At 38.1% G+C, this 70,273-nt stretch overlaps 1 protein-coding gene across 1 annotated transcript; it reads right to left on the reverse strand.

The window, feature by feature from the left end:
• Window positions 1–23,538: 23,538 nt before the first annotated feature.
• On the reverse strand, window positions 23,539–48,162 carry LOC132543356 (leucine-rich repeat-containing protein 74A-like). Its single transcript, XM_060206848.1, has 13 exons — window positions 47,862–48,162; window positions 35,199–35,389; window positions 34,927–35,034; window positions 32,887–32,980; window positions 31,918–31,967; window positions 31,627–31,708; window positions 28,268–28,353; window positions 27,476–27,670; window positions 26,962–27,054; window positions 26,584–26,701; window positions 26,214–26,350; window positions 26,030–26,115; window positions 23,539–24,145 (listed from the first exon to the last, which is right to left on the reverse strand). The coding sequence occupies exons 1-13, from the start codon at window positions 48,160–48,162 to the stop codon at window positions 23,539–23,541; spliced, it is 2,148 nt and encodes a 715-aa protein (XP_060062831.1).
• Between the last annotated feature and the right edge of the window lie 22,111 nt (window positions 48,163–70,273).

Raw genomic sequence — 70,273 nt, forward strand, 5'->3', positions numbered from 1 at the left:
TTAACGGGTAGTGATAAATACACTACTGTAGGGTTGTTGTCCAGATAGTTGACGTTAACGGGTAGTGATAAATACAGTACTGTAGGGTTGTTGTCCAGATAGTTGACGTTAACGGGTAGTGATAAATACAGTACTGTGGGGTTGTTGCCCAGATAGTTCACGGTAACGGGTAGTGATCAATACAGTACTGTAGGGTTGTTGTCCAGATAGTTGACGTTAACGGGTAGTGATCAATACAGTACTGTAGGGTTGTTGTCCAGATAGTTGACGTTAACGGGTGGTGATAATACAGTACTGTAGGGTTGTTGTCCAGATAGTTAACGGTAACGGGTAGTGATACAGTACTGAGGGTTTGTTGCCCAGATAGTTGACGTTAACAGGCAGTGATAAATACAGTACTGCAGGGTTGTTGTCCAGATAGTTCACGGTAACGGGTAGTGATACAGTACTGTAGGGTTGTTGTCCAGATAGTTGACGTTAACGGGTAGTGATACAGTACTGTAGGGTTGTTGTCCAGATAGTTGACGTTAACGGGTAGTGATCAATACAGTACTGTAGGGTTGTTGTCCAGATAGTTCACGTTAACGGGTAGTGATCAACACAGTACTGTAGGGTTGTTGTCCAGATAGTTGACGTTAACGGGTAGTGATCAATACAGTACTGTAGGGTTGTTGTCCAGATAGTTGACGTTAACGGGTTGTGATCAATACAGTACTGTAGGGTTGTTGTCCAGATAGTTGACGTTAACGGGTAGTGATCAATACAGTACTGTAGGGTTGTTGTCCAGATAGTTGACGTTAACGGGTAGTGATCAATACAGTACTGTAGGGTTGTTGTCCAGATAGGTGACGTTAACGGGTAGTGATCAATACTGTACTGTAGGGTTGTTGTCCAGATAGTTCACGGTAACGGGTAGTGATAAATACAGTACTGTTTTGGATGATTAGCTAAGATATACATCTTGATAAAAACAGGATTAGCTAGTTCCTGGTTTTCTGAGAAATAAATCATTACGTAAGCTGAAAATATAAGCGTCTACAAACAAGGATTACGTGACTTTACTGCAAATTTTTAAGTTTGTCCTTGACGTCTAGAGCTAAGGAAAATTTACTTTACCCATAAACAAGCATTTTGACTCTCGCCAGTAGAATTGTTGGAATAACTTATAATTAAGTAATATGAACACGAATGCAATCCTATCATAGACAGTTTACGGGTCTGAGTTACTATACACATTGAGTAAGTTATGTATAATTTTCAAATTCACTGTTGCTAGATTATGTTGCTTAAATATAAACATTAAGAGGTGTATCTTTGTATATATAAGTTTTTGTAATCAATACGAGTTGAAATACCGAAAATTTGTCCAGATCTCCACATTGGTAGACCTGTTATCAATTTTGTGCCCGATATTTCAGGCCGTGAGATGGCCTCACCTGGCTCGAGATAGATTCTGCCAGTAGGAATGTTAATAATGAATGAAAAAATCATCCTATTTTATTTATTTGCACGCAAATATGGCGTGACACTTATATAGTAGATAAGAGACACTTTGGTTTTGTTATTAGTCATGGCCTGCGAGAAGACATTTAAAACCTGAATTTATTACAAATTTTTAAATATGACCGCAACTATAGGTTGTGAGTGTAAAGTTATTGGGTTGCATAGTCGTAGAAATATCTCTGGTCTGGAGCATAAAGCATCAAGCTAGTTCATCTTTAGGCTGAAACCCACGTGCTTTTATTATTTTAATTTTTTTAGAAATCGATAACATATTAATTAGTTTATCGTGTCCCGGTTGATATTATCATCAACATCATTGGTATGGACGTCTGGACAGACATGGTGACAGATATATGAGACGTGACACCCCTACCGCCTGTAGTCGGTTTGTAGACCCTGGCTGGGAGCTCACTCTATTGACATCAAACAATTGCTGACTTACTTTCACTTAAGTTGACGTCCCCGTGGGTGTAATATTAATCATATTTATTCAGATATACAAAGGATGGGACTGTATTTATAAAGTGTACATTGGATAACTAGACAGGCATGATAAGTGACTGGGGATTACGGTAGTGTTACTAGGTTCTCACTGGACACCAAAAACCGTCAACAGGACATTTTAACGGCGATAACAACATGTTGGGGAGTTTAAAGAAACAAAACAACTATTTATTAACGTTATTAAACTAAGATAGATCAAATGGTGTGATTTTTATTACATTCTTCAAGTCTAACCGTACGTCTACCTTATTTTAAAACGGCACACTTTAACTCGATATAGATTAATATCATTACAATTTCTTATACTTTATATATATTTTTTCTAGCAGGTAACTCATATCGTTTTATATAGTATGTCAGCACAAAAATCTTTTTTATATGAGGTCAGTAGCTCACACCACTGTATGTTTTATAACTAGTCAATAACAAACATCACTGCTTGTTTTATATCTAGTAAGTGACAAAATATTACTGTTTGTTTCATATCTAGTCAATAACAAACATCACTGCTTGTTTTATATCTAGTCAGTGACAAAACATATTATATCTAGTCAATAACAAACATCACTGCTTGTTTTATATCAAGTCAGTGACAAAACATCACTGCTTGTTTTATATCTAGTGAGTGACAAAACATTACTGTTTGTTTTATATCTAGTCAATAACAAACATCACTGCTTGTTTTATATCAAGTCAGTGACAAAACATTACTGTTTGTTTTATATCTAGTCAATAACAAACATTACTGCTTGTTTTATATCAAGTCAGTGACAAAATATTACTGTTTGTTTTATATCTAGTCAATAACAAACATCACTGCTTGTTTTATATCAAGTCAGTGACAAAATATTACTGTTTGTTTTATATCTAGTCAATAACAAACATCACTGCTTGTTTTATATCAAGTCAGTGACAAAATATTACTGTTTGTTTTATATCTAGTCAATAACAAACATCACTGCTTGTTTTATATCAAGTCAGTGACAAAATATTACTGTTTGTTTTATATCAGGTCAATGACAAAACATCACTGTTTGTTTTGTATCTAGTCAGTGACAAAAAACATCACTGGGTTTTTTCATCACTTTTTTATATCTAGTCAGTGACAAAAACAGCACTGTATGTTTTATATCTAGTCAATAACAAACATCACTGCTTGTTTTATATCTAGTCAGTGACAAAACATCACTGGGTTTTTTTTCATCACTTTTTAAAATCCAGTCAGTGACAAAACATCACTTTTTTATATCAAGTCAGTGACAAAAACAGCACTGTATGTTTTATATCTAGTCAGAAACACACATCACTGTTTGTTTTATATCTAGTCAGTGACAAACATCGCTGTATATTTAACATCTAGTCAGAAATACACATCATCGTATGTTTTTTATCTAGTCAGAAACACACATCACTGTTTGTTTTATATCTAGTCATAAACACACATCACTGTTTGTTTTATATCTAGTCAGTGACAAACATCGCTGTATGTTTTATATCTAGTCACTGACAAAAACAGCACAGTATGTTTTATATCTAGTCAGTGACAAACATCGCTGTATGTTTAATACTTGGCTAGAATAACAAGTATCGATACAATAAAACCATTAATCATTAATATCTTACCACTAACCTATATCATAATACAAGTATATCTTGTAACATCTAGCAACGTAGATTCACACGTAGATGTCACCGAAACAAGACTACTGACTGCACATTAAACTCTCCTGATTCAGTTAACATTAATTAAGTTTCCCCCATAAAGTATGTAAAGCATGAGCTTAGTATTGGCCGGAAAATCCGCGATAAATAAATGTACAAATTAAATTAAACCATAATATTAAATCGAAACTTTGGAATATGCGTTTTAGTTTGTGGTAACTTCTGGAACATAATTAATTGTTGTTTTGTACGGGCGAGAACATTAACACATCAATGGTACAACACTGAAATGAGAGACAACTGAGAGGTGTTTGTGTGTTTAAGGAAGAAAATTCCCCTACATAGTACAAAGTGGGTAGGTATTTAATCTAATTCTCAATACAATAGCAGCATATCTACCTCACACACTGTATTGTCCGAGAAACACGATTAAAGTTTGATGGCCGCCTGCAGTGCTCGCCATACAGGCCAACAGATCGATAAAGACACTCGTAATGTTCTGGGCTAACGTTAATACCTTGGTCGACTTTTACCCTAAAAACATAATTTTTTTTTTTGAAAAAGCAGAGTTGCTAACATGTTTAGCAAATGACTGTTTAGATGTAAGTATAATTAAATAAACAACAATAACAGATCCCGGGTTTTTACCAAAATATCAATGGTTACAGAACCTTTTTCTTCCAAAATGTCACAAGTCACAGAATCTCTATTTTTTTACTGGGTCTCCGGATACTTTTCCTTTTTATACCACAGGGTCACTGGTTACAGACCCTTCATCTTCCACAATGTCACGAGTTACATATTCTCTTTCTCTCACAATATCACGAGTTGCATTTCCTCTTTATACCACAAGGTCACGAGTTATAGACCCTCCTTCTACCACAAGGTCACGAGTTAAAGATCCTCTTTCTTTCACAATATCACGAGTTATAGTCCCTTCTATCACGAGGTCACGAACCTCTTTCTGCTACAAGGTCAGGAGTTACCGAACCTCTTTCTGCTACAAGGTCAGGAGTTATCGAACCTCTTTCTGCTACAAGGTCAGGAGTTACCGAACCTCTTTCTGCTACAAGGTCAGGAGTTATCGAACCTCTTTCTACCATAAGATCACAAGTTATAGAGACTCTTTCTACCAAAAGGTAACTTCTTGTGATATAGCTTTGTTTAACAGTTTTATACTGATAGCATGTCTGCTATATCATGGTCAGTCGTAAGATTGAACATTATATCGCAAATGTCCTTGAAGACGGTCCAGTATCTCTCCCTGTGTGGTTCAGGGTTGTCATTACAACACTGACAGCTCATCATTTGCTTACTATTTTACTAACACTGATATTTATCCAATTAGATGATTCGATTTGATTTGTGAAGTTCTGTACGTTGATAAGGACTCTGTCTAGTTGTTTTCTAAGAGGGGCGAGGAGGGTTAGAGTTTTACTATAAACAGACATATCTTAACTTTAGAGTTTGAGGAAGAACTTATTTGAATGCGTCACTATACCATTGTCACTGTACTTTTGTCAGGACTGACATCTAGTGACTCGACTTAAGTTTTATATTTACTTCAACCTAATTTATGATTTTACATTACCCCCCATATGAGTATCATAAATCACGTTTCTCCCATCACAAAACTCTGAAGAGAACAATCTTTGCCTACATAAACCTGATACCGTGATTTAGGGTCGTAATTACATCACGTAATTACTTTTTTCCCTGCGAACAGAATGAAATGACAATTTACAACTCCGACGGCTATTTAAAGTGTATTATCGAAAATTCTGCAAAGCAAACCGAAGAGTTGTGGCCTATTTTGGGTGATAGGGTTATGCAATGTTAATGATGCACGGCCTCAGAGAAAACGGAAAGAGGAACGTAGAGATTAAAATCAAAATTTTGATTTACTTGTAGTAAGTTAAATATATAGGTAAGATACCTATCTATTGTTTGTTATTACCTACCACACACTTATACACATAACTTGTCACAGATCAGTAATTGAGAAAATTTATATCATAGGAGCATACAATTCCATTATACACTGCGGATCGCGAGTATATCAAAGTATATCACACAGCTTATATTTACTCCTGGCCATGTGTTTATTGATCTATGAACGGATCTTTCTTACCCAGACATCTCCTCGGTCTGATCTTTGCACAGACCTTCTTACCCAGACATCTCCGTCTGATCTTTGTACAGACCTTGTTACCCAGACATTTCCTCTGTCTGATCTATGTACAGACTTTGTTACCCAGACATCACGGTCTGAACTATATACAGACATTGTTACCCAGACATCACGGTCTGATCTATGTACAGACCTTGTTACCCAGACATCTCCTCCGTCTGATCTTTGTACAGACCTTGTTACCCAGACATCACGGTCTGATCTTTGTACAGACCTTGTTACCCAGACATCTCCTCCGTCTGATCTATGGACAGACCTTGTTACCCAGACATCTCATCCGTCTGATCTATGTACAGACCTTGTTACCCAGACATCTCCTCCGTCTGATCTATGTACAGACCTTGTTACCCAGACATCTCCTCCGTCTGATCTTTGTACAGACCTTGTTACCCAGACATCTCCTCCGTCTGATCTATGTACAGACCTTGTTACCCAGACATCACGGTCTGATCTATGTACAGACCTTGTTACCAAGACATCTCCTCTGTCTGATCTTTGTACAGACCTTGTTACCCAGACATCACGGTCTGGTCTATATACAGACCTTGTTACACAGACATCACGGTCTGATCTATATACAGACATTGTTACCCAGACATCTCCTCCGTCTGATCTTTGTACAGACCTTGTTACCCAGACATCACGGTCTGGTCTATATACAGACCTTGTTACACAGACATCACGGTCTGATCTATATACAGACATTGTTACCCAGACATCCTGATCTTTGACATTGTTACCCAGACATCTCGGTCGTCTATATACAGACCTTGTTACCCAGACATCTATATACAGACATTGTTTTGATCTTTGTACAGACCTTGTTACCCAGACAGACTTTGTACAGACCTTGTTACCCAGACATCACGGTCTGATCTATATACAGACATTGTTACCCAGACATCTCCTCGGTCTGATCTTTGTACAGACCTCGTTACCCAGACATCTCCTCTGTCTGATCTATGTACAAACCTTGTTACCCAGACATCTCCTCCGTCTGATCTTTGTACAGACCTTGTTACCCAGACATCACGGTCTGATCTTTATACAGACCTTGTTACCCAGACATCACGGTCTGATCTATACCTTGTTACCCAGACATCACGGTCTGGTCTATATACAGACCTTGTTACCCAGACATCACGGTCTGATCTATATACAGACATTGTTACCCAGACATCTCCTCCGTCTGATCTTTGTACAGACCTTGTTACCCAGACATCACGGTCTGATCTATATACAGACCTTGTTACCCAGACATCACGGTCTGATCTATATACAGACCTTGTTACCCAGACATCTCCTCCGTCTGATCTTTGTACAGACCTTGTTACCCAGACATCTCCTCCGTCTGATCTATGTACAGACCTTGTTACCCAGACATCTCCTCGGGCTGATCTATGTACAGACCTTGTTACCCAGACATCTCCTCCGTCTAATCTTTGTACAGACCTTGTTACCCAGACATCACGGTCTGATCTTTGTACAGACATTGCTACAAGACATCTCCTTTGTCTGATCTTTGTACAGACCTTGTTACCCAGACATCTCGGTCTGATCTATATACAGACATCACGGTCTTCTATATACAACACCTTGTTACCCAGACATCACGGTCTGATCTATATATGGTGATCTATGTACAGACCTTGTTACCCAGACATCCGGTCTGATCTATGTACAGACCTTGTTACCCAGACATCTCCTCCGTATGATCTTTTTACAGACCTGGTTACCCAGACATCTCGGTCTGATCTATATACAGACCTTGTTATCTCCTCCGTCTGATCATGTACAGACCTTGTTACAGACATCAGTCTGTCTGATCTATGTACAGACCTTGTTACCCAGACATCTCCTCCGTCTGATCTTTGTACAGACCTTGTTACCCAGACATCTCCTCCGTCTGATCTATGTACAGACCTTGTTACCCAGACATCTCCTCGGGCTGATCTATGTACAGACCTTGTTCTCCTCCGTCTGATCTTTGTACAGACCTCTACGGTCTGATCTTGTACAGACCTTGTTACCCAGACATCTTGTCTGATCTACAGACCTACAAGACATCTCCTCTGTCTGATCTTTGTTCAGACCTTGTTACCCAGACATCTCCTCCGTCTGATCTATGTACAGACCTTGTTACCCAGACATCTCCTCCGTCTGATCTTTGTTCAGACCTTGTTACCCAGACATCGTCTGATCTTTGTACAGACCTTGTTACTCAGACATCACGGTCTGATCTATATACAGACCTTGTTACCCAGACATCTCCTCCGTCTGATCTATGTACAGACCTTGTTACCCAGACATCTCCTCCGTCTGATCTTTGTACAGACCTTGTTACCCAGACATCTCCTCTGTCTGATCTTTGTTCAGACCTTGTTACCCAGACATCTCCTCCGTCTGATCTTTGTACAGACCTTGTTACCCAGACATCACGGTCTGATCTATATACAGACATTGTTACCCAGACATCACGGTCTGATCTATATACAGACATTGTTACCCAGACATCACGGTCTGATCTATATACAGACATTGTTACCCAGACATCACGGTCTGATCTATGTACAGACCTTGATACCTACATCAAGTTTTTAACAGACACCTCCCTCTGATCATTGTTGTAGTGATACACGTATATACCGATCAAAGCCACCAGAGCGAAGACATATGTCCCCACAATATTATTATATCTACCTCCGAACAATGTATGGATAGCCTCAATGTGGATACAGATAGTTTTCAATATACAGATGAAATGAATCGATATCAACAACCTCCATAATTAGTGGGTTTCGATATGAAAAATGATATACAATATACACATTGTGCTTAATTAGATGTACAACAATAACCATGATATCTGCTCCAATCACCATGGTTACTATTTTCCTATAGGGCGTTAGATTCGAGAAGATTGTGACGTGAGTTCTGTTAACTTACCATTGTTAATGGACGTATAAAGGACAGTGGCCTTTTTGAAGGCAAACATCAGATCTAAACTATTCACGAGAACAGGATTGTTATCAGATCGATCGAACAAAAAAAGTTTGCCATCAAAATTGAATGTACCTAGCCCCGACTGGAATTACAAACCTGAGTGATAATAGACGGCAGATATAGTGAAGTCACAGGGAGTGTTAGTAATTAAAGACTGACGTAGGTACAGTCTGGTGTTTCAGGTCAGACATAGGATGTGACATAGTAGAAAGCTGGTAACAGAATGGTATATACTTACGTGCATATAATGTCATGGAAAGGCCATGGCGATATGTAGTACAGCGCAAGTTTAATGAAGGAATGGGACGGTTGTCAGTAGAGCCAAACGTTCGTTAAATGTTCTTTATACTTGAAAGATTAAACCTATGTCTATAAAAGGTCTGGACCGTAGTTATTACAACCTAAAACTAATGAAGGGTTAGAACGATGGTGAGTACAGTGGCTGATACACCGAACAATTGAAGAACAGCTGGAACGGAAGTTTGTACATGTGTAATAGGAAGTAGTAATGAATAACACCTTGCCACCGCTTGGGTTCGAACTAGCAACCCTTCGGTTTCTAACCAGACACTCTACCGCTAATAGAAATTCCCACTAGCTGAGGCTAGTAAGGCGACCTGTACTCTCAACTTCTACACTACTCCCTCCTGCAGAAAGTCTTCGATCCCGAAGACAACAACAACCCAAGTTCAATATCTCCAAAGAAGCACCTTAATCTCCTATAGTTCTACCCTTAGAGTGGTCAACGGCACCAAATCTGCAAAAGGAAGGAGTAATGAAAAACGCCCTGCCACCACCAGGGTTCGAACTAGCGACACTTCGGTCTCTAGCCGGACACTCTACCGCTCGACTAAAGGGAAATTCCCACTAACCGATACTAGTAAGGCGACCTGTACTTATATCAATAAGGACATCGCGAGGGTAGTGATTACACCCCAATGTCAGTGCAGGGTCTGGTAAGAAGTGGATAAAAATGGAAAAAATAGAGTAAGGACGTTAGTTAGAACAACAATATTGAGGAGTTAAGACGGCAATAAGATTGTGCATTTGCTAGAAAAGGTTGGGACATTCATAGTACAACTGAAGGTTAATGACAGGTTAGGACATTGGTAAGTACGACTGAAGGTTCATGAAAGATTGAAACATCGGTTAGTACAACTGAAGGTTAATGAAAGATTGGGACATCGGTTAGTACAACTGAAGGTTAATGAAAGATTGGGACATCGGTTAGTACAACTGAAGGTTAATTAATGGTTGGAACATCGGTTAGTACAACTGAAGGTTAATGAAAGATTGGGACATCGGTTAGTACAACTGGAGTTTAATTAATGGTTCGGTTATTACTTAGTACAATTTAAGGTGAAAGGGTTGGGACATTGACTGGTAGAATGGATTGTTAATGAAAGGTTTGTATGTAAGTTAAAACTCTTGATTCATGAACAGGCTGAAAACATTCCTGGGTTTAAGAGGATACCCTGTAACTTCTCTCTTGAGAGAACTTAACAATCATCAGAAATCAGATACCTTGTTATACAGCTAGGTCATAATATGCTTTTTAAAAATAACCTAGCAAAATATTATTTTCTCATTCTCATGCTCAGTTGGCATATCATAAGCCACCTTTTCAACAAAACTGTCAAAATAAGATGTTGGCGCTGTTGCAGATATAACCCATACTTGTATAGCGTTCGCGGGACGATAACTGTGTAGTGGGCGTCGGTAACTTTGTATCGAAGTAACACATTGTCCTTGTTGTTGGACTTCGATCAATATTGTTCGCCCTGGTTGATAGACAATTTTTGAAAACAACTTCATTACTCATTTTCCTGTTAGATATGGCTTTTCTACCAATGATATTGCTGAAAGAGACTCTTACAAGTGTGTGTGCATTACGCGTCATAAGTTTGAAGCAGCGGTAGGATCTTAAAGAAGATTAATCATGCACTTGAATATTATACAAGCAGTAATCTCTCCCACAGTGCATTGCCGTACCCTACATTACACCTCTATAAATCTGGAAAATGATTACATTGATCGACATGGCTATAGACGTTTTGGATTAGATCGCGGAAGAATAATGGTGAATAAACTCGTGTTTTTATTTTGTATATTTTCTTTAACAAATACCGACGTGTTCTCGAGATACATGATCATATACTGTAACAGCAGTGATAATTGGTAGTCATTTGACTACAATACTGGCACATTTCCTCTCCGAAAGCGCGAATATCTTTCGTTGGTTTTGTCTGAGATGGCGCCATACTTTTGCCCGACGTCTAAATTTGTGACCCTGACCGCGAGTTCAACTGATGTGTATTGTGACTGTTAAAGAACAACTCTGGTAGAGATTGTCGTAGCAGGAAAGCGAGAACTGTGGCAATGCCGGGGAATCGAACCTGCGACCAATAGATATCCAGTCCAACGCTCTTCCAATCAAGTTACAGGGAAACCCTATCTAGAGCGTAGATTATGAGAATATTTCTATGTATAATTATAGGGTTCCATAATACCCCCTTTCTAAGCGTGTTCAGCCTCGAACAGAACTTCAACCTTTTACATGGTTGGCTATCTCCAACAAAGCCTCAAAGACGCCAAGATCTTTCACTTGGAGTGGTCTATGGCACCAGATCTGCCGGTCGTCACAGTAACCCTCGATCTACCGCGACGCCAGAAACCAACCGTGTCTGTACACAGCAAAAATATCTTACACAAGTAATATTCACAAACATCAAAGACAGATTGTACTCACGAAATGTCCCTTCATGAGTCTCTCGACCGTATGACATATACGTGAATTATTTCCGATGACATAAGACAGATTCTAAATTGATGCTGATTTAACGCAATTTGGGATTGGACATTTTTCAAGATTTAGTCACCAAAGGCACCAACCGCCAAAACGTTGTCATGGCAATCACTCTGACACTAGCCAAAACACTATGAATGTCTTTCTTGTTCAAGTGTAATTGACGTTACAGACAACCTTACTAGTCTCGGCTAGCGGAATATTTCTTCTTTTTTTGTGAAGCTAGAGTATCCTTCTAGAGGCCAAATGGTCACTAGTTCGAACGTCGTTGCATATGAATGTTTGGAGGTATCGCACCTTTGTGAAGGAGAGGGAAGTGTAGAAGTTGAGAGTTCAGGTCGCCAAACTAAACAGAGCTACTTGGAATTTCCCTTAAGTCAAGCAGTTTAATCATGTTGCCGTATTGTAAGAATATCAAGTAAAGTAAACAAGGAATCCACACAAACAATGAATTTGATAGATAATACACAGAGAAACATCTTTTTTTTTACATTCTTTTCATAACACTTCGTCCTACCCCCTGACTTGAATCTATCGACAACAAGTTGAAAGTGGCTAGAGTTCCAATGTCAACAATAGTGGAAAGAAGCGATATGAATGGCCAAAAAGAATCAAGGGACAATTTTTGAAAATTCCAAATGTTTGTTTGTTTGCAAAACCGAAAATTACGTCACTTTAAGATAATTTTGTAATTGGGTAATAATACGTTTACTTTCATGGAGATTAGATAATTAATTTTGGCTTTGATAACGAACCGAAGGTCAAACCGATAAAAACCGTGATGCAATCTACAGTATATACATAACAAACACATTATCCCCTAATAATATTGTGTAACATCGTCCAACCAGCGATCTAGACTATTTAAGCACCGATGACATTCTTTTTCAATCGATGTATGAAAAACACGTGTTTGCCAACTGTATGAATTCGAGATTCTTTCAAACGTTCACAAACATTTTTTTTCCCAAATCATCATGGCACTAAAAAAAAGGTTTACGAGCAATGTTTATAAGTAATTTGAAATAGTTGTTGTTGAGAAACGTTGATTGTTCGGTCCTGTTGACGAAGAGATGTTTGCACCGTATTGTAAGTAGGTTGGCACGACCTCCGAGACATAAGTTAATAAGCTGACAAAATTAATTAATTTTACTGGTTGTGATTGCTTGTTGTTTGCTTACAACCCTTATTTTATGTAATTGTTGGTTTAGTCATTTGTTCTTGGAACAAATCTGTTGTCATAACGTCTTCAATGACGCCTATGTGGCGCCTCCGCTTAACTCATTGCTTTTCTAATGATATGACTAAAGAAATTTGTTTTTAAATGTTTTTGATAATTTTTTTTACTTTTTTTGTTGTTGATTAACGTCCTATCAACATTCAGGGTCATATTAGGACGTTAAGGGTTGTGGTGGTGAAGGAAAGTCGGCGCTTAAGAGATAACTTGCGGCCATTGTCTGGCGACTGCCCAACGCAGGCCTCGAACCCGCGATCCAGAGGATGATGGCTGGTGATAAAGACGATCAGACGTCTTAACTAGCTTTCATAAAATTTGTTGTAATCGAATGTAAAGAGTAGTGACCCCAATGCAAAGTACAGAAATAATAGAATAAGATTCCTTAACCACACCCTTTAAACGTCACTGAAAAAAACGGATTATACTCGATTAACGTCACAGAAAATTGTAATCTAGATCATGCTTGTTCAAGCGAACCTGCAAGACGTAGTTATATGAACTAGGTTCTTCATCAAAGCGAGCGCAATATCATGAAAAAGAATATATACAGTGTAGCCATATATACCGTCCTTCCTTTTTCATGGCTTTACTCAAGTTTATACATCTTTTTAAAGAAACCTTCATGAACTTTCAAATAAAATTGTATTCAAATAATCAGATTTTGATTACATGCGTGCGGTGTAATGAGCCAACAGGTAAGCTATTAGGAGAGACGGTGTTATACAGGAATCAGTAATTAGGCCTCATTAGCTTTCCTCGGTTACGTTGTATAAGTTATACGGAAAGTTAAGTTCATGAATGTATTTAACCATGTTTTTAAAGCGATATTGTTTGATCTTAAAACAATACCTTTTATTATCGTGTCCTTCATATTATTGTACAATTTCAAATTTGTATTAAGTTTCGGGAAATTTTCAAGATATTTTTCTTCAAATCACCGTTCCATACTGCGATAAAGTTCCAGTGACCAGCCCTTCAAGGCGATCACTTTTGTTTGCTTGTTTGTTTGTTTTTTAAATTGTTCTTTTATTTCTTTTCTTCACTTTAATTTTCAACACAAAAACACTCGTGTTGTAAGATTGTTTACTATTGCTACGTCTCCGAACCGCTGGCATTGTTTGATTGTGTAACCTCTCGGAAAGTGAAATTGTTAATTACTTATGTGCGTCTCCGAACCTGTAAAATTGTTTACTTGTGTAACGTCTTAGGACCAGTTAGATTGTTTACTTGTGTCACGTCCTCGAACCTGTTACGGCCTTGGATAATTGTGTAGCTAGTGGCTGTTTACGTTTTCTTTAATAAGTACCAAAGGCCGTTATTCATTAAGGATGGGGACCCCCAACAGTTATTGACTGGTAAAGTGTTGCTTTCCGGTGTTTATCGACCCGACCCTTGGATAGAATGAATTCATGAATGGCAGGTAATTCGAGATAGTCGGGCAAGTTAAGGATAACCAGCTGTCTGTAAGGACTAACAATCGCCGCCCCACACGTTATGTTATCCTCTGATACAGCGCCGCCTACCTTTCGTTTTTCAAAAACCACAATGTTGAGACAGTGAATACATACGCTATAAGTACACAAAGGATCTGCCAACGTTTACAGTGATCTTCCATCAACTCTTGGCATGGTGTGTTTGTATATATTGAACATCTACAACTATTCATTAAAGTGCACAATCACAATGACTGCGAGTACAAATCACGTGGTCACTTTGACTACAGAACTCTTTTATTGTAGAGGTGAATTTAGCAGATTACACTGGGGGATACACTATGCTTTACAATATAGTGCTGTATTCTTAGTTGGACAAATATCCATCATTCACGCATGACTGCCTTATGGGGTAATCAAGCAATTAACATCAATTACTTGATGCCGCGGGTCACTCGGTACGATGAAATGTAATTATTAGTATCCATTCGTCCCTGATTTAAATTCCTGTTTACTTCCACCTTCAACTTCACAGGTGTAAATACACCTGAATTAAGTTTTTTCAATGCTTCAGTATGATATATAAGTTAACTGTCATTCGTTCGGAACGGCGACATTACATGTAGTGGTTGTTGTAGGTGTGAGACATATCCCGGATCCACATCAGTGTTTAGTAATGCTGTAGTATAAGACCTATCCCGGATCAACATCAGTGTTAAATAATGCTGTAGTATGAGACCTTTCCCGGATCCACATCTGTGTTAAGTAATGCTGTAGTATGAGACCTATCCCGGATCCACATCAGTGTTTAGTAATTCTGTAGTATGAGACCTATCCCGGATCCACATCAGTGTTTAGTAATGCTGTAGTATAAGACCTATCCCGGATCCACATCGATGTTTAGTAATACTGTAGTATGAGACCTTTCCCGGATCCATATCAATGTTTAGTAATGCTGTAGTATGGGACCTATCCCGGATCAACATCCGTGTGAAGTAATGCTGTAGTATAAGACCTATCCCGGATCCACATCAGTGTTAAATAATGCTGTAGTATGAGACCTATCCCGGATCAACATCAATGTTCAGAGTTGTTTTAAGCATGAGACATATCCCAGATCCTACCAGTCACCTTATTCCAAGTTTTCCTGTTTTATTTTAGACATGTTGTGGCAAAGTCTGTTGTCAGTTACACAATAGATTCATGCCCAGCTTCAATACTCAATCTAAATCCTACGATTCTTGTGAAATTATCATTTCTCATTATTAACATTTTGATCTAACTGCTAACATCAAACGCTGGAGACGACCGACAAGTATTGACAGGTCATCAGTTCAGTCTGGTTTCCTCGAGAAAAGGACGTTACTCGCGGGTAATGGCGGACAAATTAAGTTTGTTGAGTACTTAATGTTGTTGGTAATGAAGCGATTGCCATTCGATGTGGCGGTAATTAGGCCTACCCACCTCAGATTACTGTTTTTACATTACCAACCAACGTTAAGATGTCGTTATTATCGAACACACATATCACATTTCAAATGACAAATTTTCATCTACAGCAGGAAAACATAAAAACGTGAATTAAAGTTTTTATCTATCGGAACCCACTTGGTTATTAACGGTTGCTGGCTCTGTTTTTGCGCCAACACAAATTGTCATCGTTATTACAAAGAGACGACCATGATTGGAAAAGTTGACTTTATCCTGGTATTCTTGCCATCTACCAACAACTGATAGGTAAAATTGACCACAGGTACATGATAACTGGTTAGTCTAGGTCTGTTTATAACGTTGATATGGCAGTATCGGTGATATTCCTAGTTGTTATTAGCGTAAACAATCAGTAATTTCTATTATGTTTGTTTTAGGGAGTTATCGTCCTCACCAAAGTTAGGGTCATATGAGAACGGATGTCAAAGGGGACACAAAGAGTGGATCCCTATGGTTCCGATAGAGGTAGTAGATCTAATTCAGTCAGAAAATAAGAAGGAAAACATCTGAAAATGAAAGACGGATGATACTCGTGTTACGTCACCGAACCTGCAACACATATTTACTGTGACATATGCACTGCCTAAGAAGAAGCAGATGCACACTTATATATAATGTATACACAATGTTGACCGGTCTAAGCTGTTAATAATGTCTTTAAAGACTTTTTTCTTGAACATTACATAAAATATCATTCAATTAAAGTAATCATTACTTTTGTATTATATGCATGCGATGTAATGAACATAAGTACATCAAAATAATACAGATGTAAGGCATTAGGAGATAGGACAATACAGATGTAAGGCATTAGGAGACAGGACAATACAGATGTAAGGCATTAGGAGACAGGACAATACAGATGTAAGGCATTAGGAGACAGGACAATACAGATATCAAGTATCAAGTACATCCATAAAATTGGTCCACACAGTAACAAGACATGGAATAAATCACACGATTCTATATGGATATTTTAGTCACTTCCTCCGATCATGTAGCGGATTAAGGCAAATCACATCCTTGAGCCAACTGATGTCACTAAACGTGAGCTTTAGGTTATGTTATTGACGTGTGCTGTAGGTTATGTTATTGACGTGAGCTGTTGGTTATGTTATTGACGTGTGCTGTAGGTTATGTTATTGACGTGAGCTGTTGGTTATGTTATTGACGTGTGCTGTAGGTCATGTTATTGACGTGTGCTGTAGGATATGTTATTGACGTGTGTTGTAGGGTATGTTATTGACGTGTGTTGTAGGATATGTTATTGACGTGTGCTGTAGGGTATGTTATTTACGTGAGCTGTAGGGTATGTTATTGTTGTGTTTTGTAGATTATGTTAATGACGTGTGTTGTAGGTTATGTTATTGACGTGTGTTGTAGGGTATGTTATTGACGTGTGTTGTAGGTCATGTTATTGACGTGTGTTGTAGGTCATGTTATTGACGTGTGTTGTAGGTAATGATATTGACGTGTTCTGTAGGATATGTTATTGACGTGTGTTGTAGGGTATGTTATTGACGTGTGCTGTAGGATATGTTATTGACGTGTGCTGTAGGGTATGTTATTTACGTGAGCTGTAGGGTATGTTATTGACGTGTGTTGTAGGGTATGTTATTGACGTGAGCTGTAGGTTATGTTATTGACGTGTGCTGTAGGTAATGTTATTAACGTGAGCTATTGGTTATGTTATTGACGTGTGTTATTGACGTGAGCTGTAGGTTATGTTATTGACGTGTGCTGTAGGATATGTTATTGACGTGTGTTGTAGGGTATGTTATTGACGTGTGCTGATGTGTGGTTATGTTATTGGCTTGTGTTGTAGGGTATGTTATTGTTGTGTTTTGTAGGTTATGTTAATGACGTGTGTTGTAGGTTATGTTATTGACGTGTGTTGTAGGGTATGTTATTGATGTGTGTTGTAGGTCATGTTATTGACGTGTGTTATTGACGTGTGTTGTAGGTAATGATATTGACGTGTGCTGTAGGTTATGTTATTGACGTGTGTTGTAGGTTATGTTATTGACGTGTGCTGTAGGTTATGTTATTGACGTGTGTTGTAGGTTATGTTATTGACGTGTGCTGTAGGTTATGTTATTGACGTGTGTTGTAGGTTATGTTATTGGCGAGTGCTGTAGGGTATGCTATTGACGTGAGCTGTAGGTTATGTTATTGACGTGTGCTGTAGGGTATGTAATTGACGTGTGTTGTAGGGTATGTTATTGACGTGTGTTGTAGGGTATGTTATTGACGTGTGTTGTAGGATATGTTATTGACGTGTGCTGTAGGGTATGTTATTTACGTGAGCTGTAGGGTATGTTATTGACGTGTGTTGTAGGGTATGTTATTGACGTGAGCTGTAGGTTATGTTATTGACGTGTGTTGTAGGTAATGTTATTAACGTGAGCTGTTGGTTATGTTATTGACGTGTGCTGTAGGTCATGTTATTGACGTGTGTTATTGACGTGAGCTGTAGGTTATGTTATTGACGTGTGCTGTAGGGTATGTTATTGACGTGTGTTGTAGGGTATGTTATTGATGTGTTCTGTTGGTTATGTTATTGGCGAGTGCTGTAGGGTATGTTATTGTTGTGTTTTGTAGGTTATGTTAATGACGTGTGTTGTAGGTTATGTTATTGACGTGTGTTGTAGGGTATGTTATTGACGTGTGTTGTAGGTCATGTTATTGACGGGTGTTGTAGGTCATGTTATTGACGTGTGTTATTGACGTGTGTTGTAGGTAATGATATTGTCGTGTGCTGTAGGTTATGTTATTGACGTGTGTTGTAGGTTATGTTATTGACGTGAGCTGTAGGTTATGTTATTGACGTGTGTTGTAGGTTATTTTATTGACGTGTGTTGTAGGGTATGTTATTGATGTGTGCTGTTGGTTATGTTATTGGTGAGTGCTGTAGGGTATGCTATTGACATGAGCTGTAGGTTATGTTATTGACGTGTGCTGTAGGTTATGTTATTGACGTGTGTTGTAGGTTATGTTATTGACGTGTGTTGTGGGTTATGTTATTGACGTGTGTTGTAGGTTATGTTATTAATGTGAGCTGTAGGTTATGTTATTGACGTGTGTTGTAGTTATGTAATTGACGTGTGTTGTAGGTTATGTTATTGACGTGTGTTGTGGGTTATGTTATTGACGTGTGTTGTAGGTTATGTTATTAATGTGAGCTGTAGGTTATGTTATTGACGTGTGTTGTAGGTTATTTTATTGACGTGTGCTGTATGTTATGTTATTGACGTGTGCTGTAGGGTATGTTATTGACGTGTGCTGTAGGTTATGTTGTTGGCGTGTGTTGTAGGTTATGTTTTTGACGTGAGCTGTAGGTTATGTTATTGACGCGTGCTGTAGGGTATGTTATTGACGTGTGTTGTAGGTTATGTTATTGGCGTGTGTTGTAGGTTATGTTTTTGACGTGAGCTGTAGGTTATGTTATTGACGCGTGCTGTAGGGTATGTTATTGACGTGTGCTGTAGTTTATGTTATTGGCGTGTGTTGTAGGTTATGTTTTTGACGTGAGCTGTAGGTTATGTTATTGACGTGTGCTGTAGGGCATGCTATTTGTGAATGATCACACCTAACAAAAACGATATATATGAACTATATTCCTTGCCGAAAAATAGTCTGGTGAAAGTCATAGACTTGGCTGTGCTGGTATATATCTTAACATTTTCTAAATTAACATTAAACTGATTATAATATAATCGCCAGGTGAATAGATTTGGAAGGAAAGACCTGACAAGCTACCTACGTCAGACAAACAAGAGTGAAAGGCGCTGTATTAACAGAGGATTGTGTCACCAGAATATAATCTCTCCTCTTTCCTCCTTATTCCATGAAGTATAAACTACTTTCTGATAATATTTACACAACAAGGAATTATATAACTGACCGTTACAGAGATGCTACAGTCTAATTTACATCCTGGTAACCTTTCTTTCATGAATTCGTCACGTTTTACACATCATTCGTAGTCCTTTTACCACCTAGATGGGACGAAGTTCATTTTAAGCTCACAAAACAGAGGACAATAGTAAGCCAATCTGGTGGTGATTTATGTCAGGTCCATCTGGTGGTGATTTATGTCAGGCCAATCTGGTGGAGATTTATGTCAGGCCAATCCGGTGGAGATTTATGTCAGGTCCATCTGGTGGTGATTTATGTCAGGTCCATTTGGTGGTGATTTATGTCAGGCCAATCTGGTGGTGATTTATGTCAGGCCCATTTGGTGGAGATTTATGTCAGGTCCATCTGGTGGTGATTTATGTCAGGTCCATTTGGTGGTGATTTATGTCAGGCCAATCCGGTGGTGATTTATGTCAGGTCCATCTGGTGGAGATTTATGTCAGGTCCATTTGGTGGTGATTTATGTCAGGCCAATCCGGTGGTGATTTATGTCAGGTCCATCTGGTGGAGATTTATGTCAGGCCAATCTGGTGGAGATTTATGTCAGGTCCATCTGGTGGAGATTTATGTCAGGCCAATCTGGTGGAGATTTATGTCAGGCCCATTTGGTGGAGCTGGTGGTGATTTATGTCAGGTCCATCTGGTGGAGATTTATGTCAGGCCAATCTGGTGGAGATTTATGTCAGGTCCATCTGGTGGAGATTTATGTCAGGCCAATCTGGTGGTGATTTATGTCAGGCCAATCTGGTGGTGATTTATGTCAGGCCCATCTGGTGGTGATTTATGTCAGGCCAATCTGGTGGTGATTTATGTCAGGCCAATCTGGTGGTGATTTATGTCAGGCCCATTTGGTGGAGCTGGTGGTGATTTATGTCAGGCCCATCTGGTGGAGATTTATGTCAGGCCAATCTGGTGGAGATTTATGTCAGGCCAATCTGGTGGAGATTTATGTCAGGCCAATCTGGTGGAGATTTATGTCAGGCCAATCTGGTGGAGATTTATGTCAGGTCCATCTGGTGGTGATTTATGTCAGATCAATCTGGTGGAGATTTATGTCAGGCCAATCTGGTGGAGATTTATGTTAGGTCCATTTGGTGGAGCTGGTGGTGATTTATGTCAGGCCAATCTGGTGGAGATTTATGTCAGGCCAATCTGGTGGTGATTTATGTTAGGTCCATTTGGTGGTGATTTATGTCAGGCCAATCCGGTGGTGATTTATGTCAGGCCCATTTTGTGGAGCTGGTGAGGATTTATGTCAGGCCCATTTGGTGGTGATTTATGTCAGGGCAATCCGGTGGAGATTTATGTCAGGCCCATTTGGTGGTGATTTATGTCAGGCCAATCCGGTGGAGATTTATGTCAGGCCAATCTGGTGGTGATTTATGTCAGGCCTATCTGGTAGAGATTTATGTCAGGCCTATCTGGTGGAGATTTATGTCAGGCCCATTTGGTGGTGATTTATGTCAGGCCAATCCGGTGGTGATTTATGTCAGGCCCATTTTGTGGAGCTGGTGAGGATTTATGTCAGGCCCATTTGGTGGTGATTTATGTCAGGCCAATCCGGTGGAGATTTATGTCAGGCCCATTTGGTGGTGATTTATGTCAGGCCAATCCGGTGGTGATTTATGTCAGGCCCATTTGGTGGAGCTGGTGGTGATTTATGTCAGGCCAATCCGGTGGAGATTTATGTCAGGTCCATCTGGTGGTGATTTATGTCAGGCCAATTTGGTGGAGCTGGTGGTGATTTATGTCAGGCCAATCTGGTGGAGATTTATGTCAGGCCAATCCGGTGGTGATTTATGTCAGGCCAATCTGGTGGAGATTTATGTCAGGCCAATCTGGTGGAGATTTATGTCAGGCCAATCTGGTGGTGATTTATGTCAGGCCAATCTGGTGGAGATTTATGTCAGATCAACCTGGTGGAGATTTATGTCAGGCCAATCTGGTGGAGATTTATGTCAGGCCAATCCGGTGGTGATTTATGTCAGGTCCATCTGGTGGAGATTTATGTCAGGCCAATCTGGTGGAGATTTATGTCAGGCCAATCTGGTGGAGATTTATGTCAGGCCAATCTGGTGGAGATTTATGTCAGGCCAATCTGGTGGAGATTTATGTCAGGCCAATCTGGTGGAGATTTATGTCAGGCCAATCTGGTGGAGATTTATGTCAGGCCAATCTGGTGGTGATTTATGTCAGGCCAATCTGGTGGAGATTTATGTCAGGCCAATCTGGTGGTGATTTATGTCAGGTCCATCTGGTGGAGATTTATGTCAGGCCAATCTGGTGGTGATTTATGTCAGGCCAATCTGGTGGTGATTTATGTCAGGTCCATCTGGTGGTGATTTATGTCAGGCCAATCTGGTGGTGATTTATGTCAGGCCCATTTGGTGGAGCTGGTGGTGATTTATGTCAGGTCCATCTGGTGGAGATTTATGTCAGGCCAATCTGGTGGAGATTTATGTCAGGCCCATTTGGTGGAGCTGGTGGTGATTTATGTCAGGTCCATCTGGTGGAGATTTATGTCAGGCCAATCTGGTGGAGATTTATGTCAGGTCCATCTGGTGGTGATTTATGTCAGGCCCATTTGGTGGTGATTTATGTCAGGCCCATTTGGTGGTGATTTATGTCAGGCCAATCCGGTGGTGATTTATGTCAGGCCCATTTGGTGGAGCTGGTGGTGATTTATGTCAGGCCAATCTGGTGGAGATTTATGTCAGGCCAATCTGGTGGAGATTTATGTCAGGCCAACCTGGTGGTGATTTATGTCAGATCAATCTGGTGGTGATTTATGTCAGATCAACCTGGTAGAGATTTATGTCAGATCAACCTGGTAGAGATTTATGTCAGATCAACCTGGTGGAGATTTATGTCAGATCAATCTGGTGGAGATTTATGTCAGGCCAATCTGGTGGAGATTTATGTCAGGCCAATCTGGTGGTGATTTATGTCAGATCAATCTGGTGGAGATTTATGTCAGGCCAATCTGGTGGAGATTTATGTCAGGCCAATCTGGTGGAGATTTATGTCAGGCCAATCTGGTGGTGATTTATGTCAGATCAATCTGGTGGAGATTTATGTCAGATCAATCTGGTGGAGATTTATGTCAGGCCAATCTGGTGGAGATTTATGTCAGGCCAATCTGGTGGTGATTTATGTCAGGCCAATCTGGTGGAGATTTATGTCAGATCAACCTGGTGGAGATTTATGTCAGACCAATCTGGTGGAGATTTATGTCAGATCAACCTGGTGGAGATTTATGTCAGGCCAATCTGGTGGTGATTTATGTCAGGCCAATCTGGTGGTGATTTATGTCAGGTCCATCTGGTGGTGATTTATGTCAGGCCAATCTGGTGGTGATTTATGTCAGGCCTATCTGGTGGTGATTTATGTCAGGCCAATCTGGTGGTGATTTATGTCAGGCCAATCTGGTGGTGATTTATGTCAGGTCCATCTGGTGGATATTTATGTTAGGTCTAAGAACAAGAGACACTGTCTATATGTGATGTATTAACAGTTAATATACAATAACCGGTTTTATTAACAAAGTAATGTCACAATAACATCTGACACCCTGGATTCACTGTCCATATTAAAACTGTCATAAGTTCAATCACTGTTGATGAAGCCAGATGTTGTCACCGTCGTTTAAACAAGTTCCTTAGTGTTCAATTTTGACTCACTACAGTTATATAAGGTACGGCTATATGGCACTTTATGGAACGAAACACGTACGTATATAGGCTATCTTGTAATCAATCACATGTTGCTATCTCCAGTAGAGATTGGTATCTTATGTTGTAGGGAATGAAGAGGATGCCTTCTGATGTAAGGGGTGAGAAGGGGACACCTCTTGCGATTGTGAGGTCAGACTAGACTCATGTCGTATCCGAGGGGTAGGTGTTGAAAAGGACTCCTCTCGCCGTGTTTGATTGCAAGGAGATGAGTTCCCACTGATACGTGCAACTTGTGTTAGGGGTGTGGTAGGGCGGGATGTCTGTTCACTGATAGATTCTATATGTGTGTTACTAACGTTAGCCCTCGAGGTCAACTGAGTCCTCGGAGTGATGACAGAAGACTGGCCCTTTCCCTCAGATAAAGTTGTCCGAGATGTGGTGACTGGCGTATCCGCGCCCTGTATTTTTGGTAGTCGCCCGCCTCTACTTTGCAGCGTAGCTCTACTGAGTGAGGATGAAGAGGAACTGAAAAGTCTACTAAAATTTTCTTTGGCAGAAGATGAGAAAACATTGACATCTGAAATCGGAGGCAGTTTTGGTTCCCCTACCCCCAGTCGCAGTATCCGCTTTCGTTCCTCCCTCCTTTTGAGTTCCAGCAACAGCAGCCGTTTGTCTTCTTTCTTCTCCTGTCGAATCTGGTTACGTACTCCGTTGGCCAGCAGACTGTGGAGCATAGGAACAATGCATTATATATATATATATATAGCAATATCAGAGACAGTTCCACGCAAATATTGATAGTTGGATTCAATCCAGTACAAAAAGAATTCAGGAAAAGACGAAAATATAATCAAATTTAACAGTCAATTGAATAAAAAAAACACGTGTATTTAATCACATAAAAGGAACTAATAACCCCCTCCCCATGACTTACCTATAGCTAGTAACCCCCTCTCCATGCCTTACCTATAGCTAATAACCCATTCTCCATGACTTACCTATAGCTAATAACCCCCTCTCCATGACTTACCTGTAGCTAGTTACCCCCCTCACCATGACATACCTATAGCTAATAACCCCTTCTCCATGACTTACCTATAGCTAGTAACCCCCTCTCCATGACTTACCTGTAGCTAGTTACCCCCCTCACCATGACTTACATATAGCTAATAACCCCCTCTCCATGACTTACCTATAGCTAATAACCCCCTCTCCATGACTTACCTGTAGCTAGTTACCCCCTCACCATGTCTTAGCGACTTACCTATAGCTAATAACCCCCTCTCCATGACTTACCTATAGCTAATAACCCCCTCTCCATGACTTACCTATAGCTAATAACCCCCTCTCCATGACTTACCTATAGCTAGTAACCCCTCTCCATGACTTACCTATAGCTAATAACCCCCTCTCCATGACTTACCTATAGCTAGTAACCCCTTCTCCATGACTTACCTATAGCTAATAACCCCCTCTCCATGACTTACCTATAGCTAGTAACCCCCTCTCCATGACTTACCTATAGCTAGTAACCCCCTCTCCATGACTTACCTATAGCTAGTAACCCCCTCTCCATGACTTACATATAGCTAGTAACCCCCTCTCCATGACTTACCTATAGCTAATAACCCCCTCTCCATGACTTACCTATAGCTAATAACCCCCTCTCCATGACTTACCTATAGCTAGTAACCCCCTCACCATGACTTACCTATAGCTAATAACCCCCTCTCCATGACTTACCTATAGCTAATAACCCCCTCCCCATGACTTACCTATAGCTAATAACCCCCTCTCCATGACTTACCTATAACTAATAACCCCCTCTCCAAGACTTACCTATAGCTAGTAACCCCCTCTCCATGACTTACCTATAGCTAGTAACCCCCTCTCCATGACTTACCTATAGCTAGTAACCCCCTCTCCATGACTTACCTATAGCTAATAACCCCCTCTCCATGACTTACCTATAGCTAATAACCCCCTCCCCATGACTTACCTATAGCTAATAACCCCCTCTCCATGACTTACCTATAGCTAATAACCCCCTCCCCATGACTTACCTATAGCTAATAACCCCCTCCCCATGACTTACCTATAGCTAGTAACCCCCTCTCCATGACTAACATATAACTAATAACCTCCTCTCCATGACTTACCTATAGCTAATAACCCCCTCTCCATGACTTACATATAGCTAGTAACCCCCTCTCCATGACTTACATATAGCTAGTAGCCCCCTCTCCATGACTAACATATAGCTAATAACCCCCTCTCCATGACATACCTATAGCTAATAACCCCCTCCCCATGACTTACCTATAGCTAATAACCCCCTCTCCATGACTTACCTATAGCTAATAACCCCCTCTCCATGACTTACATATAGCTAGTAACCCCCTCTCCATGACTTACCTATAGCTAGTAACCCCCTCTCCATGACTTACCTGTAGCTGATAAACTTCTCTCATGACTTACCTGTACCTAATAACCCCTCTCTCATGACTTTCCTGTACCTAATAACCCCTCTCTCATGACTTACCTGTAGCTTATAAACCCCTCTCCATGACATACATGTAGCTTATAAACCCCTCTCTCATGACTTACCTGTAGCTTATAAACCCCTCCCCTCGCCTGTCTAGTCGTCTTGCTACCATCCTCATATCCCGGTCAGGGAGTGGGGCGCCGATTTTCTGTAATAACCATATACCAAGTTTGAATTTCAATATCGTAAAATGATATCATTATTCACTTTCAATCATAGATCAGTATTTCATTAGTACACTATTACCTTTAGTCCCCTCATGAAGCTTTCTTTCGTGACATGCGCATGACTGTCCGTGTCAAATATTCGGAAGAGGTCGACTACCCGTATGCCCATGACACCAAGGTAACGAATGAGAAGTGTGAAGGGGTCCTCCCGACGCTCTGAAACGCAGATGTCATACATATATTTATAAGCGATATTTGTATTTTAATCCATTTGACATTTAAAGATATTTAGTTATATCAAAGAACGTGTCACATTACTTTGGCCTTACCTCTGCGAATGGCTATGTGGAACGCCTTAACTCTAATGATGACAATGTGGAATGTCTTACCTCTAATGATGGCTATGTGGAATTCCCTGACTCTAAGGATGACTATGTTGAATGCCTTACCTCTGCGGATACCAATAATGTCCTTGGTGTCAAGTATACCTCCATGGTTGACAGAAAATAGGCGTTGGAACCGGATTTCTTCCACAACTGCCATAACCTTGGAGTTTATTGGGATGTCCTAACAACACAGGTGATACAATATTAAATAAGGGCCAAACGTCTGGAAATGGTTGACTAAAGTCGGACTCGGTAAGGGCACCTAGGAATGCATTCTTTCGAGTCTAATTCTAAATATTTCACCCACATTAATTACATGTTTAATGTAAAATACTGGTATTACAATATGGATACAAACATTAAGAGAATAAACCACTTGTTCTGAATATAAATTCTAGTACAGTTGAACATTTTGATATAAACCCTTTCGGTGCCTCTTACCTCCAGTCCCACGTGCATCACGCTACTGTTGGAACCACTCACAGATTTCAGCAGTTTCAAACAACCCTCCATCGATATCGGGTTATTGCCGATCTGAAAAAATTAGAAAAAAAGGAGACATACATAATGTACTGGTGTAATTACCATTTTGGGGATTCATTGCCTTTTGTGATTGGCGACACGCATTCTAACTGCCATAACTCCGTCTACTGCACAATCAATGTAGCCGTGCACTCTACAACAGTGGCGGGTCTCAAATTTATACATTCATGTACTCTGGCTCTCTACGTATCAACTGATACGTAAAATATATCAATATTCTTAACAAATGTTAAACATCGTCTGAAAATAGCATTAATGACACAAACAAATAACGATAAACTAGAGCGTAGCCGTTAAGAATATGAATCTATTATAGATACATCAACTATAAAGGTGTGCGTTGTATTCTACAACCTCCAAGGGCTACAGTCCCGATAGGCAGCCAATTAGGATCACATGATGAGTATCATACCTTAAGCATTTGTAATGAGGTGTTGAATTTGAGTCCCCGGGCGATGTAGACAACGCCCTCCCAGTTGATACGATTGTTACTGATATCAAGAACCCGTATAGTCTTGTTGAGCTTGATAGCCTCCTCCAGCACGATACTGCCCTCAAAGGCGAATCCATTCCAGGACAAGTTCAGGTTGACAATAGAAGTATTTTTCTGTGAGTGTAAGATAAAACCATGTAAGTGGAACTGATATGTCTTTATGCTGTTTACACTCTTTTAAGTCTATGAAATCCCCACTTTGCATCGACTTCGCAAAACAGTGTTAAAGTCACAACTGTTTCGGACAAGCAAATCAGGCAAGGGTTTTGCAGAACATGCTACAGAACACACCGACAATATGCACAGGACACTTTCCCTTTCAAATTCCGTGCCTTTAATTATTTCTTTTTGTTTTGTTTGTCTTTTTTGTTGTTTTTGGGAGTTTTTTTCATTCAACTCCGTTTCCAGTATATTCTGATTTTTTTAGCAATTGTTTCCCAGTAAATAATATCTCCTGTTTGTATCAGTGTAATAAAACGGTTTAACTTAGGTAAGTACTAACAGAATTATTATAACAAGTTCTGGTTTCCCTCGCCTTGGTTAATATACCTGGTGTTAGTAAACCGCGCACTTGTCATATTGATCGATGACATACTTTAATTGTATACTAAAGTACATGTGACTGTATTATCATGCAAGTCTTTTTTTCTGAACAGTTACGTTCTTGTTAAGACAATCGGGCTGTAATCAACAAGCCGTTAAAATCAGTACCTGAAGGCCTCTGCACAGCGCCACTGCACCCATACGCCGGATGTGGTTCCAGCTCAGGTTTAACACCTCTAGCGTGTCGTTGATTTCTGTAAGAAGGAGTTCATTACGTTACATAAGTATAACTTCAAAATTATAACATCGGGTTAAGACAATTCTGTACGCCCCCTTTCCTAGCTAAGAAAGGTGATTTCTTTCAGATCTTCCAACAAACTATAGGCATTACTTCTGGGAACAAACTGTACTCATCTCTCGGCTGACTTATTTACTGTTTTTTATAGTTCAAAATTTATCAAAGAGTTCATGGAAACAGGTCGCAAAGACCTTCAATTTCACAGTCAGATGTTCAGCTATTTATTGACTATATCTGTCCATCCTATATACCTATTGGAATTAGAAATCAGAGACACGTCAGACTTCTACATCAGCCGCGTATCACGATCTTTACTTATACTGAAATCAACAAGAACTTTCCACCACGCAGTACGATACACTTTAGTAAGCATGATAATTTCGATATCCCTTGTATGGATTTTCTACATTTTGATAACAACGATAAAGATTCTATTAACATTGTTGTTTTTGCAGTCCTCGAACTTTTTTTGGCTTTATCAATGTTGATTCGACTTTTCTGTTGTTCAATAACCAGCTGATTTTCCTTTTTATTCTGTGTACACGTAATTCAGTTGGTGTACACGTAATTAGGTTGGTGTACACGTAATTCAGTTGGTGTACACGTAATTCGGTTGGTGTACACGTAATTCAGTTGGTGTACACGTAATTCAGTTGGTGTACACGTAATTCGGTTGGTGTACACGTAATTCAGTTGGTGTACACGTAATTAGGTTTGTGTACACGTAATTCAGTTGGTGTACACGTAATTGAGTTGGTATGCACGTAATTCAGTTGGTGTACACGTAATTAGGTTTGTGTACACGTAATTCAGTTGGTGTACACGTAATTCGGTTGGTGTACACGTAATTCAGTTGGTATGCACGTAATTCAGTTGGTGTACACGTAATTAGGTTGGTGTACACGTAATTCAGTTGGTGTACACGTAATTCGGTTGGTGTACACGTAATTCAGTTGGTGTACACGTAATTCGGTTGTGTACACGTAATTCAGTTGGTGTGCACGTAATTCAGTTGGTGTACACGTAATTAGGTTTGTGTACACGTAATTCAGTTGGTGTACACGTAATTCAGTTGGTGTACACGTAATTCGGTTGGTGTACACGTAATTCAGTTGGTGTACACGTAATTAGGTTGGTGTACACGTAATTCAGTTGGTGTACACGTAATTCAGTTGGTATGCACGTAATTCAGTTGGTGTACACGTAATTAGGTTGGTGTACACGTAATTCAGTTGGTGTACACGTAATTCGGTTGGTGTACACGTAATTCGGTTGGTTACAGTAATTCAGTTGGTTTACACGTAATTCAGTTGGTGTACACGTAAGTTGGTGTACACGTAATTCGGTTGGTGTACACGTAATTCAGTTGGTGTACACGTAATTCGGTTGGTGTACACGTAATTCAGTTGGTGTGCACGTAATTCAGTTGGTGTACACGTAATTAGGTTTGTGTACACGTAATTCAGTTGGTGTACATGTAATTCAGTTGGTTTACACGTAATTCAGTTGGTATGTACGTAATTCAGTTGGTGTACACGTAATTAGGTTGGTGTACACGTAATTCAGTTGGTGTACACGTAATTCGGTTGGTGTACACGTAATTCGGTTGTTGTCCACGTAATTCAGTTGGTGTACACGTAATTCAGTTGGTATGCACGTAATTCAGTTGGTGTACACGTAATTAGGTTGGTGTACACGTAATTCAGTTGGTGTACACGTAAGTTGGTTACACGTAATTAGGTTGGTGTACACGTAATTCAGTTGGTGTACACGTAATTCAGTTGGTGTACACGTAATTCGGTTGGTGTACACGTAATTCAGTTGGTGTGCACGAAGTTCAGTTGGTGTACCCGTAATTCGGTTGGTGTGCACGTAATTCGGCTGGAATTCAGATATTCCGTATTTAAAAAACTTGATGTTTATGTTACATCTCATAATTTAAATTCCTTCATAAAATACATTTTTGTTCTGTTTTATTTTTGCAGCCGTAAATCGTTTTAACGATATAATGTCCCTTTAATATTTATGATACTGATTGCTATCTTATTTTCCTAAACATCTACACATTCCTTTGTTGAGCAATGCTGTTTGCATTTATGTGTTATTGTCTGTTTTATCCGGTAAACATTTGAAATCTGACTCCCAATCCAATTTTGAATTTATTGGTTTAGATACGATAGAAGTAGGCCGTCGGTACATGCAATAATAAATCCGACCTTTTTATGAAAATGTGATTGCATTTTACCCGTGATCACATAACACTCACACGTGTTGTTCGTCGTGACTAAATACCCCATCTGTCACTACAAGTTATCCCAGAGAAAGTCCTGACTGACCGAACTGACCAGGTGTAGAGACAACCTATCACTGCCCTAAACCTGGTCACGTGTTATAACAACTAGAAGACACTAAGAACTTTTTAATAGATGAACTCGTGATTATGGACTGTGATAAGATACTGACTGTCCAAGTTAATTGAGAATCTCGTTTTTTTAAGTTCAAGGGTGATAACTATGTAACTTTTATCACCAATTTGTGTCAAGGTGTAGACACAGACAGGTTGTTTATTCAGATCATTGCCATTTTTTCGAACCGAAAGAGTAGATGGTCGATCTAAAATGCTATACAAAAGCATTGGATATGTGTTATATCAGGGGCGTGACAACTGAAATAAAATTGGAGATCTGCAAAATATATGGTACGGAATCTGTGATAGAATATAACAAAACTTATAAATGAAATATTTGTTCCGTAGAGACAGCAACACGTCTACAACCACGACAGTACGGACAAGTGAATAGTCAACTTTTCGAGTTTTTTGTATCTTGATAAAGGGGCAGATTGCCTCGAAAATTTGACAATTTTACCTCCATCACTACACAACTACATACCTCCATCATTACACAACTACATGCCTCCATCATTTTATAACTACATGCCTCCATCATTATATAACTACATACCTCCATCATTACACAACTACATACCTCCATCATTATATAACTATAGACCTCCATTATTATATACCTACATACCTCCATCATTATACAACTACATACCTCCATCATTATATAACTACATACCTCCATCATTATATAACTACATACCTCCATCATTACACAACTACATACCTCCATCATTATATAACTACATAACAATACGATAAAGATACAGACTGTGCTGCCAAGGACATTAATTGTTATTTTTTATTGTTGTGATGAACACTTACCAAGAGCTGCTCCAAGATTATGTGCGCCGTGTTCTCCAATTTCATTGTGACTGAGGTCAACCCACACCAGGCTAACATTGCCCTTGGAAGACAAATGACCATATCAAGACAATCAGAACAATGTTCGATCTAAACATCAATTTTGTTTTTTATGAGTCCTGCCTTTATAAAAAAAATCACATTATCGACTTCATTCACCGTTGAAATCTATTTTTCATGACTCACAATGTTCACAAACATTACACAATCTGTAGCAACGTAACGTTCAATGTTTGTAGCAGACTAACTCACCCTCAGGCCATGTGCTATCTGTTTCACTTTTATATCCCCGAGGTGACAACCTACAATAATAAAAGATGATAATATGTTTCCTGTAAATATTTATCTTTCACTGGCCTTGATATATTTTACACTAAACTGAGCATATTATATTAATTTTTCTTGTTCAGATTGTCAACTATATTTGTCAGAAAGGAATTTGAAATTTCTTTGAACGGTCACTTTCCTGGTATTTTTTTAAATTTTTTTTTTTTGACGATTCTTATACTTGAGTGTCTTTGTCGGACACTGTCCTGAATGTCTTTGTCGGACACTGTCCTGAATGTCTTTGTCGGCCATTTATCTGGAATGTCTTTGTCGGCCACTGTCCTGAATGTCTTTGTCGGCCACTGTCCTGAATGTCTTTGTCGGCCACTTTCCTGAATGTCTTTGTCGCCACTATTCTGAAAAATGTCTCTGTCGGACACTGTCCTGAATGTCTTTGTCGGACACTGTCCTGAATGTCTTTGTCGGCCACTATCTGGAATGTCTTTGTCGGCCATTTATCTGGAATGTCTTTGTCGGACACTGTCCTGAATATCTTTGTCGGACACTATCTGAAGTATCTGAAGTGTCTTTGTCGGACACAATGCTGAATGTCTTTGCTGGCCACTGTTAAGTATCTGATGTGTTTTTGTCGGATAATATTCTGATTGTTTTTGCCAAACACTATTATGAAGTGTCTTTGCCGGCCACAATTCTGCAGTGTCTTTGTCGGACACAATTCTGAAGTGTCTTTGCCGGCCACACTTCTGAAGTGTCTTTGTCGGACACACTTCTGAAATGTCTTTGTCGGACACAATTCTGAAGTGTCTTTGCCGGCCACTTAGTCCTTGTCTAAAGTGTGTTTCGCTAACTATTTGGAGTGTGATCAAACATTCAATGAACCTATATAGAAGGAAGTAACAGGACAAATAGAACATTTAATATGTGATACATTACCAGACAAATTTAGATGTGTGAGGAAAGTTGTCTCCGTCAACATTTCTCCTAGAACTACTGCACAGCTTTTATTTAAGGCATTCTCTGATAAACTCTGTAAAGTATGTTTATATAGACAAATTATAATGATATTAATGTATACATATACTATAGTGATAATAAAGGATACATATATACATATATCAATGCATTGCAGTGATAACAAAGTATACATACATATATACATACATTACAATGACATTAGATACATGTACATTATATGACAGGTCTAGAAGCAGTGTAACAACACCTTTTATTGGTATTTAGACTACCAGCAACGCCCCTTAATGAAATCAACATTGTATATTAAATTGATAGTAACAAAATATGTTTACTGTATTGTAATACTGGAAAAATACTAGCCGCAATATACTACACTCGACTAGAGAGAACTTCTCTTTAGCTCGATTGGATGAGCGTCAGAATAGTAAGCCAGGGGTCTCGGGTTCGATTCCTAGCGGAGGCATTGAAATAAATAATGACATCTGTTACAGTATCTCATACCACATCGGCAAAGTAACAAGACTTTTCATTGGTTAATAAGTGTGCTGAGCCATGTACTGCGAAATGCCCCTCCTACAGCTCCGTCTCTATACTAAAACTACCTCTCACAGTGACGCGTATTTGTGTGGAACGAAAACATGACATCGCGTGACGAATACTTGCATGCGCAAAAGAACAGCCAACTTTTAATGAATAATTTGGTTTTATGTGTATTTTGGGTAGCTGATAGACACAGAAGTCACGTGTCATGTCATGACGTGTAGGCTAGACAAAATATATATTGTCAGTAACACTGACCCCGTTAGAGGAAATCCATTCAAACATGCCCTTAAACTTGGAAAATGTTCCACTCTCTCGCTTTTTTAATACATGATTAATAAGGCCGTGTTCTTTAACAGCCGCAAGAGTAAAAACTACTCGTTAAAAAAAGTTTCACTGTCTGGACGTTATATGGATACAATATAGCTGGTTTAATCGGAAAAAATACAAACACTGTACAGGTGAGGGAATTTGGTAGACATCCTTATTACAACTAGTTATTTACGAATTTTGTTTTAGAAATTGCAAATGGCCCAAGGCCGAAAATGACCGAAGGGGCATTTTCTTGTACGGACTCGGTCTGATATAATCGGCACCAAATGTTGAACATTAACGACTAATGGGAGATAACTCGTTCTTACAATAGCGGGACTATTTTTCATGATTGTTTTGTTGTGGTCAACAGACGGGATGAGTTAGGGGGTATTCTTGTAGCAGCTGATAGCTACCTCATTGATAAACATACTGGATGTCCGTCGCATGCCATCAACAACAGCGAGGGTAGAGCGCCATACCCTAGGATATAACTACGATAGTACCGGACGGTATGAGATTGCCGACCCACACACCTCAAGTCCCGACATAATTAACCGTCGGAGCTAACGCGGTCCCCTATTTATCAGGACTATTGGTGATACGTTCTGAAACTTATAGACAATTCCATCAAACATTATTTTAATCAGCTGCAAAAATTGTTTTTGCGTATGTATATGTTATAAACGAAGAAAAAACAGATATATTTATAACCTAGGAGTCAGTATTGCTTCATCTAAACTTATATGTCATCGAACGTTTTATTCAATACATAAAGTGTGGTGTGGAAACGTACACTGTATAACCCTCTGTAATTGCAGAAGTTGAGAGTTAGTGGGAATTCTCCTTTAGTTTAGTAGTAGCATGTCCGGACAGAGACTGAAGGGTCGCTAGTTCGAATCCCATTAGAGGGAAAATGTTTTTCATTACTCCCTCCTATTACATGTACGTAATTATGAATCTACCAACCCTGATCATGGCACTGGTCATATTAACGATGTTGACACTGACCATGGTACTCACCATATTAACGATGTTGACACTGACCATGGTACTCACCATATTAACGATGTTGACACTGACCATGGTACTCACCATATTAACGATGATGACACTGACGATGTTGACACTGATGATGGTACTCACCAAGTTTGCGATGTTGATATTGTGATGTAAAACTTCTACAACATGTACGATAGCCTCCTCTGACAGTCCATTGTCCTCTAGATCCAGGCTCTCCACTCGGTTGTTGTGCTGCAAATAATATAACGATATATCGTCAGGAGAGACCCATCTGCACTTCAATTGTCTTGTATGAATATTTTACTTTTCCTTTAATACTTCAGTCTTTTTACTTTTATTTTTGCTTTCGTTGTTTTTGTTTTCGTTGTTTTTCAAATGGTATGCACACAACTTACCAACAGAGCATATGCTAGGGCTACCGTATCCTTGGCATTGAGTCCCACGTGCTGAAGGCGGATCTCGCGCTCCCTGAGCTGTTGTAAGATTAACCGGATAGGCGAGGAGCCTAAGAGCTGACATGCGTCCATATAGGACACGTGACCAATGTCTACATTTTCCCTCCTCTCCCTGTTCTTTTCGTCTTCGTCTTAAGAGATAGAAAAAAAACGCTTCTATGTCAGTGAAATAAGTATGACTTTATGTTGTTTAATTTATATCTAAACAACAGTGCGGTCTATATCTAAAAATTATACACAACAGTGCGGTCTATATCTAAAAATTATACACAACAGTGCGGTCTATATCTAAACACTATACACAACAGTGCGGTCTATATCTAAAAATTATACACAACAGTGCGGTCTATATCTAAACACTATACACAACAGTGCGGTCTATATCTAAACACTATACACAACAGTGCGGTCTATATCTAAACACTATACACAACAGTGTTATCTATATCTAAACACTATACACAACAGTGCGGTCTATATCTAAACACTATACACAACAGTGCGGTCTATATTTAAACACTATACACAACAGTGCGGTCTATATTTAAACACTATACACAACAGTGTTGTATATATCTAAACACTAAACACAACAGGGCGGTCTATATCTAAACATTATACACAACAGTGCGGTCTATATCTAAACACTATACACAACAGTGCGGTCTATATCTAAACACTATACACAACAGTGTTATCTATATCTAAACACTATACACAAAAGTCAGTCTATATCTAAACACTATACACAACAGTGCGGTCTATATCTAAACACTATACACAACAGTGCGGTCTATATCTAAACACTATACACAACAGTGCGGTCTATATCTAAACACTATACACAATAGTGCTGTATATATCTAAACACTATACACAACAGTGCGACATCTTGAATGTTTTCATCAATGTTCATTATACAACCAGTCAAAGATATTACCGATATTATGTGAATATTTTATTGCCGGAATCTGTGAATACTTAATGTGTTAATGCCCCAGAGCCAGTTCTAATGTACATTGTTTCTAAGTCCTTGAGTTATATAAGCGCCTATTTTATTTATTTATTTGTTTTTTATTTTTACTTTCTAAAACTAGATGCATCCGTCGACACGTTGATATCTGTCAATTTGATATATTTAATGCCAGGCACGTGGTAATGCTCACTGAAGCTAGCGGTGATAGGTATATATATGTACAGGATTAACGGTCATCGTACACATTTTCTGTTCCGTATTTTGATATCGTTTTGTCTCGTACCGAATCGCTCCTTACTTTAGAACAGTTTGTCCCGTACCGAGTCGTTCCGAATTTTAGAATCGTTTTGTTCAGTGTCAAATCGTTCCGTACTTTAGAATCGTTTTGTCCGGTATCAAATCGTTCCGTACTATAGAATAGTTTTGTCCGGTATCAAATCGTTCCGTACTTTAGAATCGTTTTGTTCGGTATCAAAACGTTCCGTACTGTAGTATAATTTTCTTTCGTCCTGAATCGTTCCATATTTCAGTATCGTTTTGTCTTGTATCGAGTCGTCCATAATTTTATAATCGTTTCGTCCAGTATCAAATATTTCCGTACTTTTGTATCGTTTTGTCCGGTACAGAATCGTTCTGTACTTTATAATAGTTTTGTCACGTACCGAATCGTTCCGTACTTTAGAATCGTTTTGTTCGGTACCGAATCGTTCCGTATTTTAGAATCGTTTTGGTCGTTTTGTTCGGTACCGAATCGTTCCGTACTTTAGAATCGTTTTGTTCGGTACCGAATCGTTCCGTACTTTAGAATCGTTTTGTTCGGTACCGAATCGTTCCGTATTTTAGTATCGTTTTGTTCCGTAACACACCGTTCCAATTTTTGTACGTCTCGCGCTTTAAACCGAAAATCATATCAACAGGAAATAAGATGTGTTTTGGTCTTCATTGGTTAAAATCTACTTTATTGAACAAGAATTTGGCATTACAAGTTTCAAAGTTTTATTGTGATATGCAGTTTGTTAGAATTATTTTGACTTTTTGGTACTTTTATTTTATTTCCACTTCTCTATGAATGCTTGTAGGAATATTGTGTAGGTCAAGGTACTTTTCTAACCAATCCTTAGGTCAGAAGCTCACAGAAAGTTCCAGCGAGTTACCTGTCCAAATACCGATTTATTTTAGTTTATTTTTTGTTATTTATTTTTCAACCAATTTCAATCAAAATTTTGAAACACACAATTCCAAAGACACTCACTTTGTTTTCCATAGACAGGTGAATACTAATCAGAAAAAATCGCGAACCTGTACCAGATTAGCCAAGGGAGATAAGCATGGCAGACTTCGTGATCGCAACTTGTAAACCCTACAAAAATCCACAACGCCATTGCAGCAATCCTTAGATTGAAGACCAAATAACCATGACAATTATAAGATAATTGTAGAACATGAAACAACATCTATAAGACACGCGTGCCATTGTAAGTATCATTAAATCCATTAGCCAATCAATAAAGAACTGAAACATTTTTCCAAACCCTTGTTAACATTCCGTCAGGTTAATGAGCACATTTTACGACCTTCAGTCGTTCTCCTCAATAGTTGACGAGAATGGACACGTGCGCTTACACTCACATAAGTTATATTAACAAACTTAAATTGGGCTGTATAATACAGTTTATATAGACATCCTGTTGATTAAGATCATTATTGAATAACTAGTACAGCCAAGAAGCTGATCATAACTGTAGAGGACTTTAAAGATTTAGTGTCAAATCTCAAAAACAGATCAACCGCAGAATCATAGCTGTGGTCACATACTTAACACACGTGTAATAAGTGTTGTGTTTACACACTTGACACAACTATGATACGTACTGTGTTAACAAACTATACATAATTACAATATAGACATGTCTACACTCTAGACGTATAATATATGTTGTGTTAACGAGATACACAGGTATAATTCGTGTTGTGTTTGTACAATAGACATACAGGTTTTATCAACGATGTGTTGACACACTAGACACATAGTTACAATACGTGTATTGTTTACACACTTGACATACAGACATCAGACGTGTTGTAATTACACACTTGACACATGTGTAATACGTGTTGTGTTTACTTACTAGACACACAGATATGATACGTGTTGTGTTTACACACCAGACACACATGTATAATACGTGTAGTGTTTACAGACTAGACACACATGTATAATACGTGTAGTGTTTACAGACTAGACACACATGTATGATACGTGTTGTGTTTACACACCAGACACACATGTAGTATTTACACACTAGACATACATGTATAATACATGTAGTGTTTACACACTAGACACACATGTATGATACGTGTTGTGTTTACACACCAGACACACAGGTATAATACGTGTGGTGTTTACACACTAGACATACATGTATAATATATGTAGTGTTTACACACTAGACACACATGTATGATACGTGTTGTGTTTACACATCAGACACACATGTAGTGTTTACACACTAGACATACATGTATAATACATGTAGTGTTTACACACTTGACATACAGACATCAGACGTGTTGTAATTACACACTTGACACATGTGTAATACGTGTTGTGTTTACTTACTAGACACACAGGTATGATACGTGTTGTGTCTACATACTAGATACACAGGTATGATACATGTAGTGTCTACATACTAGATACAAAGGTATCATATGTGTTGTATTTACACACTAGTCACTTTTACCTTCCCTTATATAACACTTCCCACTTCGTTTTACCTCCCGTATTTCACAATTCTCATTGCGTGGTAACCCCCTCCTTATACAACACTTAACACCTCCCTCTACTTCCCCGTATTTAACAATTCTCACTGCGTGGTACCCCCCTCCTTATACAATACTTAACACCCCCTTCTACCTCCCCGTATTTAACAATTCTTACTTCGTGGTCCCCCCTCCTTATACAATACTTAACACCTCCTTCTACCTCCCCGTATTTAAAAATTCTTACTTCGTGGTACCCCCCTCCTTATACAACACTTAACACCTCCTTCTACATCCCCGTATTTAACAATTCTTACTTCGTGGTACCCCATTATACAACAATTAACACCTCCTTCTACTTCCCCGTATTTAACAATTTTTACTGTGTGGTACCCCCCTCATTATACAACACTTAACACCTCCTTCTACTTCCCCGTATTTAACGATTCACACTTCGTGGTACCCCCCACCTTATACAATACTTAACACCTCCTTCTACCTCCCCGTATTCAACAATTTTTACTGCGTGGTACCCCCTCCTTATACAATACTTAACACCTCCTTCTACCTCCCCGTATTTAACAATTTTCATTGCGTGGTACCCCCCTCATTATACAATACTTAACACCTCCTTCTACCTCCCCGTATATAACGATTCACACTTCGTGGTACCCCCTCCTTATACAATACTGAACACCTCCTTCTACCTCCCCGTATTTAACAATTCTTACTTCGTGGTACCCCCCTCCTTAAACAGCACTTAACACCTCCTTCTACCTTCCCGTATGTAACAATTCTCACTTCGTTTAACTTTCCCGTATTTAACTTCTCTAACTTCGTACATAACGTTTCCATTCTCGTGATACCTCTCAATATTTAACAATTTTAATTCGTGGTACCTCCTCATAAATAACACTTTCCATGTCATTCTCCCTAAAAAAAAACAGTTTTCATGGTGTGCGTCAACCTATATAACACTTCCCAAGCTGTTGTACTTCCCGGTATATGTCACTTCGCACGGCATGGTACCTCCCCGGATATAACACCTCCAATCTCGTGGTACCTCCCTGGATATAACACCTCCAATCTCGTGGTATTTTCCCCAATATAACATCTCCCATCTCATCGTTCTTTCCCGTTTATAAAATTTCCTTCGTCACGGTAACTCTGAAAACAACACTTCCCACTCCCATACTACCTTCCAATATTGAACATGTCCCACCTCTGTGGCCCAACATCCACACCAGCATATTCAGAGTGAACACTTTCGTTCTGCCTAGGTCCTCCTCTTCCTCCTCCTCTTTGCTGGATTTCTGTACTACACTTGACACTACTGGCGTTTTTTTCGGTCTCCTTGACATGGCGACTTATTAGGAGTCCACGTACTTGATAGACTTTTAAACACATCGACTATGTAAATCTTTTACGTGTTGTAAACATGGCGTGTGTAATTAATTCCTGGATATAAACACCGTGACTATTTACCAACAAGGTTGTATCCCTATGCGTCATAATCACATTGTATATAAAAAAGAAACGTCCCTCCGAAAACTGCCCAACCCTGCCACGGTTCGCCAGTAGTACAGCTCGTGTTTACGTCAATTGTAAGTACATGTACCTACCTCATATATAATTAATGAGTTCATGCTAATTACCTCTTCCGAACAGTGGAAAACAGCTTTTATATTCCCTCATATCTTGGATGACCTAAACAGCATTAGCCTGGTCCATCCGTGCCGGAAGTTATATTGTTGACCCTGGCAACCTACATATATGACCAATATGGAATTCCACATCATCCATGACTTATCTACATTTTATGATTAATATCTAATGTTGCGGAACCATTTTATAGTCTGATACTGTAAGAGAGTCACGTGGATAAAACCATCTGTTAAATGTTTCCTTTGTTCTTATGTATACAATGATATCTGAAGATAGGTACCAGAGAGGGAGATTTGAACTGTGACAGACAGAGAGAATTACATCCTCACTATTTATGTCCCATCATGTCCACCTACCCATACCCTTTTGTGATCAGTCAATCATGTCCTATCCCTCCCCATCACTGAACCATGACCTCCTACCCAACTCCACCCCTCCCACACCCTCACAATCACCGACGCGTAATGCTGACCGTCGTTAATTGCCTGTGACGGAACCATCTCACTTACAACATCATACCCTTATATAGGGCACAATAAAGCGAGCTGCCGCTACAGAGATGCAAGTAGATACCCCGAAATAAAGCAGGTATTGTAGGAATTTACCTTATGATTGATTTTTATCACGAAGCAGGTGTTCAGTTCTCTAATGCCTTTTATTTGCTTTATCATTGTATGCGTTCTATATTTCGGACACGTGACCTGCGAATTATAACTTGTACAATATAGAAAGCATGTTTATACCTAGGTCACGGTATTTTTGCGCACTGTGTCACACAGGTCACAGATGACGCGATAATTTTCTTTAAATATTAATAGTAACTTGTAAATAATGAGTAACACCTATTATCACTAATTTCACTAATTGTATTTCGTGCTCAGCATTACCAAGCCAATATTGACACCAGAACTTTCGATCGGAGTTGGTGATGATAGGTATTTTGTTGTTCTGTTTACTCCGGTAGTGTTTTAACCTGAAGATCATGCTGTTGAACATTGAACAGTTCGTCTGTTATACATTCGGGAAAAAAACATCTTGTGTCGCAGGTCAAAGTTAAGTCTAGTGTTTACTCTGAACATTCTTCTAGAATTAGGTATCTACTCTGAACCATAGTCCACTCCAATGTTGACTCTGAGAATACGTCTTGAATTAGAAGTCTAAAATAGAAGCTAAATTACATATTTAATATGTGCATATTTCTGTCAACAAATTACTTAATTGGTGACTGTTATGAATAGTACAGACAACCCAATGGTTGTAATCTCTTACTGCCCAAGGTTAACAATACACCATAGTAGCATATACTCACTAACAACTTCAGGGTCAGCATGCAGGATATTGGAGTTTACCTAGATCACGATACAAATGTCTGAAAACCCTAGTGTAAACAGTCATCCGGGCCTAATCTGTTTTATCAGTAATTGCAGTTTCTTTCAAATCCCCATTTAACATCCCAAAGGAAGACAAATCAAAGAAAATGTTGAAATTAAACAAACTGCCGAAAAAAACAAACAACAGAAAATTTCTTCTCGCATGTTATCCTTTTTTGTAACATTTCCTAGTTATTCTGTCACATGTAATATATACATGTTCAAGTGTTCAAGTGCAACCTTTTCAAGAAATGTTGTCTTAAACAGTGGAATTAAAACATACAAACATTCTCATCGGGTGTTTTTCTTATGTAAAGACAGGACTCAATGGAAGAGAGTAAGTAATAATCCGGATATGTATGAATGAGAGTAAGTAATGGTCCGGATACGTATGACTGAGAGTAAGTAATGATCCAGATACGTATGACTGAGAGTAAGTAATTGTCCGGATACTTATGACTGAGAGTAAGTAATGGTCCGGATACATATGACTGAGAGTAAGTAATGGCCCGGATACGTATGATTGAGCGTAAGTAATGGTCCGGATACGTATGACTGATAGTAAGTAATGGTCCGGATAGGTATGACTGAGAGTAAGTAATAATCCGGATACGTATGACTGAGAGTAAGTAATGGTCCGGATATATATGACTGATAGTAAGTAATGATCCGGATACGTATAACTGAGAGTAAGTAATGGTCCGGATACGTATGACAGAGTAAGTAATGGTCCGGATAGGTATGACTGAGAGTAAGTAATGGTCCGGATAGGTATGACTGATAGTAAGTAATGGTCCGGATAGGTATGACTGAGAGTAAGTAATGGTCCGGATACGTATGACAGAGTAAGTGATGGCCCGGATACGTATGACTGAGAGTAAGTAATGGTCCGGATACGTATGACTGAGAGTAAGTAATGGTCCGGATACAAATGACTGAGAGTAAGTAATGGTCTATATTTGGTAATTTGAATCAGAACGTCACAACTGATAATCTACTTTCTACATGTGAAGTAATTGACATCGTCATATTTTATAAAAATTTTTGATTTCGATAAATTTGTTACAATTTTGTAAAGTTCAGTATTGATCATTCCAGGTATACAGGTAATCTCATCACTGAGTAGATTGATCAGGGTGTGGAAAGATGCTTGTCGTGTATTGGAAAATGAACGGAATGGGAATGGAAAGTGTAGAAATGGAAAGTGTAGAAATGGATAGTGACTTGTCAGGGACTGGAAAATGACTGGTCTGAGGGAGAAAATTGTTTTGACAGGAAATGGAACGTTACTGGTTTGTGTGTGGAAAGTGATGGGGCTGGGAATCGAGAAGGACTGGTCTGAAAGTGGAAAGTGACTGTTTTAGTCATCACATTATGTCCCGTCTTTGTCGCAACGACTGGACATTTATCATGGACCAGTGATAAAGTAGTCATTATTGATAGGTTAGGGATCGATATCCATGATTGGTGTGCACACACTGTGGAGAGTAATTGGGGGGAAACTCACATACAGAGGAATAGGCGTAAACATATGTTACAAGTGATTCCATGCGGATAATGTTCAATCGATACAAAATAACGATGACATACAAACTATGTGTTCCGTTATCATTACATGTAGTTGTATATGTGTTCCGTTATCACTACATGTAGTTGTATATGTGTTCCGTTATCACTACCTGTACTTGTACATGTGTTCCGTTATCACTACATGTAGTTGTATATGTCCGTTATCACTACATGTAGTGGTATATGTGTTCCGTTATCACTACATGTAGTTGTATATGTGTTCTGTTATCACTACATGTAGTTGTACATGTGTTCCCTTATCACTACATGTAGTTGTATGTGTTTCGTTATCACTACATGTATATGTGTTCCGTTATCACTATATGTAGTTGTACATGTGTTCCGTTATCACTACATGTATATGTGTTCCGTTATCACTACATGTAGTTGTATGTGTTCCGCTATCACTACATGTACTTGTACATGTGTTCCGTTATCACTACATGTAGTTTTATATGTCCGTTATCACTACATGTAGTTGTATATGTCCGTTATCACTACATGTAGTGGTATATGTGTTCCGTTATCACTACATGTAGTTGTATATGTATTCTGTTATCACTACATGTAGTTGTACATGTGTTCCCTTATCACTACATGTAGTTGTATATGTTTCGTTATCACTACATGTATATGTGTTCCGTTATCACTATATGTAGTTGTACATGTGTTCCGTTATCACTACATGTATATGTGTTCCGTTATCACTACATGTAGTTGTATGTGTTCCGCTATCACTACATGTATATGTGTTCCGTTATCACTACATGTAGTTGTACATGTGTTCCGTTATCACTACATGTAGTTGTATGTGTTCCGTTATCACTACATGTAGTTGTACATGTGTTCCGTTATCACTACATGTAGTTGTATGTGTTCCGTTATCACTACATGTAGTTGTACATGTGTTCCGTTATCACTACATGTAGTTGTATGTGTTCCGTTATCACTACATGTAGTTGTACATGTATTCCGTTATCAGTACATGTAGTTGTACATGTGTTCCGTTATCACGACATGTACATGTGTTCCGTTATCACTACATGTACATGTGTTCCCCGACTTGTTTCCAGTGACATAGAGTGCATGGAGTTTTTCTTTATCGTATAACCGACCTCTTATCCAGTGAAGCTGATCATGTAATGGTTTGATGTATATGTCACTCGCTAAGTCTCCAAATAAAAACTTCTAGGAAAAATCGTTTCTTGAAATCAAAGCATTAGATCTCGTGATATACAGCATCAATCTGTAGTTATAACAGACATGTAGTTGTATGTGTTGTGATATACATGTAGTTGCACCAATCTGTAGTTATAAGAGACACAGACTTAGATCTCGTGATATACAGCATCAATCTGTAGTTATAACAGACAAAGATTAGATACATGTGATATGCACCAATGTGTAGTTATAACAGACAAAGACTTGATCTCGTGATATACAGCACCAATCTGTAGTTATGTGTTCACAGACTTGTTTCCAGTGATATACAGTACCAAGTTTTTCTGTAGTTATAACCGACCTCGTGATATCCAGTGAACTGATCATGTAATGGTTTGATCTATATGTCACTCGCTAAGTCTCCAAATAAAAACTTCTAGGAAAAATCGTTTCTTGAAATCAAAGCATTAGATCTCGTGATATACAGCATCAATCTGTAGTTATAACAGACACAGACTTAGATCTTGTGATATACAGCACCAATCTGTAGTTATAACAGACAAAGACTTAGATCTTGTGATATACAGCACCAATCTGTAGTTATAACAGACACAGACTTAGATCTTGTGATATACAGCATCAATCTGTAGTTATAACAGACACAGACTTAGATCTTGTGATATACAGCATCAATCTGTAGTTATAACAGACACAGACTTAGATCTTGTGATATACAGCACCAATCTGTAGTTATAACAGACAAAGACTTAGATCTCGTGATATACAGCACCAATCTGTAGTTATAACAGACACAGACTTAGATCTCGTGATATACAGCACCAATCTGTAGTTATAACAGACAAAGACTTAGATCTCGTGATATACAGCACCAATCTGTAGTTATAACAGACAAAGACTTAGATCTCGTGATATACAGCACCAATCTGTAGTTATAACAGACACAGACTTAGATCTCGTGATATACAGCACCAATCTGTAGTTATATCAGACAAAGACTTAGATCTCGTGATATACAGCACCAATCTGTAGTTATAACAGACACAGACTTAGATCTTGTGATATACAGCACCAATCTGTAGTTATAACAGACAAAGACTTAGATCTCGTGATATACAGCACCAATCTGTAGTTATAAGAGACAAAGACTTAGATCCCGTGATATACAGCACCAATCTGTAGTTATAACAGACACAGACTTAGATCTCGTGATATACAGCACCAATCTGTAGTTATAACAGACAAAGACTTAGATCCCGTGATATACAGCACCAATCTGTAGTTATAACAGACAAAGACTTAGATCTTGTGATATACAGCACCAATCTGTAGTTATAACAGACAAAAACTTAGATCTTGTGATATACAGCACCAATCTGTAGTTATAACAGACAAAAACTTAGATCTTGTGATATACAGCACCAATCTGTAGTTATAACAGACACAGACTTAGATCCCGTGATATACAGCACCAATCTGTAGTTATAACAGACACAGACTTAGATCTAGTGATATACAGCACCAATCTGTAGTTATAACAGACACAGACTTAGATCTCGTGATATACAACACCAATCTGTAGTTATAACAGACAAAGACTTAGATCTTGTGATATACAGCACAAATCTGTAGTTATAACAGACAAAGTCTTAGATCTTGTGATATACAGCACCAATCTGTAGTTATAACAGACAAAGACTTAGATCTCGTGATGTACAACACCAATCTGTAGTTATAACAGACAAAGACTTAGATCTTGTGATATACAGCACCAATCTGTAGTTATAACAGACACAGACTTAGATCTCGTGATATACAGCACCGTGTCAAAACTATGTCCCTCTCGCTCTCTAAATATGTCTTTCTTCTCGACTTGCACCCATCGCTGCTCATCGTGTTGTGATGTAAAAAGATCGAAATAGGAGACGTTAAGATTAAAAGTTAAAACGACATTAAAGTTAGGAGTATGGCCTCCGAAATATACAGATTGTCAACAGAGATTTGTTGGATTTCGATCATATGACGTGTGAGAAAAATGGAACTTGTTTAAGATACAATGTTGAATTAACTTTCAAAAATGTCTTGGTGTATCAGAAAACATTTTGGGTCACAAAAAGTACTAACAAAGCCTTGGTACAATATTCCAAGAGGATAACAGCGTATGTCACGATCCAGATTGCATGAAACGTGGACAGCAGCAAACTTTATGTCCTACGATGACCTTGTCTTGAATAAATCCAATGGAAATTTATATTGATGATAAAATGGAAACTTGAAATGCTGAAAATCATTACGTTTTTGCTACGTTATATCTAGAAAATGTGTTTTTATCACACCAAATCATCATTAGGAATCAAGTACAATAGATAACAAGAATTACCAAGATGTTACTTAATCAGAGTTCAAGCTAAAATCTAGCACCTTTTGTAGGATAACACCTATTTTTTTTGTTTTTTCTTTTGTCGTCAACATACATTTTTCGATACCATGCCTTGTCATGATTTTCCTACAGATTCTATAATATCAAATAAATCGTAATGTTGGCAGTAAGCCCTTGGTAATCGCAGTAATAGCGATATATCAACACTATAGGCAGTAGCTGTTACTGTCTTGAAATGGTAATTTCACGACAAAACTGCCTTAATTTCGTTGCTTTGATCATACTTTTAAGTGATCTTTGATACGTGATCTGAAAAATTCTGAGAAGCTATACACACGTGGGGAAGATTTGTATTTTCAGTATATGAACGTTGACTCTATATATGGTTGTTGCCAAGCATCTTACTTTTGGAGTGTGACATTACGTGGATATGATCAGGATCTTGAACGCTAACCCTTCCAGAATAGCTGGTTCTGGCCATTTTTTTTTTATTTTTATCATAATTTTTGTTTACTTTTGTTCATATTTTGTCGTTACCATGATTTTCATATTTAATTTCAATGTTTTATAAAATGTGAAAGCAAAAATACCTGGACATAACTTCAACTCTGATTATTTTATCTTCGACGCTTAATTATCCGAATTTGAAGACATAGATTGTACATCAAAGAGATCTAACATACAGGTAATTTTCTCACCGTCGTCGTCCTCAAGGTCCGTGTCGTAGTCATCACTAGTCGGAGAGGCTTTTCCTACTTTGTTCTCCTCTTCACTCACGTTACCGTCACCTTCGCTATCTTTGTTTAGCGTATCCTCTTTGTTATCTTTGCTGGTCTTTGACCTCACATTGGCAACTGAACGAACGGCGCTCTTCCGGCCCTTAATCAAACCATACTCCCTGTCAGATAGTATAAAACTGCGCTCGCTACTCTCCTCCGCCGAGCTGAGCAGATCTTCCAAACTCTGGTACTGCCGGTCCACCGTCAGTATATTCTCCATGTGGTAGGAATGTCTAGAGAATCCTACACAGAAAAAAACAACAGACTTTCATTGAGGAAGGTTATAAAATCTCAAAGCTTTTTGTCTTTATCTAACACTGACGTATGCAAGACCTGTAAATGATGTGCTTAGGAGAAAAAACACAAATTAAAATGGAATTTGATGTAAATGTTGAAGTTTTACCTTACGACCATTTTGAGGGAGATTGAATGTACTTTGATCGGGTGGTTTTCCTTCTTATTTTGTAAATAATTTGGTTATTTCCTTTGGAAAAATCATCAGGAGTAATTCGGCAACAATGGCTTCACTGAGATGTCTTTAGTAACAATAGACAATGGTTATGACTTCGTCACTGTCCTATCTTTATTACCCAAACACAAGGGTCGAGATTTCTTTACTGTCCTATCTTAAGTAACAGTAGAAAATGATAGCGACTTTGTCACTGTCTTATCTTTATCAACCAAAATCAAGTTTTGAGAGAAGTAAGTCCATGGAATTTATATATAGGAGGGATGATTGAAAAGTTGTGAGTCTGCTATTTCAGGGTTTGACTTTTAGCGGACATATTGCGTTATTTTTCGACATAATCCCCTTCAATATCTATAAATTTTTGCCTCAATGCCACTTTTAAGGAAGTCCTTTTCTTGACCGGTCAGAAAGTCCTCTACTGCATGTATGACGTAATTATCTGACCGAAAGTGGGTACCGGAAATGACCTTTTTCATTTTTGGAAGTAGATGAAAGTCTGGTGGAGCGAGATGAGGCGAATATTCGGATACTCAATCAATTCAAAGCCACAATCGTTATAACCGACAAAATCTGCCTGATGTGATTCTGATCAGTTGTCAGATGTCTTGGTACCCAACTGTCTGAGAGTTTTCTCATTGCAAGATTTCCTGTGAAATACCAAATGTAGTGGCTATATATCTTTCTGTAACTCGCCTGTAAGCCATAACAATACCATAGACTTTATTGACCATTTCTGGGGTTGCAGCAGTGACAGACCTTCCAGGACGGGCGTCATCCCAAAGGCTCTACCTGCCACGCTGAAATACCATTCACCAATCTTTACTCTGTAGCATATGAAGGGTCATCATACCCTAGTGTTGCTTCCATATCAGGATGGATATCATTAGGTGCTAGGCCTTTCTTATGCAAATACGGGATCACTGCTCTTTCAGCGATTTTGTCCATTTTGCAAAAGTCAATTGCCTTGTTTACGTTAGAGTGTTATCTCTTCGAAATAAACTGACTAAATGACACCAGTCTTTGGGTGCACAGCTTTAAATAGTCAAGAAAGAGTAGAGATTAAAAAAAGAAGGAAATCCCTGATTAACTTCGTCACTACAAGGCTCACAACTTATCAATCAGCCCTCGCATTTCCGTATAATTTAATTTTTATTGAGCTATATGTATCTTGTGTGCCTTCGTGACCTGGCGATCAATTACACAGGTTCTGTGTGTTAATCAATTCATTATGTATAGATAAAACGTACACAACAAAAAAACAAATACACAAATAAAAATTAAAAAAAAGACAAGAGCACTGTCAGTACAAACTTCATCATACAGCTGTGGCACCTTCTACGGCTCGTCAGTGATGCTAAGGTCCCAAGTATTGAAACGAAGATGATGACTGACGAATAAAAAAACACATATCTGGCGGGAAGAGAGGAGGCTGTTCTAGCTCTAAATAGATATTCAATCATTTTCATTTTAATAATGAATTTTATCATAAGAAGGCTAGACCTGTGTGTCTATTCGAACAGATTATAACGTGACATGGATGTTACGCTAAACCTCGGGAATTAGCACCACAGTAAGATATTCTGAAATAAATAATAGTGTACATGGTTAACATTCTAAATAACAAAAAAACCCTGATGTGATGTGTGTCTGTACGATAAAAATATTTGGTTGTCTCCAGTATATTCGTTTCATTCATATACACACTGGTGTCATGAAAATATTCTCGACCATCACAATAAAATATATTGCTTACCTCAATAAAGAATTTGTTTCATATTCGTAGTTTGCTTACTGTTTTCTTCAGGTAAGTAAAATTCCAACTCTTGGAGGCTTTTTTCTATTCCTCACCAGACTTCACCTGTTGGTAACTACGGGCAACCTGACATTGTATTTAGCGTAACTCAAGAATCGATGACTTTCTGGGGGAGACTTGCCTGACCGTCGACTTGTTCTCTTGGGGGCTGTCAAGGAACCATGCAAGTTTCGCAACTACACATAGGTCTACCAATCGCCAAGAACGCTACAGGTAATTACCGACTTCTCTAGAGCCAGGTAAATTATTTACAAATTCCATGATTAAATGTGCTTCTGATGATACATTGACCCTAGGCTCAGAAGGTATATTCATTGGAACTAGAACCTAGTCTTCACACCTTTGGTATATACCTGTATATGTACAACAGATGTCGGAGTATCGGCCCGCCCAGAGTTAGTATTTGGACGAATAATTTTCTACATGTGTTTACAGGTCAATGATATAGATAGAAATACAATCAGCGGGTACAAACCTTCAACAGGTACATATACACTGTAAACTAGTCACTTAATATCTCTACTCCGTTTATTAAATAATCGTTTATAGTTTTATCATGAATAAAGTTAATATATCCAATGAATAAAGGGTTTACAAAATCCTAATTGTGAATAGATAATAATGGATAATTTTAAACTCTATGAATATATTTGATTGATTTCGAGTCATGTATTACCAATTTGTCACAACCTGTGATGTTTCGGTGCCTGATTCACTGCAGTCCCCACAGTCATGTGATTATAATTGTAAAAACGTGTCACACCTCCAATCAATTAACACCAATCATTAACCAAATTAAAATCTTATATTGATAGATTTTACTTTTTATAATAAGTTTGGTGACATTTATTTAAGTTTTGTCGCGTGTTATTCCGTAAACCAATTTTATCGTCATTGTCTCGACTGGTTTTCATCGCCTCTGCTTTAATGGAACTTTTCATAAATAAAATTTCTCGTTTGCAGTGTAAGTTAAATAAAACAATTTTACCTACGGGTGTACAGCTGTGATAGTGCGTGATCGACAATCGACGGAGAAGTTTAAAACATTCAGAACATGAAGACATCGACTAGTTGTCTTGTTTGAAAAAAAATAGCACAGGGAAGATGTACGGCGAGGTATGTTGATTATGCATAAAAATCAAAATGTAGGATACTTAAAATGTTTCCAAGTGATGAACATAACTATTTTGAATGAAAAGACGTTCTTATGGTTTCCACACTATAATTGCTACTTCTGCTCTTGGTCTACATAAAGTTTGAAATGCTTGGATGTATACCAATGTATAGTGTATCTTACGCCATGTCATACAAGCGGGAAAATGTGACCTGTGGTGGATGTAGAGGTAACATTGGGACCACGTATGTAAAAAAGGTAGATAACTCCAGCACAGTACACCAGGATGTGGTGATGTCCATTCTGTTAGATGTTTTGTTAGGTATAAATCCGTTCAAGAAGGTCATGATAAAGATAGACGTGATTTCCATTTTCTGTACCTGTATTGATGTGTACTGACGTTGTGTTACGTACAATTTGCTTGTTGCGATTTAATTATCAGAGATCACCAAACAGTATGTAGTTAAACTGATGTAAATACACGTCGGTGCGGATACAAAAAATAAATACAAATCCTATAATTTACCTGTGATAATCACAGATTTTAATCTAAAACAAATTACATTATAGACGTCATTAGAACAGCTGCACGTGCCACTGAACAGCGGTGGTATACCCGGAGTAATTGGTGTTATCATCGACAACGTGAACAGACACAAAGCATGTTTAAAAACATATGCTATATTGATGTTTTTTATTTACTCTTTGCGCATATAAATATATCACACAACATTACTTTTTGACGTCTTTCTTGTCTCTTCACATTTAAACCACATTTATATGAATTTACAACAGGTATAAGTAAGACATGAATGTTTACTGTTCCGTAATCGCCTCATGAAATATGAATATTGGGGTGTGTATATTACTCGGATGTATGCTATTTTATTGAATTTTAAAATGTATAATGTATTACGATGAGTCACATCCCTAAGAAATAGTCCTGTACCGTACCACCGTTGTTTATTAAATTTAACTAATTGAACCATGTTCTTTTTCAAACAACTTATTTTTCCAAGCTCTAAATCGTTGAGTACTTTAGGTACTTAATTGGTCCCTCAATGTCAATCGTTCGGTAATCGAATATACATATGTATTGTTGTATTATTAAAAAATATCTTTGTTAAAAGTATCAAACAGTATAACGACTACAATATTGTATTTAGCCTATGAATGGTCTTCAGATTGTAGTTATTGTCATTATGAACGTAATCTGGGTGACCGATAAAACGAATGGTGTCCGCTAGGACGATGACGTCATAACTGCATTCATATCGAAAATAAATGCAACTGGATAACATTTCTATAGTTATAATAAATTTCAGATATTATTTCAAAAGATAACAGTATGTAATTTATAAAAGTATAAAGATATGTTTCTCTGTTTATTTAAGAGAGACGCTTCGTGAAAATATGAATCGCCTACATGATTAGTGTACATTGTGATTGGTGGTACAGTATCTGAGGCGACGTAAACAGGTGACGTAACGTTAGTCAACAAGACGCCAAAATGACATCATATCCTTGTACAGATCTTACTCAAGTGACTATCATGTAAATACAATCCAGGTGGATTATTGGGAGATCATGATACAAAAAGGCAATATTGTTTCTTTAACAATTGACAGATTTTGGCGGTGTTATTTGATAGTTTCTGTTGTTTCATATTTGATTTCAAAACGTCATGACGTCACATATTGTGACGTAACATTTCTAATAATGAATTATGTTAATGGTTCAATACGTTGTATCACATTAGAAACGAAAATAAGAAACTGAACCAACGTATTCATATCGATTTATCACACTGACTAGGAAGCCGAAGGTTAGACGTAGCATGGTCCACGCTAATGAATTTGCAAAAGTCACCTAGATATAGCTGTACCTTAGAAATGTTCCGTGATTTCTCCCTACCTGCCTGTCTGTGATCTACCGAGAAATCACTCCAGACACACCTGCAATTTCAAAACTCGCATGCAAGAAATGGTATATACTTAATTGGGAAAGCCCGAGCCTTGTGATAAAATGTAGGCTACAAACGAGTAGGTCGAGACGGAAAATCGTTAGGACATGATAGGAAATAATTTTAAAATGATTCTCAATATATCTAGCAGTGATGTTATGTAAGTCTTGAAAATCAAAAACCAAAGATTGATAGCGACCAGGTTTTTTCCTATCTTGTGATCTCTGCCCAATAACAATACGACAATAACGAATTTATGACCCGCACCCTACAACAATCTCATGATATGAAGCATATCCCGACCTTGGGATCTCTGTCCTATAACGAATTTGTGATCTCTATCCTATAAACTTGTGATACCTAACCTATAAGGATCTTATGAGATCTGCCCAGTAACGATATTGTGATCTTTACACCACCACAATATCGTGATATTAACCCTATAACAATATTGTGATCTCTGCCCTATAACGAAGTTGTAGTAATATCTTCCCTATATCGACCTTGTGATATTTGCCCTATAACGGTCTTCCCATCTCTGCCCTATAACGGTCTTCCCATCTCTGCCCTATAACGGTCTTCCGATCTCTGCCCTATAACGGTCTTCCCATCTCTGCCCTATCACTGTCTTCAGATCTCTGCCCTATAACGATTTTCAAATATCTGCCCTATAACGGTCTTCCGATCTCTGGCCTATAATGGTCTTCTCATCTCTGCCCTATAACGGTTTTATTTCTTCTCTATAATCGACGTCTGATCAGGACAATTTTGTTAATTATATATCTTGTCCATCAGTATGTCCCGTACACCAGTCAGAATTATTAGTTACCTGTAAACATTTGTACCTTATATCTGATCCATCAGTATGTCCCGTACACCAGTCAGAATTATTAGTTTACCAGTAAACATTTGTACCTTATATCTGATACATCAGTCTGTCCCGTACACCAGTCAGAATTATTAGTTACCTGTAAACATTTGTACCTTATATCTGATCCATCAGTATGTCCCGTACACCAGTCAGAATTATTAGTTTACCTGTAAACATTTGTACCTTATATCTGATACATCAGTCTGTCCCGTACACCAGTCAGAATTATTAGTTACCTGTAAACATTTGTACCTTATATCTGGTCCATCAGTATGTCCCGTACACCAGTCAGAATTATTAGTTTACCTGTAAACATTTGTACCTTATATCTGGTCCATCAGTATGTCACGTACACCAGTCAGAATTATTAGTTACCTGTAAACATTTGTACCTTATATCTGGTCCATCAGTATGTCCCGTACACCAGTCAGAATTATTAGTTTACCTGTAAACATTTGTACCTTATATCTGGTCCATCAGTATGTCACGTACACCAGTCAGAATTATTAGTTACCTGTAAACATTTGTACCTTATATCTGGTCCATCAGTATGTCCCGTACACCAGTCAGAATTATTAGTTACCTGTAAACATTTGTACCTTATATCTGATCCATCAGGCTGTCCCGTACACCAGTCAGAATTATTAGTTACCTGTAAACATTTGTACCTTATATCTGGTCCATCAGGCCATCACGTACACCAGTCAGAATTATTAGTTACCTGTAAACATTTGTACCTTATATCTGGTCCATCAGTATGCCCCGTACACCGGTCAGAATTATTAGTTTACCAGTAAACATTTGTACCTTATATCTGATACATCAGTCTGTCCCGTACACCAATCAGAATTATTAGTTACCTGTAAACATTTGTACCTTATATCTGATACATCAGTCTGTCCCGTACACCAGTCAGAATTATTAGTTTACCTGTAAACATTTGTACCTTATATTTGATCCATCAGGCTGTCCCGTACACCAGTCAGAAGTATTAGTTACCTGTAAACATTTGTACCTTATATCTGATCCATCAGTCTGTCCCGTACACCAGTCAGAAGTATTAGTTACCTGTAAACATTTGTACCTTATATCTGATCCATCAGTATGTTCCGTACACCAGTCAGAAGTATTAGTTACCTGTAAACATTTGTACCTTATATCTGATCCATCAGTATGTTCCGTACACCAGTCAGAAGTATTAGTTACCTGTAAACATTTGTACCTTATATCTGATCCATCAGTATGTTCCGTACACCAGTCAGAAGTATTAGTTACCTGTAAACATTTGTACCTTATATCTGATCCATCAGTATGTTCCGTACACCAGTCAGAAGTATTAGTTACCTGTAAACAGTTGTACCTTATATCTCATCCATCAGGCCATCCCGTACACCAGATTTAATAGTTACCTGTAAACATTTGTACCTTATATCTGATCCCTGAGGACATCCCGTACACCGGTCAGAATTATTAGTTTACCAGTAAACATTTGTACCTTATATCTGATACATCAGTCTGTCCCGTACACCAATCAGAATTATTAGTTACCTGTAAACATTTGTACCTTATATTTGATCCATCAGGCCATCCCGTACACCAGTCAGAATTATTAGTTACCTGTAAACATTTGTACCTTATATCTCATCCATCAGTATATCCCGTACACCAGTCAGAATTATTAGTTACCTGTAAACATTTGTACCTTATATCTCATCCATCAGTATATCCCGTACACCCAGATTTAATAGTTTACCTGTAAACATTTGTACCTTATATCTGATACATCAGACCATCCCGTACACCAGTCAGAATTATTAGTTACCTGTAAACATTTGTACCTTATATCTCATCCATCAGTATATCCCGTACACCAGTCAGAATTATTAGTTTACCTGTAAACATTTGTACCTTATATCTGATACATCAGACCATCCCGTACACCAGTCAGAATTATTAGTTACCTGTAAACATTTGTACCTTATATCTGATCCATCAGTATGTCCCGTACACCAGTCAGAATTATTAGTTACCCGTAAACATTTGTACCTTATATCTGAATTATTATACCTGTAAACATCTTATAGATCCATCAGTATATCCCGTACACCAGTCAGAATTATTAGTTACCTGTAAACATTTGTACCTTATATCTGATCCATCAGTATGTCCCGTACACCAGTCAGAAGTATTAGTTACCTGTAAACATTTGTACCTTATATCTGATCCCTGAGGACATCCCGTACACCAGTCAGAATTATTAGTTACCTGTAAACATTTGTACCTTAAATCTCATCCATCAGTATGTCCCGTACACCAGTCAGATTTAATAGTTACCTGTAAACATTTGTACCTTATATCTGATCCCTGAGGACATCCCGTACACCAGTCAGAATTATTAGTTACCTGTAAACATTTGTACCTTATATCTGGTCCATCAGTATGTCCCGTACATCAGTCAGAATTATTAGTTACCTGTAAACATTTGTACCTTATATCTGATCCCTGAGGACATCCCGTACACCAGTCAGAAGTATTAGTTACCTGTAAACATTTGTACCTTATATCTGGTCCATCAGTCTGTCCCGTACACCAGTCAGAAGTATTAGTTACCTGTAAACATTTGTACCTTATATCTGATCCATCAGTCTGTCCCGTACACCAGTCAGAAGTATTAGTTACCTGTAAACATTTGTACCTTATATCTTAATATACCAGTCAGAATTATTAGTTACCTGGATGTCCCGTACACCAGTCAGAAGTATTAGTTAGTAAACATTTGTACCTTATATTTTGATTTGTAATATCTCCTAATTACACAGAATTATAGTTACTGTAAACATTTGTACCTTATAAAGGCCATCTTACCAGTCAGAATTATTAGTTAATATACACGGACAATTAGTAATGTAGATTTTGATTGTAAATCTCTAATTACACTATAACACAGTTTTAAACATCTTACCTTACAGCGGTTTGTTATCGATAATCACCACATCACTACAGTATAGATACTTGGTAACAAAGGAAGCGCAGTCTTTTGCTGTCACATGTAATACAATTTGCAAATCATATTTGATTTTCGATGTTATGTGTCTACATATTGTCGCTGTCATATTTTCTTTAATAATTTCGAATAAGTTTTTAATAACGTGAGCAATCACGTGACGTATCTTAATAAATTTAGATTGTATCAACACAAATAAATATAGATTGTATCAACACATACACGTGATATTATCTGATCTCTCAATCATAATTTGAAATGTTAAAGTACATCAAAGAACAGCATTAAGGAATAAACATATTGTAAGAAGAAAGTTTAGAAGTAGGATAGAACTTATATGAATTACTCGTACAAATTGAATCAAATAATCCGCGTGTTATCCCGTTAATTCGCTCATCATGTTACAGTTTGGTGTATTCGTCACTAGAATGATGTACCCCGCATCATTTTCCAATGGCTGATCCTGTCAAACATCGATTGTCTTGTTATAATATGCACAATGGCGCCAAAAAATCGCTGCCGTTGATCTCGTCTAAACTCGCAAAAAAATCTCATTTGAAACGAAGATATACTATAAATTGTCTAATTATTTAAGACAGTGACATGGAAATTTTCTTTGATTATAACCGGAGTTCTATTTTATCAGATAGAAAGGTAATTTTCTACTTCGACTTCCATACTGATTTACCTCATGCGTGTGATTGCAGAAAATTGCATCTCGAAAAATAAATATATCATCTACAAATAGGCGCTAAGCAAGATGAAATAACCACTTCTGGGCGTCATACGTAGAGATATTAAACCAGTTATTGCCCTATAAAATCACAGACTTTTGAAATGATTGCAGAGGTCTTAGCGTTCACTCGGTAAAGCTGCACCTGACTTTTTATTGATTTCTTTGGCTCTTTAATTTTAAGTTTGATCAGATGACAAAACTCAATCGGAAGCCGTTCAGGGTCTACAATTATGATTAATTTATACACATTTCTATAAAAAAAATACTGTGCTGTACAGTCCCGAAAGGCGATCATGTATATCTGGATACAACTCTACAAATGATCATTTACCCCACTTTTCATTTAGATTTATCTGTAGTTGAAAGCTTTACTCTGCCAATGGATGTTTTCAACATATTTGCCACTCAACAAACTATCGATGCTTAATGGGAAAACGGCAGTTGGATTGTCTCCCTTTTGATAATTTTCTAAAAACAAATAAGAGCCACAATATAAACAATGATATTAACATGGAAATATATACGGATTCGTGACAGGTTACATAAAAAAGCTCGACTTTCGAAACTTCATGTCGATATTAGTAAATTTAAAGCCCAGCGTAATAAAAATCAATAATATGAAAAAATATGCACGTGTAAATTTTTTTGAAAGTGTTAACGATATTATTGACCACTATTCCAGTTCTGACCCAAAAGCTTATTGGAGATTGATCAAAAGACTAATGAAGGCATCCGGTTCTTCCCAATCAATTCCTACTCTTGTTCGTCCTAATTCGGATAATGTTCAACTAGTTACTGATGATGTTGATAAAGCCAACATTCCAAATAATTTCTTTTGCGCTATTACTAATGTAGATGATACAAACATTGAAACACCAGTTATTGAAGATAAAACAGACAAAGTATTGAATTCTTTCCGGGTAAAATCTGATGAGATTACAGATATCTTACAAATTTTGAAATTAGGCAAGGCCTCTGGACATGACGGAATTAGTCACCAAATGCTAAAGTTTACATCTCGAACGGTTTCCAAACCGCTTAAAATACTTCTTAACCTTTCTCTATCGTCCGGTGTTTATCCATCTATTTGGAAACTTGCTACAGTAATGCCACTGTTCAAAAAAGGTGATAAGCACTCTCCTTGTAATTATAGACCAATATCTCTATTACCTACTGTTGGAAAAATTTTTGAAAAGGTTATATATAAAATTATTCACAATTACTTTATTGAAAATGATCTGTTTTACAAGTATCAGCCGGGTTTTATGCCAAAACATTCTACTGTTTATCAGTTAATTGAGATTTATCATAGTATTTGTTTGGCACTAGAAGAAAAAAGCATTGTTGTTTAGTATTTTGTAATATTTCTAAGGCTTTTGATCGCGTTTGGCACCAGGGATTAATAATTAAACTAAAATCATATAGTATATCCGGCGAATTGTAAGGCTGGCTAAAAAATTACCTAACTAATACACAACAACAAGTAATTATTTTAATTCATTTTCTGATATTGGCATAATTAAAGCTGGCGTTCCTCAAGGGTCTATTCTTGGGCCTCTTCTTTTTCTAGTTTTTATAAACGATGTTTCTGAGGTCCTCTCTTCAGCTTCTCGCCTATTTGCAGACGATACTTCCCTCATGTCCATTTCATCTTCTTGTCATGAGATCCAAACTTGGTTAAACCGAGACCTAGAGTCTCTAAATATATGGGCAAAAAAGTGGCTAGTTGAGATGTACTTTTTGTTTCTAATGTTTCTAATGTTGATGACTTTGAATTACAATTTGATAATGAATTTCTTAATTTTATTGAATGTCATAAACACTTGGGAGTTACGTTTAATTTCAAAGGTAAATGGAATGACCATACTGGTAATATGTATAAGTCAGTTATGAAAAAAGTTAATGTCTTACGTAAACTGAAAAGTGCTTTTTAGGCTAAACGTACTCAGTACGCATAGCCTATTGCGACGGCCTTTCAGAAAAAAATTACCGATCCTGGCCTTCTCATTGGCTGAAATATCGAAAAGAGTTAGGGCCATCTAGCGGCAATTTTCAGCGTAAATAATGCCGCGATTTTTCAAATCACTATTTTAAAAACATCCAAAATTAGTTTATTTTTTAAAATAACAATACGATTACTATATATTTCAAAAAAGAAACACAGTGTGGGTGAATTATTGATAAATTTTGAACAATATATTTTACGGAATTCTCGACATGACGTAAGCGTACAGAACACTGTACGTACGAGTTGGCGCCATGATAAGAAGCTAGTGTGGGGGCTGGGTTTGAATTATCAACTAACAGTACTTATAAACAAACAAAACTTACAAACAGAACATCAATTTTGTTTTAATCCTTGTCGTTGTGGCAAGATCGTCTTAATTTATAACATCACTTTACTTCATTAGACGTCACAAAAGTGAACTGTTCGTCCTACGCGCACACCCGCCGATATGACACTTTTTCAGGATTTTCACACACACCGCCATGACACTTTTTCAAGTTTTTGAAGATAAAAAGTTTGCGCTTCGTAGGAAAGGTACATTTGGTGTTCATGATTTATGAATAATATATTTTTAATGCTGTACTGATCATGATGTTGACTCTGTTATAACTTATATTTTTTGTCTTTTAGTTTTATTTGATGAAGTTTGATTGTGCTGATTTCTCAAGGTTTGTTAATGTATATCAAAGTTCCTTGAATTGGAAATATTCCTTCAAACAAAGCGCGTATAAAAAAACCCAAAATATTCATGTTTATAATAATCAATCAACTAAACGAAATATTTCCATAACATATTTATTCATTTAGCGTGTCATGGTGACATTATCTAATACATTGGAAATCAGAAATAGTAGTAGCTATGGTGAAAATATTGTAAATTTTGTATATATGTGGAAGTCTGGTTTAATCTCATAGAACTATGCCTTTATAGACATAATTACTGGAAGAAAAGTCTAACCATGATTCTTCAAAGAAGAAGGCATGTAAATACATTTAATGTAATTACTTATACTTTTATCTATCTGAAATGCTGTGTATATCTTATCTACTTTCCTCAACTACAAATATAATTATAATAAGTAAGGACTATTACTTTGCAATACATTCAAAATAAAGAAGTAGGTATAAAGTCCTTTCGATTTGTTTAAATCCTCATATTGATAGGATAGTAATTGAAACATCTTGGGTATTTCAAAGGTTTTATTTAGTCAACTTCATCATAGAGCTATTTATCATTTGGCTTGTTGGCGATAAATATATGGTTGTGTGTATTTTGTTATTTTTTTTACCTATTTTGATTTATTCACATTATTGTCGTCAAATTTGAAATAAGAATTAAAGAAGATATAAAATCGCTTAAAATTAAGAAAAATAGCCTCTAGTTCTCTTATTTTAGTAATTTTTGCATTCCAAAGTGTAGGAGTATGGGGAAAGTAATATAGCTTAGCGGTTATTTGTGAACATTTTTCAATACGTTTAGCCTCTCAGTACTTTCAGTACTTTGATTATTACCTATTTTTGAGTACGCTTGAGAAGTATGGGATGGCTGTACTGTATATGAATCCAATTTATTAGAGAAACGTGAGGCTATGCGTATAATTACAGGATTACCATCCTTTGCAAACACTGACTCTTCATATGCTGGATCTGGATTAGAACCACTTTCTGAAAGAAGGCAACGACGAAAACTCTATCTTTTATATAAGATGAAAAATAATTTAACTCCAGAATTTCTAAATTCCATCCTGCTACATACTGTTGGTCAAGACATCCGGTATCCATTACGAAATCAGTCCAACTTTTCAATTCCTAACGATAGACTTTCTAGTACAAATTCCTCCTTCCTTCCCTCAGGTCTTCGTGCTTGGAACGAACTGGACATATCAGTCAGATCATCCCCTACTTTAAGTAGTTTTAAACATTCTATCAAGTTAGTTATGAAAGCTGCTGGTTTTGTCCATGATTTTTTTACAATATAACCTCGTCATTTTAGTTATGAAAGCTGCTGTCTTGTCCTGATTACTTACAATTAAACCCCGTTATTTTTGTGTATCTGATTTACAACGCAACCGATACCTGATCGCAGTTACCTCCCGTGATCCAAGAAACATTATAATACTAGGTAAATACACGAGTTACCTCCCGTTGTATTCTCTGCCTGTTTCATTGCATATGCTTTCAATTCGATTTGCAGCTTTCATAATTTGTTTTTAACATCCCATTAAATATTTATCTACCCTCCATAAAATACCATAATCTATACCGTTTGAATAATTACCTGCCCTTCATGAAATATCTATCTAACCATAATATACTTATCTACCCGTCCATAAAATATCTATATACCCGTCCATAAAATATCTATATACCCGTCCATAAGATATCTTTATACCCGTCCATAAAATATCTATATACCCGTCCATAAAATATCTATCTACCTCCATAAACTATCTATCTACCTCCATAAACTATCCATCTACCTCCATAAACTATCTATCTACCTTTCATAACATATCCGTCTAGTTCGATACAATACTTATCTACCCGTCCATAAAATATCCATCTACCTCCATAAAATATCTATCTACCTCCATAAACTATCTATCTACCTTTCATAACATATCCGTCTAGTTCGATACAATACTTATCTACCCGTCCATAAAATATCCATCTACCTCCATAAAATATCTACTACCCTCCATATAATATCCATCTTCCCTCGGTAGTATATCCATCTACCATCAATAAAATATGTTCTACAATTATTCGCCAAATTGACATCGAAAATTAATTCTCCGTACCTAGATTTGGCAAACAAAGTTTGACTTAGAATATTAAATATAAATTCTCACTGCAAATAACTATCTGTATACAATGTGTCTACGTAGATATTTCATGTGTATCAAAAATTACGCTGGTGTTGATGGCATGTCTGCAAAGATTCTTAAACCGGGTTTTAACCTCTCTGTCACTACCTCTCACGAAGGTTAATTTCTCTACAGCAGAAAAAAAAAAAAAAAAAAGGAGGACAGGCGTTAGGCCTTAGGTACCAAAATTACTCTATTGGGGCTCATGGAGGACTGGCGTTAGGCCTTGGATACCAAATTACTCTACTGTGGTTCCTGGAGGACTGGCTTTAGGCCTTAGGTACCAAAATTACTCTATTGGGGTTCATGGAGGACAGGCGTTAGGCCTTAGGTAACAAAATTACTCTACTGTGGTTCCTGGAGGACTGGCGTTAGGCCTTAGGTACCAAAATTACTCTATTGGGGTTCATGGAGGACAGGCGTTAGGCCTTAGGTACCAAAATTACTCTACTGGGGCTCCTGGAGGACAGGCGTTAGGCCTTAGGTACCAAAATTACTCTACTGGGGCTCCTTGAGAACTGGCGTTAGGCCTTAGGTACCAAAATTACTCTATTGGGGCTCCTGGAGGACTGGCGTTAGGCCTTGGATACCAAATTACTTTTCTGCGGCTCCTGGAGGACTGGCGTTAGGCCTTGGGTTACTCTGCTGCAGCTCCTTGGGTATCTAAATTACTCTACTGCGGCTCCTGGAGGACTGGCGTTAGGCCTTGGATACCAAATTACTTTTCTGCGGCTCCTGGAGGACTGGCGTTAGGCCTTAGGTACCTAAAGAACTCTATTGGGGCTCATGGAGGACTGGCGTTAGGCATTGGGTACCAAATTACTTTTCTGCGGCTCCTGGAGGACTGGCGTTAGGCCTTGGGTATCAAATTACTCTACTGTGGTTCCTGGAGGACTGGCGTTAGGCCTTAGGTACCTAAAGAACTCTGCTGCAGCTCCTGGAGAACTGGCGATAGGCTTTGTGTACTAAATTACTCTACTGCGGCTCCTGGAGGACTGGCGTTAGGCCTTGGGTACCAAATTACTCTACTGGAGCTCCTGGAGGACAGGCGTTAGGCTTTAGGTACCAAAATTACTCTACTGGGGCTCCTTGAGAACTGGCGTTAGGCCTTAGGTACCAAAATTACTCTATTGGGGCTCATGGAGGACTGGCGTTAGGCCTTGGGTACCAAATTACTCTACTGTGGTTCCTGGAGGACTGGCGTTAGGCCTTAGGTACCTAAAGAACTCTGCTGCAGCTCCTGGAGAACAGGCGATAGGCTTTGTGTACTAAATTACTCTACTGCAGCTCCTGGAGGACTGGCGTTAGGTCTTGGTTGCCAAATTACTCTGTTGCGGCTCCTGGAGAACTAGCGATAGGCTTTGTGTACTAAATTACTCTACTGCAGCTCCTGGAGGACTGGTGTTAGGCCTTGGTTGCCAAATTACTCTGTTGCGGCTCCTGGAGAACTGGCGATAGGCTTTGAAAAAGACATAATGGAACTGTCCTGATGTATCTGTCCAAGGCCATCGTGAGCCTCCCAATGGACTTTTGCTGAAAAAATTACGAACATATTGCTGAACTAGCCGGCTGTTACATCAGCCACAGACTCAAGCGGAGTTGTCTTGGGCCTAATGGCTGGGAGCTGGTGGCAAAATGGTTCCATATTTTGGAATGTCTTCATCAATGATGTTTTTTACTATATTGAAAAAAAATGTCGTTTATGACTATGACGATGACAACACCCTTTCTTTCTACAGTAATAACCATGTTAACTTACCAACACATTAGAGAATGAAGTCAGAACAGAGACAACGGGATGTGAACAATTAAGCTTTGATAAGGATATGTGTTAGTTTCATGCTGATATGAAAGAAAAACATTTTAGCACACTTGTCATGAATGCGCTATCGCATTCATTCATACTCGCACTCATTCAGTTTGCAAATTTAGCGTTTGTATATGATTTGGAGTTTTTAAGTAAATTATTTATATGAACAGTTTCTGCAGCGAGCATTCCGCTAGAAAATCATGAGGGAACACATTCGCCTTTGCTATATGCGTGAAGTGTAATACACTTATGTATATATGGGGATAGGCGCAGAAGAGGACATCTCAGACCTCCTGAGGTGTCAGTATGCATCAATTAATGAGAGGATCAGTAGCAATTAATCCTTGGAAGAATCTCGGGGGTGGGGGTGTCGTTCTATAATCTTGTTGTACCGGTATATTTCCTGTGCGGTTTGTTGTCAATCGTCATCCAAGCACTTGACTGAAGATACACGGTTTTTTAGACCATAACATTAAACTGTTTTCATAGGAACAGAAATTGTCGTGGCCATATATACTCGCTTTATAGTGTCGTGAAAAAAACGAATCAACTACAAGATCTTAATACTGTCGTCAGAGACTGCTGTGTAGACTTTTACAGCCTGGTACAAACAGGAGTAATTTATAATGCTATGTTTGCACTTTACAACGGCGTTACATGTTGTGTACGCGTCGACGATATGCACACTGATCTGATGTCTATGTCACGTGGGGGTATTCAGCTTCCCCGACGCTTTTGGCAATACACATGTACAATAAAGATTTGATTGCAGAGTTAACTTCCTCATAGCTAGATATTGACATGGAAGGTGTCAGTTTGAGTTGTCTTTTTATGCTGACATCGTGCTGTTGACGTCATCAGAGGAAAAAAACTTACTAACCCTTCTGAACATTGCATTGTCTTGGTGCTCTTACTTGCGACCTTTAATTAACACTGGAAGGTCTGAAACTCTCAGACACAGGATTAAAACCACAACGCAGTACACATTTGATTGCAGTAGACATTCTCTAGAACGCACAGACCGCTATAAATATTCAAGTGTCTGGTTTGATGATTACGCTGATATGGACATGGCTATGAAAGAGCTGTGGAGATCTGACAGTGGAGCCCTTGGACTTATCATTTCCATTTGTTTTCAAAATCGCTGTACCATCAGGGGCCTATCTCAGGGACTGAATAATGTTCAGAAACGAGCAATGAAAGTGTTTACGGGTTCGACAAAAATTCATCCAATGTTGGCGTTTTTGGAGATATGGGATGGTTATTTCCCCTTATTGAAGAAAGGACTGAAGTTTTTCGTCCGTACTGTCGCGTTAATTCTAATTCACATTTGCTATAAGCAGATGTATACTTTGTTGAACGCGCGAGAAAGCAGTCCACGTTTCAACCAAGACTTCCAACGGAGAAGACACATCTGCTTAGTATCGGAACACTTCCAGATATGGTGACTTTTAGATTCCAATGACAGATGCTTGGGGTTCTACCCAAATACGTCTCAACCTCATCGTCGGATATTCCAACAATTTGTCGTGCTCTAGCAAAGAACTTCTGGTCCTATGCGGTGAGGGACTGCATTGGTTATGACAGTTTTGAATGAAATTATGCAGCGGCCCGCCTAACGTCCTCACTTGTTCGAAATATTTCTCGCAATGAATCGAGAGCTTGCAAAATCTCTAGCGTAATGAACGTACATCTTTGCTGTAATACGTTAACTCTACTTCAAGAGTTTAGTTTGGAAGAGATCACTGTGAATAAACCCATGTTAATACAATTGTCTCACTGTGATGAGCGAAACATGATTCTCCGTAACAGGTTGTTCTCCGCGAAAGCCATTAGTCTCTGGTAAACGAATCTGTTGCCAACTGAATTCATTCGATGTGGATGTTTTCAGAATTGTATGATATCACGGGAGCATAGTCACCAATCCATCCTAACATTAATTACACCGTTCCCAATTCTTGTTAACGTGTTCATCGCTTTCTCTCTACTGTTCACCGCCTTCTCTCTACTGTTCAACGTCGCCTACAAAACCTCTGTGTCTGACGTTGTTCTTCATTTCTTCAGCCAAAGAAAAAGCCAAAGCACTGACGATATTGTTCTACATTGTTGTCAAGGCCTTATACATGATGACATTGTTCTACATTGTTATCAAGGCCTTATACAAGGCTTTATACATGATGTCATTGTTCTACATTGTTGTCAAGGCCTTATACATGATGACATTGTTCTACATTGTTATCAAGGCTTTATACATTATGTCATTGTTCTACATTGTTGTCAAGGCTTTATACATGATGACATTGTTCTACATTGTTGTCAATGCCTTATACATGATGTCATTGTTCTACATTGTTGTCAAGGCCTTATACATGATGACATTGTTCTACATTGTTGTCAAGGCCTTATACATGATGACATTGTTCTACATTGTTATCAAGGCTTTATACATGATGTCATTGTTCTACATTGTTGTCAAGGCTTTATACATGATGACATTGTTCTACATTGTTGTCAAGGCCTTATACATGATGACATTGTTCTACATTGTTGTCAAGGCCTTATACATGATGACATTGTTCTACATTGTTATCAAGGCTTTATACATGATGTCATTGTTCTACATTGTTGTCAAGGCTTTATACATGATGACATTGTTCTACATTGTTGTCAATGCCTTATACATGATGTCATTGTTCTACATTGTTGTCAAGGCCTTATACATGATGACATTGTTCTACATTGTTGTCAAGGCCTTATACATGATGACATTGTTCTACATTGTTATCAAGGCTTTATACATGATGTCATTGTTCTACATTGTTGTCAAGGCTTTATACATGATGATGACATTGTTCTACATTGTTGTCAATGCCTTATACATGATGTCATTGTTCTACATTGTTGTCAAGGCCTTATACATGATGACATTGTTCTACATTGTTGGCAATGTTTTATACATGATGACATTGTTCTACATTGTTGTCAAGGCCTTATACATGATGCCATTGTTCTACATTGTTGTCAAGGCCTTATACCTGATGCCATTGTTCTACATTGTTGTCAATGCCTTATATATGATGACATATTTCTGCATTGTTGTCAAGGCTTTGAACATGATGTCATTGTTCTACGTTGTTGTCAATGTCTTATATATGATGACAATGTTCAACATTGTATTTGTTCAATATTGTTACCATTTGATAATGTAATATTGTATCATTTTATTATAATCGTTGGCAATTTGTGGTAGAAACAGGTAGACTGCATTTATTCTTTTAAGAAATATTAGATAATGCTGAATGTGATTAGTATCAGTTTTGTGCCCAGTATGCTAGGTACAACATCTGGTATTGTTGTACCGTGTTTGTGTTAATGTGATTTATCTTAAGGGGAAAGGTAACAAAAGATATGTCAATTTAAACAAACAAGACTTTAGTTTAAACAACAGTACACAAACAAGCACTTGTAAATGGGTTTGGAAAATAAGCTTTGTGTGTGAAAATATTTCCAATTGACGTCAATGATTTTGTCACTGTGTAATGTACCATGTAACATGTGACAGAAATTCAGAAGCGGGTCTTGTGTGGAGGCGAAGCTGCAAATCTCAACAATTCGCATTTGTAATACACGTATTTGTTTTTTTTCGGATACATCGACGTTCTGTTTCATTTGTATAAGAAAGGAGAACATTGTGATATTATATTTCTAATGAACATGTACAAGAAAACACAGAATTTTGAAAATCAAATTACGATTTCTATGTATAGTAAAAATCAGATGATTACACGAGTGTCTGTACACGCCTTTAGTTATCTTTGCCAGCACTGAATTAGTACACAAAATGATAACAATTGCTATTATCTTTAAAAGTACATTGTAATTACGAGTTTGTTATCTGCCATCAGAAAGCATATATACAAAAATCGTTTGTTATATATTTGGAAACATCTTATTTTATCGGCTTCGATTTCGTTTGCTAACCAAACAATTGCTGCTCCGATGGAATTTGGAAACTGAAGAACGAGGTTGAATCTGCGAATACAAAACCAACGGACAGCTTCAATAGTAGTTAGTGTCTTACATCTAAAAAACGTAGATGCAAAATTTAGAAATTTCCCCGCAGAGTATGAAGTAATAATCCCGAGATAGGGAACCTTATCCCTCAGACTTCATTCGCTTCCTTTTTATTCAAAATTGCACTTGCTACACTGCTACTTTATGGTGGATTTTGTTGTCTATCAAAACACTGCTACTCCGTGGCGGATTGTGTTGTCTATCAAAACACTGCTACTCCGTGGCGGATTGTGTTGTCTATCAAAACACTGCTACTTTATGGTGGATTTTGTTGTCTATCAAAACACTGCTACTCCATGTTGGATTTTGTTGTCTATCAAAACACTGCTACTCCGTGGCGGATTGTGTTGTCTATCAAAACACTGCTACTCCGTGGCGGATTGTGTTGTCTATCAAAACACTGCTACTTTATGGTGGATTTTGTTGTCTATCAAAACACTGCTACTCCATGGTGGATTTTGTTTTTCTATCAAAACACTGAAATCAAAACACTGCTACTCCGTGGCGGATTGTGTTGTCTATCAAAACACTGCTACTTTATGGTGGATTTTGTTGTCTATCAAAACACTGCTACTCCATGGTGGATTTTGTTTTTCTATCAAAACACTGCTACTCCGTGGCGGATTGTGTTGTCTATCAAAACACTGCTACTCCGTGGCGGATTGTGTTGTCTATCAAAACACTGCTACTCTGTGGTGGATTTTGTTGTCTATCAAAACACTGCTACTTCGTGGCGGATTGTGTTGTCTATCAAAACACTGCTACTCCGTGGCGGATTGTGTTGTCTATCAAAACACTGCTACTCCGTGGCGGATTGTGTTGTCTATCAAAACACTGCTACTTTATGGTGGATTTTGTTGTCTATAAAAACACTGCTACTCCGTGGCGGATTGTGTTGTCTATCAAAACACTGCTACTCCATGTTGGATTTTGTTGTCTATCAAAACACTGCTACTCCATGGTGGATTTTGTTTTTCTATCAAAACACTGCTACTCCGTGGCGGATTTTGTTGTCTATCAAAACACTGCTACTCCGTGGTGGATTGTGTTGTCTATCAAAACACTGCTACTTTATGGTGGATTTTGTTGTCTATCAAAACACTGCTACTCCATGGTGGATTTTCTTTTTCTATCAAAACACTGCTACTCCGTGGCGGATTGTGTTGTCTATCAAAACACTGCTACTCCGTGGCGGATTGTGTTGTCTATCAAAACACTGCTACTCTGTCTATCAAAACACTGCTACTTGGTTTTGTTGTCTATCAAAACACTGCTACTTTATGGTGGATTTTGTTGTCTATCAAAACACTGCTACTCCGTGGTGGATTGTGTTGTCTATCAAAACACTGCTACTTTATGGTGGATTTTGTTGTCTATAAAAACACTGCTACTCAAAATCAAAACACTGCTACTTTATGGTGGATTTTGTTGGCTACTCCGTGGCGGATTGTGTTGTCTATCAAAACACTGCTACTCCATGTTGGATTTTGTTGTCTATCAAAACACTGCTACTCTGTGGTGGATTTTGTTGTCTATCAAAACACTGCTACTCCATGTTGGATTTTGTTGTCTATCAAAACACTGCTACTCTGTGGTGGATTG

Source organism: Ylistrum balloti, unplaced genomic scaffold, assembly GCF_031769215.1.
Source record: "Ylistrum balloti isolate Yb309-2 unplaced genomic scaffold, AGI_CSIRO_Ybal_v1 Utg369754, whole genome shotgun sequence".
Classification (NCBI taxonomy): Eukaryota; Metazoa; Mollusca; class Bivalvia; order Pectinida; family Pectinidae; genus Ylistrum; species Ylistrum balloti.

What these genes read in the sequence shown, in the direction of transcription:
- LOC132543356 (XM_060206848.1), bottom strand. Translation starts at nt 48,162, where the DNA reads ATGGAGAATATACTGACGGTGGACCGGCAGTACCAGAGTTTGGAAGAT. An exon ending in AGATAGCACATGGCCTGAGG is followed by an intron (nt 31,709 to 31,917) that starts GTGAGTTAGTCT and finishes TTGTCTTCCAAG; the next exon opens with GGCAATGTTAGCCTGGTGTG. An exon ending in GAGGGGTTTATAAGCTACAG is followed by an intron (nt 24,146 to 26,029) that starts GTAAGTCATGAG and finishes TATGCTCCACAG; the next exon opens with TCTGCTGGCCAACGGAGTAC.